The following is a 72,089-nucleotide window of genomic DNA, read 5'->3' on the forward strand; positions in this document are numbered from 1 at the left end:
AGAAAAAATCCACCCCAGAGAATTAGGGATTTGAATGACAACAAAAAATGCACAAACATATGCATTACAGACATCCCAGAAGGAAAAGAGTAGGGAAAGGAGACAGAAGGAGTGTTGGAGGAAATAATGGCTGAAAACTTCCCATACCTATTGAAGGAGTTGGACGTACATGTCCAGGAAGTGCAACTCACCCCAAACAGTATAAATCCCAACAGGCCTACCCCAAGACACACACTTTTCACATTATCCAATGCTCAAGACAAAGAGAAAATAACAGAAGGCAGCAAGAGAAAAGAGAACCGTCACATACAAGGGAAACTCAATAGATTAAATGCTGGTTTCTCATCTAAAACCATAGAGGCAAGAAGACATGGTCAAGGTACTAAAGAAAAAAATTAACTGTCAAGAATAGTCATTCCAGGGAGCTGGCATTTAAAAAATGATGTAGAGTTCAAAATATTCACATATTAACAGAAACTAAGAGAGTATGCCAACAAGAAAACTTCCTGTCAAGAAATACTAAAGGGAGTTCCACAGGTTGAAAGAAAAAGGAGAGACAGATTTGGAGGAGAGTGTAACAACAATTAAAAAGACAAAAAGAGAAATAAAAATAACATATGACATACACAAATCAAAGAACATATGGCTAATGCAAGTAATTCCTTGAGAGTAATAACACTAAATGTTAATGGATTAAACTCACCTGTCAAGAGACACAGATTGGCAGAGTGGATAAGGAAATACGACCTATTTACAAACTGTCTATAAGAAACCAACCTGAGACCCAGGGATTCAAGGAGCTGAAAGTGAATGGCTGGAAAATAATTTTACAAGTAAACAATAACCAAAACAGTGCAAAAGTGGCTACACTAATATCGAACAAAATAGACTTTAAATGCAAAATTATTATGAGAGGCAAAGAAGGACACTACCTATTAGTAAAAGCAGTAATCTTTCAAGAAAAAATAACAATCATAAACACTTATGCACCTAACCAGGGCACCTCAAAGTATGTGATGCAAAAAAGGGAAAAACTAAATGGAGGAATAGATGCCTCTACAATCACAGTGGGGGACTAAAATATACCGTTATCAACATTAGACAGAACATCTCAACAGAAAATCAATAAAGAAACAAAGATATTGAATAATATATTACAAGATCTGGACCTGATATACATATACAGAACAGTACACCCAAATAGAGTGGGATATACATTCTTCTCAAGCACACATGGATCATTCTTCAAGATAGACCACATACCAGGTCACAGAGAAAGTCTCAAAGAATTCAGAAAGATAAAATCATACAAAGCAATTTCCTGACCACAGTGGAATGAAGTTGGAAATCTGCAAGGGCCAGAGAACCAGATTAGGCACAAACATATGGAAGTTAAGCAACATACTCTTTGACAAACAGTGGGTCAAGGAGGAAATCTCAAAAGAAATCAGTAACTTTCCTGAACTAATGAAAATGACAGCACAACTTATCAAAACTTATAGGATGCAGCAAAAGCTATAATGAGAGGGAAATTTATAGCCATAAATTCATGCATTAAAAAAGGAGAAAGAGCTAAACTGAAGACCTAACTGCACACTTGGAGCAATTAGTAAAAAAAAAAAAGAATTAATTCCAAAGAAAGAAGAAAGAACAAAGATCAGAATAGAACTAAATGAAATAGAAAATAAGAAATCTCTAGAAAAGATAAATAAAACAAAGAGTTAGTTCTTTGAGAGAATCAATAAAATTGACAAACCCTTAGCTAGACTAACAAAGAAAAAAACAAAGAAGATGCAAATACACAAAATAAGAAATGAGAGTGGGAGTATCACCATTGACCCCACAGAAATAAAGAGTATCATAAGAGGATAATTTGAAAAACTATATGCCAACAAGAAAAACAATTTAGAGGAAATGGTCAAATTCCTTGAAACACATAATCAGCCTACACTGATGAAAGAAGAAATTGATGATCTCAACAAACCAATCACAAAATTTTGTAATATATTAGACTTCAATTTTTAGGAAGTTTTGGCCGACAGAGGGGTTCAACTATGGCAGGGGAGAAATGCTGGTGTGGAGTGTGATTGATGGGGGACACATGGTTGGGAGAGAGTTTTCCAGGGCATGTCTATAAGGTACATAAAAATGTTCAGATATATGTTGGGTATTTTCATAGAAGTTATAGTTACAAATGACAACTGAGAAAGTGCTCAGTTCCTAGTCTGGGGAGCTCTGTCACATTTCCCAATGGAACAGGAACAATCCCCTAAGTGCAAGGGCAGAGACTAGTGGAGAAGGATGCTCCAATGATGAGCCCTTGATACTGATGACTATGCTTATGAGCCTGTGTGCCAGAAATTTGAACTAGGCCTAGAGAAGCAGGGTGCCCAAGAGTTACCTACTGAGAACCTGCATGTTGTTCAAATGTGGCCACTCTTTAAGCCAAACTCAGCATGTAAACACATTACGTTCCCCTCAGCGTGGGACATGATTCCCATGGATGAGCTTTGCTGGTGCTCAGGGATTACTACCAATCACTAACTGGTGATGCAACTAGAATAAGACCTTGAATAAAAGGGGGCAATGGTAAAGACAAATGAGTTTATATGGCTATAAGTCTTCAATAAAGTCAGGAGGTCATTAGAGGGGTCATGCTTATGCATGCCTCAGCAGGATCCCAGAGACAGTCAAAGTAGGTTCAATCCCAGGTACTAGTGCTCCTGAGGGCTATGGAGACACACGGGTTTTATGATCATGGCAGTTGACTCTGGAATTCAGTGCCTTGTCAATGGGCCCTATTTTGGAATTTGTGTTCCTGTGTGTGATTGAGTTGGACTCAGATGTGAACTTTCTACGCATGACTTTTCCGTCACGATTACTAAACCTGTGGTTGTCCCTGGGGTTGGTGTATACTCAGGAGACTTGAATCTCTGGACTGGCATATGCCACCTGGGCCCTGAGCCTCAGCAGAGTTGCAGTTCCTACCCTCTGGTTTATTGGACTTGCACAGGTCGGTTAAGAAAGAGGTGAAGACGGTCAACCACCACACCATGGAACTGAGAGTGCCTGCAACTGCAAGCAGAATCACATTCTACCAACCATGCAGGATCTAAGCCCCCTCTCAATATAGAAGTGAAGTGGACATCACCAACCCAGGACCCACAGGATAGAAAAATAAAATATGGATTAGAGTGAACTTACCGGTATTCTACTATAGAACTATTGTGACTAGTAATGGAAGAAACTTTAGCATTGATCTGGAGAAAGTGACCACAGTAGTTGCTGAGGGCAGGGAGAGGGAAGAAGAGATGTGATGTGGGGGCATTTTGGGGACTTGGAGTTGTCCTAAATGATATTGCAGGGACAGATGCTGGGCATTATGTATTGTGCCATAACCACTGAAAGTACTGGAGAAGAGTGTAAACTACAACGTAAAATATAATCCAGGCAGTGCAGCAGTGCTCCAAAATGTACCCACCAAATGTATAGAATGTGCAGCAATGATGAAAGTGGTTGTTGATGTGGAAGGAGTGAGGGGTGGGGGGTGGGTATGTGGGAACCTCTTATATATTTTAATGTAACATTTATTGAGATCTATGTATCTTTTAAAAAGACAATTTAATAAAATTAAATTTTTTTAAAAATCAATCATTAAAAACCTCCCAACTAAGAAGAGTCACAGGCCATATGGCTTCACAGGTGAATTCTACCAAACATTCTGGAAAGAACTAACACCAATTTTGATTAAACTCTTCCAAAAAAATGAAATATAAGGAACATTGCCTAACTCATTCTATGATGCCAACATTAACCTAATACCAAATCCAAACAAAGACACCACAAGAAAGAAAAATTACAGACCAATCTCACTAATGAACCTAGATACTAAAATCCTCAAGAAAATACTTGCTAATCATATTCAAGAAAACATAAAACAAATTATAATACCATGACCAAGTGGGTTTCATCCCTGATATGCAAGAATGTTTCAACATAAAAAAATCCATCGATGTAATGCACCATACAAACAGATTTTTTAAAATCACATGATCATACCTATAAGTGCAGAAAAAGCATTTGACAAAATACAGCACCCTTTCCTGATATAAACACTGCAAAAATAGGAATAGAAGGAAACCTCTGAACATGAAAAAGTGTATACATGAAAAACCCACACTAACATCATTTACAATGGTGAAATCCTAAAATCTTTACCTCTAAGATCAGGAACAAGATAAGGATGCCCACTATCACCCCTTCTATTGAGCATTGTGTTAGAAGTACTTGCTTGAGCACTGAGGCAAGATCCAGATATTAAAGACATCCAAATTGGAAAGGAAGAAGTCAAAATTGCACTATTGGCAGACAACATGATCATATACATAGAAAGGTCTGAGAATTCTATGACAAAGCTTCCTGTACATATAAATGAGTTCAGTAAAGTTGAAAGTTATAAGATCAATGCACAAAAATGAGGATCATTTCTGTACACCAATAATGAGTAATTTGAGGAGGAAATCAAGAAAAAATACGTTTTCAAAAATAAATAAAAATACCAAATAACAAGAAATAAATTTAACTAATGATGTAAAAGACTTATACACAAAAAACTACACAACACTGGTAAATGAAATCAAGGAAGACTGAAACATTCTCTGTTTGTGGACAAGTAGACTAAATATCATTAAGATGTCTATCCTACCCAAACTGATCTATAGTTTTTATGCAATTCCAATAAAAATCAGCACAGCATTTTATAATAAACTGGAAAAACTAACTATGAAATTTACTTGGAAGGGAAAGAAGGCCTGAATAGCCAAAGACATATTGAAAAAGAAAAATGAAAACGGAGGACTCACACCACCTGAATTTAAAACATAGTACAAAGCTATGGTTGTCAAAACAGTATGGTTTTGGCACAAGGATAGACATACTGACCAATGGAACCAAATTGAGAATTTTGTTGTAGATCCTCACATATACAGTCATCTGATATTCGACAAGGACACCTAGCCCACTCAATGGGGACAGAATGGCCTCTTCAACAAATGCTGCTTATAAAACTGGATATCCATATGCAAAAGAATGAGATAGGATTATCTTCTCACACCTTATACAAAAATCAACTCAAGATGGATCAAAGATCTAAATATAAGAACGAAGACCACAGAGACCTTGGCAAACAATATAGGGAACCATCTCCAAGACCTTGTAATAGGAAATGTCTTCATGAATTTCACACCCAAAGCACAAGAAGTGAAAGAAAAAATAGGTAAATGGGACCTCCTCAAAATTAAAATCATTTGCTACTCAAAGGAGTTTGTCAAGAAAGTGAAAAGACAGCCTACCCAATGGGAGAAAATATTTGGTAACCATATATATGATGGGGGCCTAATATCCAGCATATATAAAGAACTCCCATATCTCAAAAATAAAGACAAACAACTCATTTTAAAGTTGGGCAAGAGATTTGAACAGACACTTCTCCAAAGAAGAAATACAAATGGCTAAAAAGCACATGAAAAGATGCTCAACATCACTAGCTATTAGGGAAATGTAAATCAAAACTACAATTAGATACCATCTTTCACCCATTAGACTGGTAGCTATTGAAATAACAGAGGACTACAAGTGTTAGAGAGGATGTGGAGGAATGGGAACCCTCATCCAATGCTGGTGGGAATGTAGAAGGATCCAGTCATTCTGGAGGACGGTTTGGTGATTCCTCAAAAACCTAGCTTTAGAATTGCCATATGACCCAGCAATTCCACTGGTGGGTATATACCCAAAAGAACTGAAAACAGGACAGAAACAGATATATACACTCCAATGTTCATAGAGTCATTATTCACTATTGCCATAAATTAGATTCAGCCCAAATACCCATCAACAGATGAATGGATAAACAAAATATGGCATATACATCCAATGGAATACTACTCAGCTGTAAGAAGGAATACAGCACTAACACATGGGAGAACATGGATGATTCTTGAGGACCTTATGTTGAGTGAAGCAAACCAGACCTTGAAGGACAAATACTACATGACCTCTCTGATATGAATTAAGCAAATCAATCTGTCTCAGAGAGCTAGAGACTGGAAGATAGGCTTACAGGAAATAGGGGATAAGAAGATGCTTGTGAACCAATGCCCACCCTGGCAAAATCTATGATAAAGTGGAGGTAAGTAGTTGCGCAGTGAAGGGATAAGACAGGGGCACAGAGATACTATTGGGTTGGGCTTTGCAGGCTTGAGATGGGCCTGAGTTGTGAGGATGGGTCAGATTGTCCTTGGAAATGGGGAGCGAGTTGGGGGAGAGCAGGTGAACATGGGAGATTGTCAGGTACATGGCTGAAACTATAATGTTGAGAAAACTCTTAGGAACATAGGGTAAGTAAGAGTTACTGGTTTAAGGTGTTTGATGGGGATCATCTGCCACAGGGTGCACCCGGAGCAGACTTCTAGGGAGTTTGTGAGTGCCCATCATGTCATTGTTTGTTATATCAGTGGGTGGAGACCCATAAATGAGTCAGAAGGTGTTATGCCCCCATGATGGGGAGGTTTGATGTTTCCAAACAGAGGGGTGGGCATCTCTCAAGGGTATGGGTGGCTCCCATGGGTGGCTTGACATTAGTGTGCCAAGCCCTCAGCATTGTTGCAAGTATCTATGAATCTTGTCCTTCAAGCAGTGAAGCTTGGTTGTCACTCTGGGCCCTGAGGGGAGAGGGAGAGAGGAATAGAATAGTTGGAAGATTGGATAACTGAGGGGCAATGGAAGTTTTCTGCATGATCCTGCAATGATGGATAGAGGCCATGTTAAATATCACCAGAATTTATAAAGGTATATAGTCTAAACTGCAAACCATAATGTGAACCATAATGTAACCAAAAAATTCAGAAAAGTGTACAGTCTAAAATGCAAACCATAATGTAAACCATAATGGAACCGTGGTTAGTAGCTATGTTTCAATATCTGTGCATCAGCTGCAGCAAATGTAACATCCACACGTAAAAAGATCATTGCTGGGGAAGGGGGAAAAAGGTTTGATGTTGGGCATATGGGAGTTCCCTATATTCTATATATGACTTTACTATGGCCTGAAACTTTTTCGAAAACATAATAAAATAAATAAATAAAGGGGTTGTAGACACTGAGGAAGAAATGGAAGAGATTGCCTTGCCACTGTACATACAAGGCAACACCAATTAGAGTGATGAAAGACAAAATCCCAAAAAAAAATTTTTATGATATTTTCTATTTTTTAACAGCCCCATTTTTTTTACTTTATTTCAGTTTTTCTAAATTATTATGTATACTACTTCTAATCTTTAAACCTATCATAACTATTTCATTTTCCTATTAATTGAATTTGGCAATATATTAGATTTCATTTTTTAAGAAGTTTTGAATCACAGAGGGGATCAACTATGGCATCAGAGAAGCATTGATGTGGGGATCATTGGTGGGGGGTGCATGGGTTGAAGGGAGTTCTCCAGGGCAAGCATATAGGGTATATAGATATGATCAGATCTTCATTAGTTATTGACATAGGGAGTAGAGTTTCATACAACAACTTGGGTAGTGCTGAGTTCCTTTTCTGGGAAACTCTGTTGCACTCCCCAATGAAGCAGCAATAATCCCCCAAGTATAAGGGCAAAGAATAGAGAAGAAAGATGGTCCAATGAAGGGTCCTTGATACTGATGTCTATGATTATGAGCCTGTGTGCTTCAAATTTCAACTAGGCCTACACCAGCAGGGTGTCTAAGAGTTACCTCCTGAGAACCTCCATGTTGCTCAAATGTGGCTATTCTCTAAGCAAACTCAGCATGTAAATGCATTACCTTCCCCCCCAGCCTGTGTCATGGCTCCCAGGGATGAGCCTCTCTGGTGTACAGGGGTTGCTACCAAGCACCAGCTGGTGATGTAACTAGAAAAAGACCTTGAATAAAAGGGGAAATGGTAAAGACAAATGAGTTTATGTGGCTAAGAGACTTCAAATGAGTTGGGAAGTCATTGAAGGGCGGGCTTATGTACATCTTGGTAGGATCTTAGAGATAGCCAAAGTAGATACAACCCAAGTACTGGTGCTCCTGAGGGCTACAGAGACACCCAGGTCCTACAGTCATGACAGATGGCTCTGGAGTTCAGTGCCTTGCCAGTGGGCCCTACTTTGGAATTTGTTCTCCTGAGTGTGATGGAGTTGGACTCAGATGTGATCTCTCTATGAATGCCTCTTCTGTCACTTTTACTCAACCTGAGGTTGAAGCCGGGGTTAATGTATGCTCAGGAGACTTGAATCTCTGGACTGTCTATGTGCCAACTGTGCCCTGAGCCTCAGCAGAGTTGCAACACCTATTCTCTGGTTCTTCGGACTTACCCAGGTGAGCAAACAGGGAGGTGAGGATGGTCAACCACACCAGGGAACTGAGAGAGTCTACATCTGGAAGCAGGAGAATTTCATCCATCAGTCATGTGGGATCTAAGCCCTCTCTCAATTTAAAGATGGAGTGGACATTGCCATCTCAGGGCCCTTAGAATGGAGGAATAAAATATGGATTAGAGTGGACTTACTGGTATTCAACTTTAGAATTACTGTGACTCTAGCAATGGAAGAAAGTATACCATTGATGTGGAGACAGTGTCCACAGGGTTGCTGAAGGCAGGGAAAGGGAAAAAGAGGTATGTTGTAGAGGAATTTTCAGGACTTGGCATTGTCCTGAATGATATTGCAGGTACAGAAGTAGGGCATTATATATCCTGCCATAACCCCTTGAATAGACTGTGAGAGAGTGTAAACTACAACATAAACTGTAATGCATGCTGTGTAGCAATGCTCCGAAATGTACTCATCAAATGCAATGAATGTACCACAGTAATGAAGAAGTTGTTGATGTGGGAGGATTGGGAGGTATGGGGAGTGGGGTATATGGGAACCTCTTATATTTTTTATTGTAAATTTTTGTGTGATTTATGTATCTTTTAAAAAAAGATAATATAAAATAAAAAATTTTAAAATAGCTAAAAAAGATTAATTTCTTTATTGAATCCACTTTTACATCTTTAACTCTACAGAAATAGTGGCTTTTTCATTTAATTTTTAAATATTTTCCATGAAACTACAGCCAGGAGAGATTTAAACTTAAACTAAACTTGAAAAATGTTAGACTCTTAATAGCAGAAGGTCAAAGAAATGAATTCACCAGTCTGGTCTAAAGAAAGTAAGAATCTGCCAACTTATTAAGATGAGAAAAAATGATAATGAATCCTGTGAAAGATTCTAAGCACTTGCTACTTTTTCTCCTCCTGCACATAAAAATAACTGAAAAGTAGATAATGATGAAACTTAGGCTCATTGTACACATGAACTTTGTTGTTGGGGAAACCATGACGAGCAGTAAATCACTTTCCAAAATATAAAATATGTTTCCTACTTATTAAAATACAATTGAAATAAAGCATATTTCTGGGAATCATAATATGGGGGAAAATATCTTTTATTTCCTTAGAATCTACATGCAAGGGTTTTTGCCCTGCCAAATTAAGTAATTAATTTATTCTCTTTGCATGGCTTTTTCATCTTTAAAGTCAGACTGGCAAGAGAAAAAGCTTAGAATTGGATAAATTTACTCACTTTTAACTAAAGGAAGATTAGAAATTTGACAGAGTTCATTCATGAAGGAAACGAAAACCTTATACAGAGGATTAATTTGTTTTAACAGCAGTTTCACCAAACTGAGAATTAGATACTGTATGAGAAAGGCAAAATCTCAGCTGCAATTTAACAAACTGAGAAAAGAAGATGGAAGTTATACATTGAATCTATAAGAATCAATATTCCCTTCTAATTAATGATATCACATCCACACCCCATGCATTCATTGCATGACACAGTCTGCTGAATTGGTGAATTAAAGAGAGAAATTGTTGCTGTATGAAAGGTATATTGGTAACTACCTAGCTTAAATTATCTATGTTAGTCAACAAAACATTTATGTGAGAAATATTATCCCTATAATACAATTAGGGAAACAGAGATACAGAATTAACATGCTCAGGTTTAAAACTGGGTTATGGAGCACTTGTGGTTCAAGAGGTTGAGCACCTGCCTTCTAAAAAGCAAAAACAATCAACAAGCAAACAAATGAAAAATCAACTCAGGGAGGCTGATGTGGTTCAATGGATGAGTATTAGCTTCCTCCATACTAGGTCGAAGGTTCAATCTCTGGCTCCCGGTACCTCAAAAAAAAAAAAAAAAAAATTGGGTCAATGTCTCAGATAAGATTCAATTCCATTTCTAAATCCAAAGCCTTTTTCATTTTCTCTACATGTGCAATAAAGGAATGGAAGAGAGTAATGCATATGTAAGAATATTTTAAATAACAATATTTTTCTATGAAGCACCTCCTCCCAAATTTTTTGGTGAATAATCTACAAGAATAAGTTTCTTGGTATTTAGGCAAGTGGCCAAGGGCTCCTTTACTAACATTTCTAGGAACATCTAAATTACATGACTCACATCATTACATTAAGTATATATAATTGATATAAATCACTATATAAGACATATATAACTATGATGAGTTAGTTTGATAGAAGAAAGTTATAATTCCTGTGCCTAACCACTTTGAATTAGTTGCTTAGCTCATTACAAATAGTAGCTAATTTCCTATCTATAGTATATCTATATAGTAAACGTAAGGATTTGTTAGTCTCCTAAGTCAGGTACGTATTGACTCCTAGTTGGCCAGAAATCTACTAGTTACCCTAATGGTCTTCTTCTCTCTACAAAGCTCACCAAAAAATGCACATTCATCAGGATCAGTTGCAAAGCTCTTTCTCACAGCTGCAACCCTTACTCTAGGAAAACACATAGACTTTGGAGCTGGGCAGACAACTCCCTTCAATTGACTCCTAAAGAGCTATTCTCAGACAACTCCTAAGAACTGAAGGAGAGGGAGAGTAATTTGTTGCTGGCTACCCAGTCTTATATCCCACACTAGAAACCACATTGGCAAAATGTGTGAACTCAGTCACAAGGGATAGGATTTTAATTTCTTAAAAAATTGCTCAGTCTCCATCTGTTATATTTGTTTCCACCCTATGTAAATGTCACCACCCTCATGTTTTTCCTTTTCTCCATAGTGTCATTTTAATCTCTTTGGAGTCTCATGTCATTTTTTAGCAAGCCCTTCAATGACCTCCCTTACTCACCTCCAGGTTGATATATTTCTAAAAAGAAAAGAAGAAACAATAAAAAGCAGTATTTTCAACTGCATTTCTACAACATATAATACACAAAATTAGATAGATGGTATTAACAACAGAATGGAGATTACAGAATAAAGATGCAGTTAACTTGAACAAAGGATAGTAGAAATGAGCAAAACTGAAGAATACAGAAGAAAAATTTTTTTAAAAATGAACAGAGCTTCATGTGTCCACATGATAACATTTATGAAAAAAATGTAAAATTTTAGAATCAGGAAATGTAATGAATTACAAGGAGGAAAATATGAAAAATAATACCCAAGTCGATCATAGTAAGATTACTAGAAAGCAAAGAAAAAACCTTGAAAGCAGCCAGAGTAAAAGAGCCTGTTACATACTGGGAAACAATGATTAAAATGAGCAATGACTTCTAATCAGAAAATATGGAGGCCAGATATAGTGGGAAAACATGCTTAATGTATATGAAGAATTAAAAAACAAAATAAACCAAAACACCCACCCCTCACAAAAATAAAAACACACAAACCCTTGATACCCAGAATTCTGTATTGTATGAAAATAATGCCTAAGAGTCAAATAAAAATAAAGTCATTTTCAAATAGAGTTATACTAAGAGAATTTATGATCACTAGACCTGCATAAAAAGAAATGCTAAATTCTTATTAATGAAGAAAAAATTTTGATAAAAATCATAGGGTATGATAAGTTTCTTTTAAATATAAAAATCCTGTAAGCCTATCATCCAGTCTCTAGCTCTCTGAGACAGCTTGGTTTGCTTATTTCATTATCAGAGAGGTCATGTAGTATTTGTCCTTCAATGCCTGGCTTGCTTCAGTCAACCTAAGTTCCTCAAGATTCATCCATATTATCCCATGTGTTAGTACTGTATTCCTTCTTATAGCTGAGTAGTATTCCATTGTATGTTTATGCCACATTTTGTTTATCCATTCTTCTGTTGATGAGCATTTGGGTTGATTCCAACTTTTGGCAATAGTGAATAATGCCACTATGAACATTGGTGTGCATATATCAGTTTGTGTCCTTGTTTCCAGTTCTTCTGGGTTTGTACCCAGCAGTGGAATTGATGGGTCATATGGCAAATCTACAGCTAGTTTTTTGAGAAACTGCCAAACTGTCCTTCAGAATGGCTAGATCCTTCTGTATTCCCACCAGCATTGGATGAGGGTTCCCATTCCTCTACATCTCCAACACTTGTAGTCCTCTGTTTTTTTGATAGCTACCAGTCTAATGGGAAAAGATGGTATCTCATTGTAGTTTTGATTTGCATTTCCCTAATAGCATGTTGAGCATCTTTTCATTTGCTTTTTAGATATTTGTATTACTTCTTTGGAGAAGTGTCTCTTCAAATCTCTTGCCCAATTTTAAAATGGATTGTTTGTCTTTTTATTTTTGAGATATAGGATTTCTTTATACATGCAGGATACTAGTCTCCTATCAGATCCATGGTTAACCAAATATTTTCTTCCATGCGGTAGGCTCTTTTTTCACTTTCTTGACAAACTCCTTTGTGGTGCAAAAGGCTTTAATTTTGAGGAGGTCCCATTTATCTATTTGTTCTTTTGCTGCTCTTGCTTTGGGTGTGAAGTTCATGAAGTCACGTCCTATTACAAGGTGTTGTAGTTGCTTTCCTACATTGTTTTCCAAGGTCTTTATGGTTTGGCTCTTATATTTAAGTCTTTGATCTATCTTGAGTTGATTTTTGTATAAGATGTGAGATGGTAATCCTCTTTCATTATTTTGCATATGGATATCCAGTTCTACAAGCAGCATTTGTTGAAGAGGCCATTCTGTCCCCGTTGAGTGGGCTTGGTGACCTTGTTGAATATCAGATGACTGTATATGTGAGTATCTATATCAGAACTCTCAGTTCAGTTCCATTGGTCACTATGTCTATCCTTGTGCCAATACCATTCTGTTTTCACCACTGCAGCACTGTAGTAACTTTTGAAGTCAGGTAGTGTGATTCCTCCAATTTCATTTTTCTTTTTCAATATCTTTGGCTAGTCAGAGCTTCTTTCCTTTCCAGCCAAATTTCATAGTTAGTTTTTCTAGTTTATTAAAAGAATGCTGCATTGATTTTTATCGGGATTGCATTAAATTTGTATTTCAATATCTATACATCAGCTGCAGCAAATATACCATGAACATGCAAAAAGATCATTGCAGGGGAAGGGGGAAAAAGGTTTGATATAAGATATATGGGAGTCCCCAATATTATATAGGTGACTTTCTTGTGATCTTAAACTTTTTTGAAGACAAAATTTAAAATTTTTATAAGAAAAGATGTAGGCACTGAGGAAGGAATGAAAGAAATTTCCTTGTCACTGTACAATGAGGGCAATACCTATTACAGCGATGAGAGGCAAACATCAAAAACAAAGTTTTATGATATTTCTCATTTTTTAATACCCCAATTTAGTTTTTACTTTATTTTAGTTTTTCTAAATTATTATGTATTCTATTTCTAATCTTTAAGTCTATCATTACTATTTCATTTTCCTCCTAATTGAATTTGGCTGTATATTAGGTTTCATTTTTGATGAAGGTTTGGACCACAGGGGGTTCAACTATGGGAACACTGGTATGGGGTGTTATTGATCTGGGACACATGGCTGGTAGAGAGTTCTCCAAGGCATGTATATAGAGTATAAAAAATTTTCAGATATTCATTGGGTATTTTCATAGTAGTTACAGTTACAAATGATAACTGAGGGAGTGCAAAGTTCCTAGCCTGGGGAGCTCTGTCACATTTCCCAATGGAACAGGAACAATCCCACAAGTGCAAGGGCAAAGACCAGCAAAGAAGGATGGTTCAGTGATGAGCCCTTGATACTGATGACTAGGCTTATGAGCCTGTGTGCCAGAAATTTCAACTAGGGCTACAGCTGCAGGGTGCCAAAGAGTTACCTCCTGAGAGCCTCCATGTTGCTCAAATGTGGCCACTCTCTAAGCCAAACTCAGCGTGTAAATGCACTATCTTCCCCCTAGCATGGACATGACTCCTGGGAATGAGCCTCCCTGGTGCCAAGGGATTACTACCAATCACTAGCTGGTGATGCAATTAGAAAAAGACCTTGTAAAAGGGAGAAATGGTAAAGACAAATGAGTTTATATGGCTATGAGTCTTCAAAAAAGAGTCAGGAGTTCATCAGAGGGGTCATGCTTATGCACACCTCAGCAGGATCCCAGAGACAGCAAAAGTAGATACAACTCCAGGTACTGGAGCTCCTGAGGGCTATGGAGACACACAGGTTCTATGGTCATGGCAGATGGCTCTGGAGTCCAGTACATTTTCAGTGGACCTTACTTTGTAATCTGTGTTCCTGAGTGTGATGGAGTTGGACTCAGATGTGACCTTTCTACTCATGACTCTTCTGGCACTATTACTGAACCTGTGGTCATTGCTGGAGTTGGTGTATACTCAGGAGACTTGAATCTCTGGACTGTCTATGTGCCAGCTGGGCCCTGAACCTCAGCAGAGTTGCAACTCCTGCTCTCATTTTCATTGGACTTACCTAGGTCAGCTATCAGGGAGGTGAAGATGGTCAACCACCACACCAGGAAACCAAAAGTAAGCAGGAGAATTGCATCTATCAACCATGTGGGATCTAAGTCTCCTCTCAATTTAGAGGTGGAATGGACATCACCAACCCAGGGCCCACATGACAGAGGAATAAAATATGGATTAGAGTGGACTTATCAGTATTCTACTATAAAACAATTGTGACTCTAGCAATTGAAGAAATTTTGTATCATTGATGTGGAGGCAGTGGCCACAGTAGTTGCTGAAGGCAGGGAGAGGTAAGAAGAGATGTGATGTGGGGGCATTTTCACTACTTGGAGTTGTCCTAAATGGTATTGCTGGGACAGATGCTAGACATTATATATCCTGCCATAACCCACTGAATGTACTGGGGGAAAGTGCAAACTACAATCTACAATCTAAACTATAATCCATGTGGTACAGCAGTGCTCCAAAATGTATTCATCAAATTCAATGAATGTGCCACAATGATGAAAGAGGTTGTTGATGTGGGAGGAGTGGGGTGGGGTGTCGGGTATATGGGAACCTTTTATTTTTTTAATGTAATATTTTTTTGTGATCTATGTATCTTTTTTAAAAAAACAAGGCCATTAAATAAAAAAATGTTTCTAAATATATGAAAATCAATTAAAGCAAAGATTGTAAATTTGACTCATGGGACTTAAATCTAAATGCAACACATATAACTATACTATAGTGGATGGAGACTGTAAACGGATTGATATGTTGCAAGTTTTCCTCATTTTATGTGAAAAGGGACAATATTAAGTTTAAGTAGGCCATGAAAAGCCAATGAGATATATTTTATTCCCAGGTAAAATGACTAAATATTATGCAAATGGACATAGTTAAAAATCCAATAGGTAAATTAAAATGGATAACTTTAAAAAGTTCAAATTATCCAAAGAATCAGAAAAAATGATTGAGAGGAACAAAAAGCAGAGGGGAAAATCAGGAAATAAAATGGTAGATCTATATCCAAATATTTTAATAATTGCAATGAATGGCAATGCAATAAACAGTGCAAATAAAAGGCAGAGATTTTTCAGAATAGAAAAAGGAAAAAAATTAAACTCTTTGCTATTTTTAAGACACATACTTTAAACAAAGGCATAAATAGCTCAAAAATAAATAGAAGGAAAATATATCATGCAAACAGTAAACATAAAAAGGAAGGACTGACTACATCACTAGCAGATAAAATTATCTTCAAAACAAAGACAATAAGGGGCATTTCATTATGAAAAATGGTCAATTTACCAGGAAGGTATAAAAATCATAAATGTATTTTCAAGAAAGGAACTGTGAAGGGTGTAAGACTTTACCCTCCTTGCAAGATAATAAGTTAGCCTATTACAATTTCATAGATACTGGCAGAAAACATAAGACTTCTGGGTCTTAGACAAATGACAATTTATTACAGCAGTAACAGTAGCCAGAATAACATCTTATGTTATTATTCTCTGTCCCAATTCCCACAGGTGATGTAATAAGGGCCACATATTGCTCATGCAGTGGTGTGAATTACAAAAGAACAACTCCAAGATTTAGAAACCCCAGTCTTACAAGGGACTGCTGGAAGAACTGCCCATTCTCCCTTCCAGAGAGAAGAGAGGCATTATGTTACCATAAACACAATGTAAATCTGTGCAAGGGAGGAGAGGAAGACATCTCCACCTTAATATTCTGGAATATTAATGAATCTGCTCTGGGAAAGGAGACATCTCTACATTTATTCACTGGAATGTAAGAGCACTGTCTATCTTTTCAATCCTGGCTTCTTACATAAACATTCTTGTAAAGTTAGTTTGGAGCACATTGTCTGTTAAGGCATAAATGTGGAGAAATGGGAGAGACTCACAGAGAATTGTCTCCTGACAAATCCACCCCTAGTTTATACAATCTTGACTTGTAGTAAATTTGCCCATGTGTCTTGGCCATACTGGTTAACATGCCTGAAGAAGCTGTGATAATATCTATTTGATTTGTCTCATGTGGCATTTAATTAAAGCTACTATCAATAGGATTTCAGGCAGCAGAATAAGACCATCCTGCAGTATTGACGCCAGCCAGGCCCCCAGGATCTCGGTTCTCTACAGGTGAGGAATTTCCGTAAATCATCAGGGTCTAGTTTGGAAAATCAGGAGGCTTTTTCCTTAAGTTTCTCTACTGACCTTTCCACTTGGCCCAGGGCAGTAATGCAGGGAATGAAGGAGTATTTCCAATTGCACAGAGTCCATGTTGACCCACCAGCAGTAAGTTGGGGCAATTCTATAATCAACAACAACACTTACCAGTGAGTTGAGGCAAACTAAATGTCTTTCAGGGCCAAAGTACTATCACTGATTACCTCAGCTAAAATCATGAACAAATTCCATACCACTTTTTCTAATTTAATGACTTCCCTCTTAGGTAGAGCTGACCTTGGGATGTGAAAGAACAAGTCCATTACATCTTCAGGAAACTCTCCAAAATAACCAAGGGTAGCCTCATTTTGCAAAGATTCCTGCAGTCTTCTGAGGGCTCTATGTTATACTGGTGGTGTTTCCTTATACACTTGAAGGTCTCTTATGACCACCCTAAGATATAAGTCACCATGTTTTCAGAAGGGAGGCAAGTTGCTACATGGTTCCTATATAAAATTACAACCCCAGAGTTGCACATGGGGCAACCAGCCAGCCTGAAATTTAAAAAAATATAAAGACTGATGCCTCCATGGGAGGTGGGGTGGGAGAGGGTAAGGCTTGAACACTGGCTTATCTGTGGCACCCAGAGAAAGTCAAAGCTAACATTCAGTGGTCAAAATAATTTATTTAAAAATATTAACAAATTTCTAAAGACCCAGTGAGAGCTATTGTGAAAATTTAGAAATCCTGGAAGCTGCAGACACCAGAGCACTTAGCACCAACTCTCAGGTTCTTCATCAAGGATCTTACCAAGTGCTCCAAGAAAGACTGGAGGAAGGTCATGAGACTTGAGGAAGCCCCCTTCAATGATGCAGAGCTGGAAGCAGCGGGGAGGAGTGGCCAGTGCTGTAAGAAAGACAGGGAGTTTTATCAATCCTTTTTCCTCTAAGGAACAAAAGACTTAAACAGGGGACAGAAGGATAGCAAATACTGTAGTCCCCAGGGCTAAGGTCTATTGCTGATTTATTGCTATTGGGGTTAGAAATCCTCTAACCCTATTAAGGAGCAGGAAACCATCCTGGCATAAACCTTCAGAGATCTCCTACTATTTAGGTATAGGCAGAAAGTCCCAGCCCCAAGACACAGGGACACAGGGCCTGCAAATAAAGAGGCTGAAACAGGGCAGTTGAGAATATTGTTCCCCTTCTATCCCTTCCATCAGACTATCAAGCTATTATTAATAAAAATATCATTCTATACCCAGAGTAGGTGTAAGAGTAAGGTCTAAGAGAGAGAACTTTTCTTAGACACAGGTGAATACAGAAGACCTAAAGCTTTGGGTTGGAGCTGGAACATTGATAAAAACCTTTTGCACAAACCAACCCTACTCTAAGCTCAAGGTAATGGCAGAAGAATTTGAAACTGGTACTACTCTGAGGGTAATTTTAGTCATAATAAATGCCAATGCAACTCCTACTTAGATTGATTCAGCTCCCCACACTAATGGCCTTGTAGAAGAATTGCGTCCATTTTGAGGTATGAATATGATTTACTTCAGTCTATTTTCTTCTATACTATGTCCAGCAATTAATCTTACTTTTAGTCTTTCAAAAAGATAGACTAGGGAAGTGAACTTGGCCCAGTGGGTAGGGCATCCATCTACCACATGGGAGGTCCATGGCTCAAACCTCGGGCCTCCTTGACCCATGTGGAGCTGGCCCACATGCAGTGCTGATGTGTGCAAGGAGTGCCCTGCCATGCAGGGGTGTCCCCACATAGGGGAGCCCCATGAGCAAGGAGTGCGCCCCGTAAGGAGAGCTGTCCAGCGCTAAAGAAAGTGCAGCTTGCCCAAGAAGTGTGCCACACACATGGAGAGCTGACACAGCAAGATGATGCAACAAAAAGAAACACAGATTCCCATGCCACTGACAACAACAGAAGCAGACAAAAGAAGAACACACAGCAAATGGACACAGAGAACAGACAACTGGAGAGGGGTGGGGAGGATGGGGGAAGAAACAAAAAATAAATCTTTAAAGAAAAGAAAAGATAGACTATCCAAAGCAAAAATAGTAACAATGTGTTATGCCTTTATAGCATATGCAATTTATACAGTTAAAATAGCATAAAAGATGAGAAGAAAGAATTAGGAGATTCTGTTGTGAGATTCTCACACTACCTATGGAGTAGCTTAATATAATCAGATGGTATAATATAACTGCTTGAAGATAGACTTAAATGAACCCAAAAAAAAAGCTGCAGAGGCTTATTAGTATTAGTATATCATTCTGTTTTCTTTTGATTTGTCCTTGGGTGCTATATCTTTTTCTATTCCTCTTACCCTATTTGCATCTTTACATTTCAAGAGTATTTCATTCAGCTAGCAAAGAGAGAGGTCTTGCATGTTTATCCACCCTGACAATATTTACCTTTTAATTGGTGTTGCAGTTTGATATGGTTCGTCAATTCCAAAACTAGGTACTGGATTATGTATGTAAATGGGTCTGTATCTAGGCATGATTAAATTATGATTAAGGCTTTGATTGGGCCACATCAATAGGGTGTTGAGTTTTTGATGCTGGTATTTTGAGCCGAAGCCCCAGGAAGTAAGCACACAGAGGAGCTTAATTGTGAGGCAAGCGAAATGCCATTTGCCTCATAGTCTACAGCTGACCTTGTGGAGATAGCAGAGGAGCTGAGCACAGGGAGAAGCAAGCCCCAGGAAGAGAGAAACCCAGGAAGCCTAAACCCTCACCAAAGTCTTTTGCCACATGTTGAAGCAAGATGTCTGCCAATGTCTGCCAAGGTTAAGTTTTCCTAGGTTCCTCTCTTCCCAGGGCTTGCTTCTCTTTCCTCACAGCCAAGTCCATCTGTGTGCTTACTTCCCAGAGCTTCAGCTCAAACCTCCAGGATCAAAACTCTGTTAAGGTGTTGAAAAACTCTCACCCAGAGCCTTGCTTCTTAGGTAAGTGTGGAAGTAGGGGAATGTAGTGATGATATTTTGTGTATCTCAATTATCAACTCATGCCAAGGACTGTTTGTGGCCTCGGCATTATTGGAAAGAGAGTCATTAGTACCCTTCAGTCCAATTAGAGTAGAGAACCAATTGCAAAACTCCCAGAACCACCTCAGACATCCCATGTTTAAGATGCTGCTCCTCAAGAACCACTCCGAGTACCAAGCTGTATTAGTCAGGATTCTCTAGGAAAGCAAAATCAACAAGAGATATCTGTCAATAGTAAGAGATTTTATCAGAGTCTTTCATGTGACCATGGGGATGCACAAGTCCAGGTTCCACAGGCAGGATGCAACTAGGAGTTCCAATGAAAGTTCAATGAAGATCCTTGATGAGTTTCTGGGACATATTGGTTGTCGAAAGATGAGCTGGGAAATTCTCCCTGAATGCTGGAATCACTTCTCCTTTAAAGGCATTCAACTAATTGGATAAAGTGTCACTCATAGCTGATGGCACTCTACCTGATTGATGTAATTGTAATCAGCTATCTATGCAGTAAAGTCACTGGGGACTAAAGTCTGTGAATGTCCTTGTATTACAGTTAACCCAGTGCTTGCTTGACCAAACAACTGGGCACAATTACCTGGCTAAATTGACATATTAGGCTAACTATCACAATTGGGGTATTTCAGCCATTTATATTTAGTCTAAATAGTGGTATAGATAGGGTTAAAACTACCACCTTGCTATTTGATTTCTACTTTTCCTATTTACCCTTTTATCATTTTTTTCTCTCTCTCCTCCCTAACTTGGATTAATTGAATGAGTTTTATAAGTCAATTTTATCTCTACTATTTGTCATTCTGTTCTTTTTTACATCATTCAATTTTCTGCTCATTGTGTCTGTTTCCCTTCACTTTCTTGAACATATGGAGCATATTTACACTTTTAACATCTTTGTCTCCTAATTCCATCATCCTTTAATTTCCAAGTCTGATTCTATTGATTGATTTTTCTCTAAAGTATGGGCCATTATCTTCCTGCATCTTCACATGTTTGGTAATATTTTTTTTTAAGATTTTTTTTTTATTTTATTTCTCTCTCCTTCCCCCCCCCCCCAGTTGTCTGTTGTCTATGTCCGTTTTTTGTCCACTTCTGTTGTTGTCAGCAGCATAGAAATCTGTTTCTTTTTATTGTGTCATCTTGTTGTGTAAGCTCTCTGCATGTGCGGTGCCATTTGTTGGACAGGCTGCACTTTCTTTTGCCCTGGGTGGCTCTCCTTATGGGGTGCATTCCTTGCACGTGGGTCTCCCCTATGTGGGGACACCCCTGTGTGGCAGGGCACTCCTTGAGTGCATCAGCACTGTGCATGGGCCAGCTCCACATGGGTCAAGGTGGCACGGGGTTTGAACCTCAGACCTCCCATGTGGTGGGTAGATGCCCTATCCTTTGGGCCAAGTCTGCTTCCCTGGTAATCTTTTATTGGATGTCAAATAGTACATTTTATATTGTTAATTGTTGAATTTTGTTGTATTCCTTTAAATAGAAATAGATTTAGTTTGGTAATGCCTGTAAGTTATTTGGAATCATGTGGATCATTTTTGAGACTTGCTTTTCATCTTTCTTAGGGCTGGTCCACAAAAGTCTTTATCCTAGGACTGATTAAGGCCCACTATTATGACTATCGCCTTTCAACAATTCTACCTGATGCCCTGTACTTTACATGGTCTTTCCTCACTAGTTGGAAGTAACATGAACAATTCCTCAGTTTGTATGAATTTTAGGAATTGTTCTGTCTACTCCTTTCTGGTAGTTCTTCCCTTTACTGGAGTAGTTTCCTCTCATATATACATAGATCTAAATGTAGCAAAAATTTCAAGGATTACTACTCTCTGCACACTTCAGGAGCCTCTTTCTATGCAGCTCCTTTCTCTCCTGGATTTTGCTCCATGATTTCCATTTTTCCTCTCCAAACTCCAATATCTACTTCTCCTATTTAGTGAGATTTCTGGCTCTGCTTGGAATTAATAAATAGAAAAAGATGAAAATATATCTGGGGCATATGAATAAATTGCTTAACACAGTAGAGAAGAGTTTCCTGATTTTGAGATTTAATGGTGCACATAAAACATTATTCTATGTAAAATTATAAAAATTATAAAAATTACAGCATTATGATTTAATGAAATATAATATAAAGAGTACCCCAGATCAAAGGAGGAATAAAGCACCAATGGCATGCAGAAAATATAACCAGAAAGGTGAAGGATGGATAAAAAAGAACTCCCAGGAAAAAAAGAAAAATAATAACAGGATTGAAAAAATGATGAAGAAAGTAAGACTTGTTTTGAGAGACTGGATAGTTTTGTTGTCTATCAAACTATAGACAACACACAGCTATAATACACTTCCAAGAATTTCTTGCAAGTTGATATGGCCTTGTGATGGGGCCTGAGGCAATGGAGTTTTTGTCCCTGATACCTTCCCACATGTGATCTTTCATGTTCTTTTCCCTTTATCCAGCCATAGGTTGATGCCTGGGGATAACCTACATTCCACATGTTGAAGTCAGGAGAACCTCCTTCAGATTTGGTCCATGAATGTTTGTATACATTCTCGCCCACACCCCAGAATCATAAAACTTCTCTGAACTGTCTATGTAGGCAAAACATACACTTCTATCATGTTTGAGCAATTATACATTTGGAATTATTAGAGCAGCTAGCATTATTTTAACATATACAGGTAAGAGAAATAGATCATACATTACATATAGTCAATCTATTATTTATATATTATTTATGTATTTTCAAAGAAAAAAACAGCAAACTGTAAACAAAATCACTTACATTGAAAAAAGAAAGAAAACTTATAGATCTGAAAAATACAAGAATATAGAGATCAAGAATTTTCACAAAATCTGAAGTAAAAGTAATATAAGTATACTTATATATTCTAGTAGAAATTTAAAGAATTAAAAACACTGAAGGTCCTATAGGAGGAGGTGGGGCAAGATGGCATCTGAGTGAGTGCACCTCACAATCTCTCCTGCAAAGAAGAGGCTAAGTAGGCTTGGAATTTGCCGGAGTGGGCTGTTTCTGGGGCTTGCAAGGCAAGAGGTGTATGGACGTTGATTTGGAGAAACTGTGACAGAAGTAGAGCTTGCTAAAGGTAGAACTGCGGATTGCTAGCACAGAGGTCAGAATTAGTGGGGAGGCAGGACCCTCCCCCTAGGGCTGGCAGTCACAGTATTCCCTGAAAACTGTTGGTTTTGCTGTGGCATCCACCAGCCCTGTGATCCCCAGATGCATGGTCCCCATAGCCCATGTTCCACAGACTTACATATCCTGAGTCTGCAAGATCCTGGACTTCCCTTTCCTGAATCCAGTGCTCCCAGAGGTCCAGGATTACCCTAGCCCTCTCGTTTTGTACTAACTCTCTGAGTGGGAAGGATTCAGTGGGAGATGCAGAGGTGTCAAATGATAGCAGGTTCAATTTTCTAATCTGCCCCCCCCCTTTTTTTTTTTTTTTTTTTTTTTTTGCATTTGGAGAAACATACCAACTGGCTTGGGGAGAAAGGAGTGGTGAGTCTGCTGAGAAAGCCCAATTTACCTAAACACCCTGGGATAGGAAACTTGGTAGAAGGTAGAGTCAGAAAATCAGCTAGCCCTCCTGTAACACATCTAAGGGAGAGGTACTGTAGGAGGTACTTTCCAAGCTTCCAATAGCATACTTGGGGTCCTGGTGAGGTATAGGTGCTCTCTTTCTGGAAATCAAGAGTCTTTGTTTTCTGTGCAGAGCTGGTTCAACAAGGACCCACATGAATCTCCTACTAGACCTCTCAGGGAGCTTTCCTGCTACCCTGGGAGAGAGGGAAGTGAGGAAGGGAGAAAGGGAGAACATCAGATTCCTAAGCATTTTATTTAACTGCAAAGAGGATTCCTTGCTTGAAACTTTGTCTAGTATTTTGTTGGTCTGTCTTCTTGTTTTTCCTTCCTCTTTATCCCCCCAAGGCCATTTTTGCTTTCCTTTTTTCCCTCTTTTTTTTTCTTGTTGCTTCCCTCCCCCTTTGTCCCTTTCTTTCTTCCTTTCTTTCTCTTCTCCTTTTTTTATATTAGGTGCTGCAGGGAGCACTTCACAGTTGCTGTATTTCCTCATCCTCCATTTACTCCTTTCTGTGTGTATTGATTTTGACCAGTAACATTATCTCTTTTCCTCTACATCTTTCTATCCTCCATCATTTATTGTTTCTCTTACATTACACCTCTCTTTGTTTGGCTCCCAATTTTTCTGACGTTTTATTCCTAATACCTTTGTTCTGTTTTCTGTCTTATGTTCTCCTTTTATATCACTGTCCTTTCTTTTCTCTTTTCCTCTCTCCTGAACACACTGGCCTTTTAATTCACACTATATTCTTTCCCATTTTCAGTTTACTGTCTCATTATAGGTACTTTACTTTTCTTACTGTTATAACTATACAGAGCTTACATGAGTATAATATCTATTCTCCTACATCTCACATAGTTCCTCTGTTAGTATTTACTATGAAAACTATTATTATTCATTTTCTTTTCTTACTCCTTTTGCTTTCTCTTTCCTTAATATTTTCCTTCAAAGTGAACTTAGCCAACAGCAAGGAAGTTGAATAAGAAGAACAAAATGACAAAGACAAGACTTAACATGCACCCAAAAATAACTCATTAAATCCCAAACTAGACAAAGAAGCTAAGCAACAGATTAAACCTGTCAAGATAAAATGATGAACACACAGCAACAAAAAAACTACAAACCAAACTAATAATCAAGAAAACATGCCTCAATCTAATGAGCAAACTAAAACCCAGGAAGAGGAGCAGAACACTGAACAAGTAATTAAAGCTCTCAAGACATATCTTAGGTACCAATTTGATGAACTGAAGGAAGAGATTAAGAATATGAAGAAAAAACTTGGAGAGAATAGAGAAGAAATTGCAATTATACACAAAGAGATGACACATATGATGGTGATGTACAGCACAATTCAAGAAATCAAAAATACATTCTCAGCAAATAACAGCAGACTCAAAGAGGCAGAGGAAAGAATTAGTGATGTGGAAGACAGTACATCTGAAATTAAACAGATAGTAGAACTGATATATAAAAAGATAGAAAAAATCCAGCAGGGACTTAGGGATGTGAATAACAATGCAAAAGGCACAAATGTGCATCCCAGAAGGAGAAGAGAAGAGAAAGGGGACAGAAAGGGTGTTGGAGGAAATAATGGCTGAAAACATCCCTAACCTATCAAGAGAGATGAATGTACATGTCCAGGAACACAACGCACCCCGAACAGCATAAATCTCAACAGGCCTACGACAAGACATACACTTGTCAAATAATCCAATGCTCAAGACAAAAAGAAAATTCTAAAAGCAGCAAGAGAAAAGAGAACCATCACATACAAAAGAGGCTTCATAAAAATTAGGTGCTGATTTCTCATCTGAAACCATGGAGGCAAGAAGGCAGTGGTATAACATAGTCAAGGTACTAAAAGAAAAAAATATCCAACCAAGAATACTCTATCCAGCAAAGTTAGCATTGAAAAATGATGGAGAGTTCAAAATATTCATAGATAAACAGAAACTAAGAGAGTATACCAACAGGAAAGAAATACTAAAGGGAGTTCTGTAGGAAAAAAGAAAAAAAAAAGAGAGACAGTTGGAGGAGAGTGTAAGAACAACTAAAAAGAGGGCGGGGCAAGATAGTGGCTGAGTGAGTGCACCTGAGAGTCTCTCATGCAAAGAAGTGGTTGGTCAGCATTGGAAATTCTTCGGGACCAGGCTGTTTTGGGATTTTGCAGAGCAGGAGGTGTCTGGACATCAATTTGGTGGGAGGATAACTGAGAAAATTCATGTATAAGATAAAATTGAGGCTCTATTACACGGAGGTGGGAGCTGCGCATGGGACGCTCCCTCCTGGGGTGGGTAGAGCCATGGCAGTGGTGCTGGGGCAGCAATTTCTGGAGGCTCTGCAGTACTGAGGAATTCATAAGCCCTGTGCAGGCTATTGGGGGGCTAATAGGGAAGGAGGCCTTCGCAGACCGATTTGGGGAGACAAAAGGGAGTTTTATTGTGAAGCGAGGAATTTTTGATTGCCGACGCAAATAGCGCTTCCGCCTAGAGTCCTGCCCCCACAAGGCCAGCTGCCAATCTGAAGCAGACTTAAATTGTTCACAATAAAAAGAAATTACCAGGAGACTGTTTCAGTGCCTGCAAGGTGGGAGACATCTGGAAGCCGATTAGGGGAATATTTTGTGAAGCGTGGGAATTTCAGTTTTGGACTCTGTTATCATCGTTTCAGGCTGGAACCCCACCCCGGGCCTGGCTACTGATCTGAGTCATTGAATTGGCTGCAGTGTAGAGGCGCTCCCAGGTGGCCGTTCCAGGGTCTTACAGGGTGGGAGGTGTCCTGAAGCCGAATTGGTGATACAGCCACAGAAGAGACCCGAGTGAGTGAGTGAATTGCGGGGTTCAGACACATAGGTTAGAGTTTGCAGATGTGACCTCTCCCATAGGGCTGGCACCCAGCTGCAGGGATCCCTGAAGGCTGTGCTGCACTGTGGTGCTCCCAGGCTCCCTGTTAACCAGATTTGAGGTTGCCAGGTCTGAGTCCCCTAAACCCTAGTGGCCCACACACCAGAGTCTCACACCTCTTGAGTTTTCAATATCACAGACTTGCCATCCCTGAATCCATCATGCCCTGAGGTCCATCTGAGGCACTTGAATGTCCTAGCCCTCAACATTTGCATTTTTTCTTTTTTGTTTTGATTTTTTTTTATTTTTTTATTTTTTAATGTTCTCATTGCTAACATTGCATTATCTCCTAGTCTTTTCTCCCAGTGTATCCCCCAAAGTCTTTTTTTTTTTCAGTTATTTAGGGGGGTTTTCTGTTGTTGCTGTTGTGGTTGTTCTATATCTTTTTTTTTTCTTTTCCCTACTTGTTCCCCTCCCTTTACCCATCCCCCTTTTCTTTCTTTCTCTCTTTCTTCTCTCTTTCTTTTTTCTTTTTTCTCTATCTTGTCCCTCATTTTCTTCTTCTTTTATTTTATCTTAATTATACAATAGGTGCTGCAGGGAAAACCTCACATTTGCTGGGTTTCCTCATCCTCCGCTGCCTCATTTCTGTGTGAATTGATTATGACTACCTACACTATCCCCTTTCCACCTACATCTTGATATCCTCCATCATCTACTATCTCTCCTATATTCCACCTCCATTTCTTTGATCCCCAAAGTGTCTAACACTTAATTTCTAATACCTTTGTTTTGTTTTCTGTCTTTTATCCACTCTGGAAACCATTGCCTTTCTTTTCTCTTTCCCTCTCTCACGAAAATACTAGCTTTTTAATTCATACCATATTCCTCCCATATTCAGTCGACTACCTCATTATAGGTACTCTACCTACTGCTATAACTCTACACAACTTACATGAATCTAATATCCATCCTCCCAGATCTCATATTGTTACTCTGTTAACATTTATCACCAATATTACCTTACACTTTTCTTTGCTTACACAATTGCCTTTCCCTGGCCCTAATACTTTCCTTTAAAGTGAACTCAACCAGCAATAAGAAATTAGAATAAGAAGAACAAAGTGACAAAGAAAAGATATAACACTTATGCAAAAACAACAGCTAATTAATCCCCAAGACTAGAAAAAGAAGCTAAGGAACTGATTGAACCCATCAAGATAAAATGATGACCAGACAGCAAGAAAAATCTACAAACCAAACCAGTAATCAGGAAAACATGGCTGAATCCAATGAACAAACTAAAAACCAGGAAGGGGAGCAGAACTTCGCACAAGTAATTAAAGATCTCAGAACATATATCACCAACAAATTTAATGAAGTAAAGGAAGAGGTTAACAACATGAAGACAACACTTGGAGGGGAAATTGCAGACATACACAAAAAGATAACAGATACGATGGGAGTGAACACCACAGTTCAAGAAATCAAAAATACAGTCGCAGCAAATATCAGCAGACTAGAAGAGGCAGAGCAGAGAATTAGTGATGTGGAAGACAGTACATCGGAAATCTAACAGATAGTAGAAATGATCGATAAAAAGGTAGAAAAAATCCAGCTAGGGCTTAGGGACCTGAATCACAATGCAGAACGCTCAAACATACGTATTATAGGCATCCCAGAAGGAGAAGAGAAGGGAAAGGGGTCAGAAGGAGTGTTGCAGGAAATAATGGCTGAAAACTCCCCAAATCTGCTGAAAGAGACAGATGTACAGATCCAAGAAGCACAGCGCACCCGAATCATCATAAACCCCAACAGGCCCACCCCAAGACATATACTAGTCAAATTATCCAATGCTCAAGATAAAGAGAAAATTCCAAAAGCAGAAAGAGAAAACCATCACATACAAGGGAAGCTCCATAAGATTAAGTGCTGATTTCTCATCAGAAACCATGGAGGCGAGAAGGCAGTGGTATGATATAGTCAAGGTACTAAAAGAAAAAAATTTCCAACCAAGAATACTCTATCCAGCCAAACTAGCATTCAAAAATGATGGAGAGTTCAAAATATTCACAGATAAACAGAAACTGAAAGAGTATGCCAACAAGAAACTTCCCCTTCAAGAAATTCTCAAGAGAGTTCTGCAGGAAGAAAGGAAAAAACAGGACAGGCAGAGTTGGAGGAGAGTGTAAGAGCAACAAGAAAGAAAAAAAGAGAAGGAAAAAAAACAAAATATGACAAACACAAGTCCAATCAAAATATGGCTAACGTAAATAATTCCTTGAAAGTAATAACACTGAATGTCAATGGATTAAACTCACCTATCAAAAGATTCAGACTGGGACATTGGATAAGGAAATATGACCCATCTATATGCTGTCTACAAGAGACACATCTTAGACCCAGAGACTCATGGAGGCTGAAAGTGAATGGTTGGGAAAAAATCTTACAAGCAAACAATAACCAAAAAAAGGCTGGAGTAGCTATATTAATATCAGACAAAATAGACTTTAAATGTGAAACAATTGTGAGAGACAAAGAAGGATACTACATTTTAGTGAAAGGGACAATCTCTCAAGAAGAATGAACAATCATAAATATTTATGATCCTAACAAGGGCGCCTCTAAATATGTGAGGCAAACTCTGGAAAAACTAAGTGAAAGAATAGATGTCTCTACAATTATAGTGGGGGACTTTAATACACAACTATCAACTATGGACAGAACATCTCAAAAGAGAATCACTAAAGAAACAAAAATATTTGAACAGTATATTAGAGGAGATGGATCTAATAGACATATGTGGATCATTACACCCAAACACAGCAGGATATACATTTTTCTCAAGTGCACATGGATCATTCTCCAAGATAGACCATACACTAGGCCACAAAGAAAGGCTTAATGAATTCAGAAAGATCGAAATCATACAAAATAATATCTCTGACCACAGTGGAGTGAAGCTGGAAATTTGCAAGGGACAGAGGCCCAGATTTCACACCATGATTTGGAAATTAAACAGCACACTCTTAGAAAAACAGTGGGTCAAAGAGGAAATCTCAAAAGAAATCAATGACTACCTTGAAACAAATGATAATGATAACACAACATACCAAAATTTATGGGATGCTGCAAAAGCAGTACTGAGAGGGAAATTTATAGCCATAAATTCATACATCAAAAAAGAAGAAAGAGTAAAGATTGAAGAACTAACTGCACATTTGGAGGAAATAGAAAGAAAACAACAAAGTAATCCAACAGGAAGTGCGACGGCTTGCTCGGTCGGTAGAGGTGGGGTCTGGCTGCGGACGAGGGGTCGGTCCAGCTCTGGACGAGGGGTCGGTCGCGCTTGGGACGAGGGGTCGGTCCCACCTGGGATGAGGGATCGGTCCGGCAGCAGACGAGGGATCGGTCTCACAAGGTGTTGCGCGGTTCGGCTGACGGGGTCGCCCAGCGAAGCCGGCGACGAAGGGGTCACCCAGAGAAGCAGGTGACGAACTGGGGACAAGGGAGGCCAGGCCCTTGTCGGGGGCTCTCAGGACTGGAGGGCGCACGGCAGAAGAACTACCGCGGAGACAAGGTAAACACGCAAGTCCACTTTATTGAGGGAGAGGCAACAGTTTTATAGGGGCTGGGGAAGGCTGATTGGTCAAAGCCACGCCCTGTTCTGATTGGTTGCCGGAGAAAGATCAGTGGGCGGTACTGGACGGGGGAGGGGTGGTGATTAGGGATTGGCTGTTGCTGTTGCTGGGGGAAGTGGCAGGGTTTAGTGATTGGTGGCTGCTGTTGCTGGGGTAGAGGGCAGACTGGAGTTTCCTGCCCACGCCTGGCTGTTGCTGCTGTCGGGGGGAGGGAAAAGGGCAGACTGGATTTTTCCGCCCACGCCTGGCTGTTGCTGCTGTCAGGGGGAGGGAAAAGGACAGACTGGATTTTTCCGCCCTGCGCCTGCGCAGGGAGAAAGAAGAAGAAGGGTGCCGCCCCACAAGGCATCGTGTGGCACCATCCGGGAGGAGGGGCGGCCGCGGAAGCATGGCTGCCGAGAAGGGGAGACCCGAGGGCACTCTGCGCCCATGCCGAGCTTCCTTCAGGGGTGGCGGTGGGCCCGACCAACCACCCTATTATGGGGGCGGCAGTTTGGAATAGGCCTACCGTGGCCGCCGCCCCTCGCCAGGCCAGCAAACCACACTTCAGCCTGAGGGGTGACCGCAAGGAAGAAGAAGGAAGGAAATAACAAAGATAAGAGCAGAACTAAATGAAATAGAAAATAAGAAAAAACTTGAAAAGATAAACAAGACCAAGAGCTGGTTTTTTGAGAAGATCAATAAAATTGACAAACCTTTAGCGAGACTAACAAAAAAAAAAAAGAGAGAAGATGCAAATACACAAAATAAGAAATGAGAAAGGAGATATCACCACTGACCCCACAGAAATAAAGACTATCATAAGAGGATACTTTGAAAAACTATATTCCAACAAAAATGACAATTCAGAGGAAATGGACAAACTCCTAGAAACACATAAGCAGCCTAAATTGATGAAAGAAGAATTTGATGATCTCAACAAACCAATCACAAGTAAAGAGAGAGAATCAGTCATTAAAAACCTCCCAACTTAGAAGAGCGCAGGGCCAGACGGCTTCACAGGTGAATTCTACAAAACATTCCAGAAAGAACTAACACCAATCCTGCTGAAACTCTTCCAAAAAATCGAAACAGAAGGAACATTGCCTAACTCCTTCTATGATGCCAACATTACCCTAGTACCAAAGCCAAACAAAGACACCACAAGAAAGGAAAATTACAGACCAATTTCTACAATGAACCTAGATGCAAAAATAATTAACAAAATACTTGCTAATCATATTCAACAGCACATTAAGTCTATTATACACCACGACCAAGTGGGATTCATTCCAGGTATGCAAGGATGGTTAAAATAAGAAAACCAATCAATGTAATACACCATATAAACAAATTGAACGAAAAAAATCACATGATTATATCTATAGATGCAGAAAAAGCATTTGACAAAATACAGAACCCTTTCTTGATAAAAACACTACAAAAGATTGGAATACAAGGAAATTTTTTGAACATGATAAAGAGTATATATGAAAAACCTACAGCCAACATTGTTTACAATGGAGAAATCCTAAAATCCTTCCCTCTAAAACCAGGAACAAGACAAGGATGCCCACTGTCTCCCCTTCTATTTAACATAGTCTTAGAAGTACTTGCTCGAGCACTGAGGCAAGAACCAGGCATTCAAATTGGAAAGGAAGAAGTCAAAATTTTATTATTTGCAGATGACACGATCCTATACATAGAAAACCCTGAGAGGTCTACAACAAAGCTTCCAGAACTCATAAATGAGTTTAGTAAAGTCGCAGGTTATAAGATCAATGCGCAAAAAATCAGTAGCATTTCTGTACGCCAATAATGATCAAGATCAGGAGGAAATCAAGAAACAAATACCATTCACAATAGTAAATAAAAAAATCAATTATTTAGGAATAAATTTAACTAAAGATGTAAAAAACTTATACACCAAGAACTATACAAGACTGTTCAAGGAAATCAAAGAAGACCTAAATAAATGGAAGAATATTCCCTGTTCATGGATAGGAAGATTAAATATTATCAAGATGTCTATCCTACCAAAACTGATCTACACATTCAATGCAATCCCAATAAAAATCAAAACAGCCTTCTTTAAGGAAATAGAAAAACTATGAAATTTATTTGGAAAGGAAAGAGGCCCCGAATAGCCAAAGACATATTGAAAAAGAAAAACGAAATTGGAGGAATCACACTACCTGACGTCAAAACATACTACAAAGCTACAGTGGTGAACACAGCATGGTATTGGCTTAAGGAGAGACACACAGACCAATGGAATCGAATTGAAAGCTCTGATATAGAACTTCATATATATAGCCATATAATATTCGATAAAGTCACCAAACCCTCTCAACTGGGAGAGAATGGCCTATTCAACAAATGGTGCATAGAGAACTGGATATCCATATGTAGAAGAATGAAAGAGGATTACCATCCCACACCTTATACAAAGATCAACTCCAGATGGATCAAAGACCTAAATATAAGAGCCAAGACCATAAAAACCTTGGAAAGTAGTGTAGGGAAACATCTACAAGATCTTGTAATAGGAAATGGCTTCATGAATATCATACCAAAAGCACAAGCAGCAAAAGAACAAATAGATAAATGGGACTTCCTCAAAATTAAAGCCTTATGCACCTCAAAGGAGTTTGTCAAGAAAGTAAAAATTGAACCTACACAATGGGAGAAAATATTTGGCAACCATATATCTGATAAGAGACTTATAACTTGCATATATAAAGAACTCCTATGTCTTGATAATAAAACGATAAACAACCCATTTAAAAAATGGGAAAAAGATTTAAACAGACACTTCTCCAAAGAAGAAATACAAATGGCTATAAAGCACATGAAAAAATGCTCCAAATCTCTAGCTATCAGGGAAATGCAAATCAAAACTACAATGAGATACCATTTTACTCCCATAAGATTGGCAGCTATGAAAAAAACAGAAGAATACAAATGCTGGAGAGAATGTGAAGAAATGGGAACACTCATCCACTGCTAGTGGGAATGCAGAAGGATCGAACCATTCTGGAGGACAGTGTGGCGGTTTCTCAAAAAACTAACCATAGATTTGCCATATGAACCAGCAATACCACTGCTGGGTAAATACTCAGCAGAAATGAAAACAAAGACACAAACCGATATATGCACACCAATGTTCATAGCAGCATTGTTCACTATCGCCAAAAGTTGGAATCAACCCAAATGCCCATCAACAGATGAGTGGATCAATAAAATGTGGTATATACATACAAGGGAATACTACTCAGCTATAAGAACAAATACACTACAAACACACGTGATAACATGGATGAATCTTGAGAACCTTATGTTGAGTGAAGCAACCCAGGCATTGAAGGACAAATACTACATGACCTCAATGATATGAAATAAGCAAGCTGCCTCAGAGAGCTTGAGACTGGAAGATAGGCTTACAGGAAATCGGGGGGTGGAGGAAGGATGTGAGCTGACGTCTGCAGTGGTGGAATCTATGATGAGCTGGTGGTAAGTATGAGCACAAAGAAGAGATAAAATGGGGGCTAGGGGTTGCCTTTGGGTGGGGCTTTGCATGTTTGAGGGGGGCTGGGGATGGATGGATGGGTAATATTGCCCAAAAAATTGGGGGGAGGGAGGAGCAACATATGAACATAGGAGATTGTCAGGTGTTAGTTGAGAGTAAAATGCTGAGAACACCGTATCAAAATATAATTAGGAGGGTTACTTGTTTAGGATGCTCAGAGGGAATGGCCTGACTCGGGACAGACTCCTGGGGAATGTCTGAATACTCATTTTGCCAGGGTGGGTTGTACCATTGGGTAGAGACCCAAATAGTGAGAGTGGGGGTGGACCCACATCCTGGGGAGGACAAATGCCATCAAAAAAGAGGGAACTGTATCTCTCGAGAGAAAGGGTGGCTCCCAGGGCATTAGGGCAGTTGAGCAAGTCCGGCCCTGAACACTGTTGCAAGTATCTCTGGATGTGGAAATGGAGATTGTCTGTCGCTGTGGGCCCCAAGGGGAGGGGAAAATGGATGTTGAATGGATGGAACCAAGGTAAATGTGGGGGCAAGAGAGGAGTTTCATGAGAGTACACAAGGATGAATATGAAACATGTAATATTACACCAAAAACATATAGGGAATGACAGAGTAATAATGTAAACCATAATGTAAAACATAGGATAACTAAAAAATTTAGAAAACTGTATAGCCTAAAGTGTGGACCACAATGTAAGCACAGATGTCACCTTGTTTGAAAGCTATTGTCTCGGAGTCTGTATGTCAGTTTCAGTAAATATGATATGAATAAGTTAAAAGATTATCACTGTGGAAGGGAAAAGGTTTTATGGTGGATGTGTGGGAATACTATATATTGTATATATGAATTACTGTGATCTAAGGTTCTTGTGAATAGAAGCTCAATAATTAGGAAAAAAGAAAAGAAAAAGATAGGATGTAGAATTTTTCCAAATCAATATGTATTCTATATCTAATCTTTAAACTCATTGCTATATTCCATTTTACTAGTAAGGGAACCTGACATTATATTGGGCTTCACTTTTCAGGAAGTTTTGGATCACAGTGTGGTTCAACAATGGCAGCGGAGGAATACCGGTATGGGATGTTATTGACAGGTGATATATGGTTGACAGGGAGTTATACAGGGCATGTGTCCAGGGTGCATGGAAATGTTTGGATATACTCATAGTGGAAACAATTAAAAAAACAGCTGGGGGGTACTGGGTTACTGGCCAAGGGGGGGCTCTGTCATGGTCCCCAGGGGAGCAGCGGCAGTCCCCCAGGTGCAACAGTAAGGACCAGGAAGGAATGAGGATCCAACAGTGAGCCCCTGATACTAATGACTATGCTTGTGAGCCTATACACCTGAAATAAGAACAAGGCCTAGAGCAGCACTGTGCCTAAGAGCTCCCTCCTGACAGCCTCCGTGTTACTCAAATGTGGCCAGTCTTGAAGCCAAACTCAGTATGTAAATGCAATGCCTTCCCCCCAGCATGGGACATAACACCTGGGGATGAGCCTCCCTGGCACCGAGGGATTACTACCAAGTACCAGCTGATGACGTAACTAGAAAATGACCTTAAATTAAAGGTTCAATGAGGACCAGCAGAATATCCCTGTCTACATGAAATAACAGGAGTTTAAAATGCTGTTTGACCTAAAGTAAGGGGGAAATGGAAAAGACAAATGAGTTCATATGGCTATGAGTTTCTAAAAAAGAGTCTGGAGGTTGTCAGAAGGATTGCCCTTATGCACACCTGAGCAGAGTCTGAGAGACAGATAAAGTAGATACAACCCCAGATATTGGTCCTTTTGAGGGCTAAAGAGACCCACAGGTTCTATGGTCCTGGCAGATGGGGTTCACTGCAATGCCAGTTGGCCCTTCTTTGGAGCTGGTGTTTCTCCATGATGGAGCTTGACTCAGATGGGATCTCTTTTCACAAGCCTTTCATGCTACTTTACTGGAATTGTAGTTGGTGCTGGGGTTTAAGATAAATCTAGGGGATTTGAATCTCTGGACTGACAATATGATAGACAGGCCCTGAGCCTCAACAGACTTCAGCTCCTACACTCTGATTTATTGGGTTTATCCCACTCAGCTAACATGGAGTTGAAGAATGTCAACCACCACACCATGGAGCCTAGAGTGCCTACAACTGAAAGCAGGAGGATTGCATCCAGTATCCATGTGGAATCTAAACCCCCTCTTGACATAGATGTGGAATGGACACAACCAAGCCAAGGTCCACAGGAAAGAGGAATACAGTAAGGATCAGAGTGGACTTAATGATATTCTATTCATCAACTATTGTGGTTAATAATCGAGAAAATGTGGCATTGATGTGGAAAAAGTGGCCATGGTGGCTGCTGGGTGTGGGGAATGGGAGGAAGAGAAGAGATGTGGAGGCATTCTCAGGACTTGGAGTTGTCCTGGGTGGTGCCCCAGGGACAATTGCCGGATGTTGTATGTCCTCCCATGGCCCACTGGATGGAACGTGGGAGAGTGTGGACTATGGTGTGGAACACGGGACATGGGGTGCAGCGATGCCCAGAGATGTACTCACCAGACGCAATGGATGTGACATGATGATGAGGGAGAGTGTTACTGCGGGGGGAGTGGTGTGTGGGGGCGGTGGGAGTGATTGGGGACCTCATATTTTTTAATGTAATATCTTTTTTAAAAAATGAATAAATTGAGTAGAATTTGGAAAAATAAAATAAAGTAAAAGCCTTAAAGAAAAACAACTAAAAAGACATAAAGAGAAATAAAATCAAACCAAATATGACTAACACAAATTCAAAGAAAATATGGCTAATATAAGTAATTCATTGAAAGTAATAGCACTGAATGTCAATGTATTAAATTCACCTATCAAAAGACTCAGACTGGAAGATTGGATAAGGAAATATGATCCATCTATATGCTGTCTACAAGAAACACATCTTTGACCAAGGGATTCAAATAGGTTGAAAGTGAATGGTTAGAAAACAATCTTACAAGCAAACAATAACCAAAAAAGGGCAAAAGTAGCTTTATTAATATCAGACAAAATAGACATTAAATGTAAAAATATTGTAAGAGACAAAGATGGACACTACATATAAGTAAAAGGGATAATCTTTCAAGAAGAAAGAACAATTATAAACATTTATACTCCCAACAAGAGTGCCTCCAATATGTGAGGCAAACACTGGAAAAGTGAACTGAAGGTATAGATGCCTCTAAATTATAGTGGGGGACTTTAATACACCACTAACAACTTTGGACAGAAAGTCTCAAAAGAGAGACAATAAAGAAACAAAGACTATGAACAATATATTAACGGAGCTGAACCTAATAGATATATACAGAATATTACACCCAAATACAGCAGGATATACACTCTTCTCAAGTGCACATGGGTCATTTTCCAAGATAGACCACAAGGCAGACCTCAGAAAAAGTCTTGATGAATTCAGAAAGATTGAAATCATGCAAAATAATTTCTCTGACCAGAGTGGAATGAAACTGGAAATCTGCAAGGGTCAGAGACCCAGATTTGGCAACAAGATATAAAAATTAAACAACATACTCTTAGAAAAACAGTGGGTTAAGGAGGAAATCTCAACAGAAATCAATAACTACCTTGAAACCAATGAAAATGATAACACAACATATCAAAACTTATGGGATGCAGCAAAAGTAGTACTGAGAGGAAATTTATAGCCATAAATGCATACATCAAAAAAGAAGAAAGTGCTAAAATTGAAGAACTAACTGCACACTTGGAGGAATTAGTAAAAATTCAACAAACTAAACCCAAAGGAAGAAGAAAGAAAGAAATAACAAAGATCAGAGCAGAACTAAATTAAACAGAAAATAAGAAAGCACTTGAAAAAAATAAAACCAAGAGCTGTTCTTTGAGAAGATCAATAAAAATGACAATCCCTTAGCTAGACTAACAAAGAAAAAAAGAGAAAAGATGCAAATACACAAAATAAGAAATGAGAAAGGTGATATCACCACTGACCCCACAGAAATAAAGGCTATCATAAGAGGATACTTTGAAAAACTGTATTCCAACAAGAAAGACAATTTAGAGGAAACAGACAAATTCCTAGAAATGCATAGGCAGCCTACATTGACAAAAGAGGAAACTGATGATCTCAACAAACCAATCACAAGTAAAGAGAGAGAATCAGTCATTAAAAACCTCCCAACTAAGAGCCCTGGGCCAGACAGCTTCACAGGTGAATTCTACCAAACATTCCAGAAAGAATTAACACCAATCTTGCTTAAACTCTTCCAAAAATTTGAAACAGAAAGAACATTGTCTAGCTCATTCTATGATGCCAACATTACTCTAGTACCAAAGCCAAACAAAGACACCACAAGAAAGGAAAATTACAGACCTATTTCTCTAATGAACCTAGACATGAAAATCCTCAACAAAATACTTGCTAATCATATTCAATGACACATTAAATGAATTACACACCATGACAAAGTGGAATTCATTCCTGGTATACAAGGATGGTTCAACATAAGAAAATGAATTAATGTAATACACCATGTAAACAGATTGAAGGGGAAAAAATCACATATTCATATCTATAGATGCAGAAAAAGCATTTGATAAAATACAGCACACTTTCTGGATAAAAACACTGCAAAATATAGAAATAGAAGGAAACTTTCTGAACATGATAAAGAGTATATATGAAAAACCCACAGCTAACATCATTTACAATGGTGAAATCCTAAAATCTTCCCAAGTTCAAGAACAAGACAAGGATGCACACTATCACTCCTTCTATTTGACATAGTCTTAGAAGTACTTGCTAGAGTACTGAGGCAAGAACCATACATAAAAGGCATCCAAATTGGAAAAGAAGAAGTCAAAATTTCACTAGTTGCAGATGATACGATCCTATGCATAGAAAACCCTGAGAAGTCTACAATTAAGTTTCTAGAACTTATAAATGAGTTCAGTAAAGTCACAGGTTATACGATCAATGTGCAAAAATCAATAGCATTTCTGTACACCAATAATGAGCAAGATCAGGAGGAAATCAAGAAACAAATACCATTTACAATAGTAGATTAAAAAATCAAATATCTAGGAATAAATTTAACTAAAGATGTAAAAGACTTATACACAGAAAACTACACAACACAGTTCAAGGAAATCAAAGAAGACCTAAATAAATGGAAGAATATTCCCTGTTCATGGACAGGAAGACTAAATATTATTAAGATGTCTATCCTACCAAAACTGATCTACACATTCAATGCAATCCCAATAAAAATCAACACAGCATTCTTTAAGGAACTAGAAAAACTAAATATCAAATTTATTTGGAAAAGAAAGAGGGCCTGAATAGTCAAAGACATATTAAAAAAGAAAAATGAAGTTGGAAGAATCACACTACCTGACTTCAAAACATACTACAAAGCTACAGTACTAAAAAAGGCATGCTATTGTCACAAGGATAGGCACACTGACGAATGCAACTGAATTGAGAGTTCTAACATAGATCCTCATATATATAGCCACATATATTCGACAAGGCCACCAAACCCTCTCAACTGGGAGAGAATGGCTCTTCAACAAATGGTGCCTGGAGAACTGGATATCCATATGTAAAAGAATGAAAGAGGATTGCCAACTCACACCTTATACAAAAATCAACTCAAGATGGATCATAAACCTAAATATAAGAGACAAGACCATAAAGACCTTGGAAAGCAATGTAGGGAAGCATCTATAGGACCTTGTAATAGAAAATGGCTTCATGAACTTCACACCAAAAGCACGAGAAGCAAAAGAACAAATAGATAAATGGGACTTCCTCAAAATTAAAACTTTCTGCACCTCAAATGAGTTTGTCAAGAAATTGAAAAGAGAGCCTACACAATAGGAGAAAATATTTGGTAACCATATATCTGATAGGAGACTTATAACTTGCATATATAAAGAACTCCTATATCTTGAAAATAAAAAGGCAAACAGCCCATTTAAAAAATGGGAAAAAGATATGAATAAACACTTCTCCAAAGAAGATATACAAAAGGCTAAAAAGCACATGAAAAAATTGCTCAAAATCACTAGCTGTCAAAATAACAAAATATCAAAATAACAATGAGATATCATCTTACTCCTATAAGATGGGCAGCTATCAAAAAATCAGAAGACTACAAGTGCTGGAGAGGTTGTGGAGGAATGGGAACACTCATCCACTGCTGGTGGGAATGCAGAAGGATCCAGCCATTCTGGAGGACAGTTTGGCAGTTTCTCAAAAAACTAGCTATAGCTTTGCCATATGACCCAGCAATTCCATTGCTGGGTACATACCCAGTAGAACTGAAAACCAGGACAGAAACCGATATATGCACACCAATGTTCATAGTGGCACTATTCACTATTGCCAAAAGTTGGAATCAACCCAAATGCCCATCAACAGATGAATGGATAAATAAAATGTGGTATATACATACAATGGACTACTACTCAGCTATAAGAATGAATACAGTACAAACACATGTGATAACATGGATGAATCTTGTGAACCTTATGTTGAGTGACACAACCCAGGCATTGAAGGACAAATACTACATGACCTCTCTGATATGAAATAAGTAAACCAAGCTCTCACGGAGAGCTAGAGACTAGATGATAGGCTTAAAGGAAATTGGGGGGTAGAGGAAGGTTGTGAGCTGACAACTACATGGGTGAAATCTATGATAAGCTGGAGGTAAGTATTTGTACAGGGAAGGGATAAAATGGAGGCATAGGGATACCTTTGGGTGGGGCTTTATGGGCTTGAGGGAGGCTAAGGATGGGAGGAAGGGACAGATGGCCCTAGAAATTAGGGGGAGGGTGGGGGGAACATTTGAACATAGGAGATTGTCAGGTATGTGGTTGAAATTTTAATGTAGAGAAAACCATTTAGAAAATATAATAAGGAAGGTTACCTGTTTAAGAAGCTTGGGGGGGGCATCTGACACAGGGTAAGCTTCTAGGAAGTGTGTGAGTGCTCATTTTGTCATTTTGGGTTAGATTTTTCGCTGGAGATCCATACAATTAGACTGAAGGTATACCCACATCCTGGGGAGGACTGATGTTTTCAAACAGAGGGAATTGTATCTCTTGAAAGAATCAGTGTGACTCCCTATGGGTTAGGGCAGTCTAGTATTTCAAGTACTCAACATTGTTGCAAGTATCTCTGAATATGGTCCTTCGAGTAATGAAGATTGATTGTCACTGTGGGCCCTAAGGGGAGGGGGAAAGAGGTATTGAATAGATGGAGTCCGTGTAACTGGGGCAATGGAAATGTTCCACAAGATGATGCAATGATGGATATAGGACATGTTAAATTACACCAAAAATATATAAAAGTCTGTAGGCTAAAATGTAAAACATAATGTAAAACGTAAGATAACTAAAAATTTAGAAAATTGTATAGTCTAAAATATAAACCATAATGTAAATCCACATGGAACCATGTTTGAAAGCTATTGTTTCAATATCTGTACATCACCTGCAGCTAATATAATATGAATATGTAAAAAGACCATTGCTGGGGAAGGGACAAAGGGTTAAATGTTGGATAAGTGGGAGTACTGTATATTGTATATGTGAATTACTGTGATCTAAAACTTTTTGTGAAGATAAACTTAATAATTAGAAGAAAAAAAAAAAGAAAGGATGTAGACACTGAGGAAGAAATGGAAGAAATTGCTTTGCCACTATACATACAGGACAACACCTATAGTAGCAGTGATGAAAGGCAAAAGGTCAAAAACAAAGCTTTTCCATTTTTTCATTTTTTGATACCCCAATTTATTTTTCCTTTATTTAACTTTTCTACATTAATACATATTCTTTATCTAACCTTTAAACCCACCACTATATTCCATTTTACTATTAATGAAACCCAGCAATATATTAGGCTTCATATTTAAAGACGTTTCAGACTACAGAGAAATTAGACTATGGCATGGGAGGTACACTGGTGTGGGGTGTTATTGATCGGGATACATGCTTGGGAGGGAGTCCTCCAGGGCATGTATACAGGGTACATAAAAATGTTTGGATATTTTCATAGTGGTTTCAGTTAAAAATGACAACTGAGGAAATGCTGAGTTCCTAGCCAGGGGAGCTCTATCACATTCCCCAATGTAACAGCAAAAATACCCCAAGTGCAATGGTAAAGACCAATAAAGATGGATGGTCCAAAAATGAGCCCTTGATACTGATGGCTATGATTATGAGCCTGTGCACCTGAAATATGAAGTAGGCCTAGAGCTGCAGGGTGCCTAAGATTTACCTCCTGAGAGCCTCCATGTTGCTCAAATGTGACCACTTTCTATGCTAAACTCAGCATGTTAATGTATTATCTCCTCCCTTGAATGGCACATGACTCCCAGGGATGAGCCTCCCTGGCACTGAGAGATTACTAGAAGGGACCAGCTGATGATGTAACTAGAAAACAACCTTAAATAAAAGGGTCAACTCAGACCAGCAGAATATCTCAGTCTGCATGTAATATCAGGTGTTAAAAGCTGCTTTTTGACCTTGAATAAAAGGGCAAAATGGAAAGGACAAATGACTTTATATAGCTATGAGTCTCCAAAAGAGAGTTGGGAAGTCATCAGAGGGGTAATGCTTACACAAACCTCAGCAGGGTCCCAGAGACAGCCAAAGTAGATAGAAGCCCAGGTACTGGTTCTCCTAAGGGCTACAGAGACCCACAAGTTCTATGGTCATGGCAGATGGCTCTGGAGTTCAGTGCTTTGTCAGTTGGCCCTACTTTGGAGTTTGTGTTCCTGAGTGTGATGGAATTGGACTCGGATATGACCTTTTTACACATTCCTCTTCTGTTACTTTTACCAGACCTGTGGTTGGCACTGGGGTTGGTGTATACTCAGGAGACCCGAATATCTGGACTGTGCATGTGACAACCACACCCTGAGCCTCAGCAGACTTGCAACTCCTACCCTCTGGCTTATTGGACTTACCCCAGCCAGCTAACAGGGGGGTGAAGAAGGTCAACCACCACACCAGGGAGCCAAGAGCACCTACAACTGCAACCAAGAGAATTGCATCCATCATCCATGTGGAATCTAAGCCCCCTCTAGACACAGAGGTGGGGTGGACATCACCATCCCAGGGTCCACAGACTGGAGGAGTAAAATATGGATTAGAGTGGACTTACTGATATTCTTCTATGGAACTATTGTGATTAGTAATGGAAGAAATTGTAGCATCGATGTGGAGAAAGTGGCCATGGTAGCTGCTGAGCATAGGGAAAGGGAAGAAGAGATATGATGTGGGGGCATTTTCAGGACTTGGAGGTGTCCTGGGTGGTACTGCAGGGACAGATGCTGGACATTGTATGTCCTGCCATGTCCACTGGGTGGGCTGGGGGAGAGTGTAAACTATAATCAAACCACTATCCATGTGATGAAGCATTGCTCCAAAATGTATTCACCAAATTCAGTGAATGTGCCACAATGATGAAATAAGTTGTTGATGTGGGAGGAGTGGGATGAAGGTAGTGGGTGGTATATGGGGACCTCATATTCTTTTAATGTAACATTTTTTTAAATAAAGAAGGAAAAATAAATAAAATAAAAAATAAAACAAAATTTCAAAACTAAAATTTAAAAAAATAAAAAGCACTGAATGATAGGAAAAAAGGCTCCCTGCAAAAGAAAAAGACATCTGGGATTTCCTGAGACATTTCTTTGCACAGCAATAAGTGCCAAAAGCCAATATAATAAATTATATTTCTTGTGATGTGTGCAAAGTGGAACAGTAGTTCATTTTGGAAAATTTTAAGATTAACAGAAAAAAATTAAATATTTAATATTGGAATAAAAAAGGAAAACAATCTGAACATCCTCCAAATCAAGTGGAATTTAAAAGTAAGAAAAACATAATCTATGTAGCAAAAGAAAAAATATAACTGAATCCAAAATGAATATAAAAGAAAAGGAGGATTTTTAAAAAAGTGAAACCAAGTGATTATCTGAAGTAATAAGCACAATTCTTTGAAAAGTACATGAATACAATTTTCTTAACATAACTTGCAGTAAGAATAGTTGTAACAAGCAAAATAAAGTGAATAAAATAAAATTATAAGAAAAAACTGCATTGGCATCATTAAGGTCAGAGAATAGCATTTAAGGAAAAAAGCATTAGTAGGACAATATATTAATATTATATTTTACAAATGTAAAACTTGTAAATGTAAAAATCAGGAAATTTAAATTCATAGGGTGAAATTAATAGATTCATATTGTCTAGGTGTCCCAGAAGGAGAAGAGAATGGAAAAGGGGCAGAAATAGAATTTGAGGAAATAAAGGCCAACATTTTCCAAACCCTTATGAAAGACATAAATATCCAAGAAGGACAACATACTCAAAACAGAATAATTCTGAATAGAACTACTCAGAGGCACCTACTATTTAGAATGTCAAAGGTCAGAAATAAAAAGGGGGTTCTAAAAGCAGCAAGAGAAAACCAATGCATCACATACAAAGGAAGTTTAATAAGGCTAAGTACCAATCTCTCCTTAGAAATCATGGATGCAAGAAGGCAGTAGTATGATATATTTAAGATACTGAAAGAGAAAAACTAACAGCAAAAATTTTCTTTATGGAAAAACTGGCCTATGAAAATGATGGCAAGTTTAAAGTCTTCATAGCCAAAAAAAAAAAAAAAAAAAACTGAGAGAGAATGTTAGCAAAGGACCAAATTTACAATGTACATGAAAGGGAGTGCTGCAGCCTGAAAGGAAAAGACAGTGGAGAGAGGCTTGGAGAAGAGTATAGAAATAAAGGTAATTAATAAGGGTATCTAAAAGGATAGAAATGTGGACAATAGTAAGATACAATAGAAAGCCAAGGATAAAGTGGTTGAAGGTATGCCTTTTTAGCAGGGGTTCTCTCTTTTTTTAAAAAAAAAAACCATAATCTAAAAATTATATTAGTTGTATTTTCCTATTTATCTTAAAAATTCTATGTACATTCAATATCTTCTTCCCTTTTTTTCCCTTTAATTTATTTAATTATCTTTTTAAAGGATACATAGATCACACAAAATGTTACATTAAAAAACATGAGGTTCCCATACACCCCACTCCCCCCACACACTCCCACTCCTCACACATCAACCTCTTTCATCAGTGTGGCAGATTCACTGCATTTGATTAATATATTTTGGAGCACTGCTACACAGCATGGATTATAGTTTACATTGTAGTTTACACTCTTTTCCAGTCCATTCAGTGGGTTATGGCAGGATATATAATTCCCTGCATCTGTCCCTGCAATATCATTCAGGACAAACCCAAGTCCTAAAAATGCCCCCATATCATGCCCTCTTTTTCCTCTCCCTACCCTCAGCAACTCTCACGACCAATGTCCGCACATCAGTGATATAATTTCTTCCATTGCTAGAGTCACAATAATTCTATAGTAGAATACCACTAACTCCACTCTAATCCATATTTTATTTCTCCATCCTGAGGATCCTTGGATGGCAATGTCCACTCCACCTTTAAATTGAGAGGGGGCTTAGATCCCACATGGCTGATAAATGGGATTCTCCTGCTTGCAATTGAAGACTCTTGGTTCCCTGGTGTGGTGGTTGACCATCCTCACCTCCCTGTTAGCAGACTTAGGTAAGTCCAAAGACCTGGAGAGTAGTTGTTGCAACTCTGCTGAGGCTCAGGTCTCAATTGGCATATGGACATCCAAGGATTCAAATCTCCTGAGCATACACCAACCTCAGCACCAACCACAGGTTCAGTAAAAGTGACAGAAGAGGCATGTGTTGGGAGGTGACATCTTAGTTCAAATCCAACACACTAAGGAGCACAAATTCCAAAGTAGGGCCCACTGGCAAGGCACTGAACTCCAGAGCCATCTGTTATACTGTAGGACTGGGTATCTCCATAACCTCAGGAGCACCACTTCCTGGGGTTGTATATACCTTGACTGTCTCTGAAATCTGTTGAGACATGAGTATGCACAACCCCTCTGATGACCTACCAACCAATTTTGAAGTCTCTCAGCCATATAAAGTCATTTGTCTTTACCATTTCCCCCTTTTATTCAAGGACTTTTTCTAGTTGCATCACCAGCTTGTGCTTGAAAGTAATCTCTTTGCACTAGGGAGGCTCATCTGTGGGAGTCATGTCCCATGCTGGGGGGAAGGTAATGCATTTAAATGCTGAGTTTGGCTTAGAAAACAGCCACATTTGAGCAACATGGAAGCTTTCAGAAGGTAATTCTTAGGTACCCTGCAACTCTAGGCCTAGTTGAAATTTCAAGCATACAGGAATATAAGCATAGTCATCAGTATCAAGGGCCCATCATTGGACAATCCTTCTCTGGTCTTTGCCCTTGTAGTTGGGGGATTGTTACTGCTCCATTGGTGGTGGGACAGAGTTCCCCAGAATGGAAACTCAACACTCACTCAGTTGTCTTGTGAAACTCTACACACTGTTTCAATACCTAATGAACATCCAAACATATCATATCCTTGATGCATGCCCTGGACATCCCTTACTACCCATTCACATCAGTGCTTCTTCCCTGCCATAGTAGAAACCCTCTGTGTTTCAAAACTTCTTCAAAAATGAAGTCCAATATATTGCCAAATTCAATTAATAAGAAAATGAAATAATAATGATAGGTTAAAGATTAGAATATAATGCATAATAATTTAGAAAAACTAAAACATAATAAAAACAAATTGGGGTATTAAAAAGTGAAAAATATCATAAAATTTTTTGTCATTTTGCCTTTTGTCACTGCAATAGGTGTTGCCCTGTATATACAGTGGCAAGGCAATCTCTTCCATTTCTTCCTCAGAGTCTACATACATTTTTTTTCATTATGTCTTCCAAAAAGTTTTAGGTCACAGTAAAGTCACATATACAACATGGGGGACTCCCATATACCCAACATCAAACCCTTTCCCCCTTCCCAGCAATGATTTTTTACATGTGGATGTTATATTTGCTGCAACTAATGTACAGATATTGAAACATAGTTACCAACCATGGTTCCATTATGGTTTAAATTATGGTTTGCACTTTAGGCTGCACAGTTTAATAAAATTTTGGTTACATTATATTTTACAGCATGGTTTAATTTTAAACTATACATTTTTATAAATTTTTGGTGAAATTTAACATGGCCCATATCCATCATTGCATGATGATGTAGAACAATTCCATTGCACCCCAAGTTACAATCTCTTTCATCTATTGTATTCCTCTCTCCCCCTCACCTTGGAGCCCAGAGTGATAACTATGCTTCACTGCATGAAGGACAAGATTCATAGATAATTGCAACAATGTTGAGGGTTTGACACACTAGTCTGTCCTCTCCAGTTGGGAGTCACCCATGCTCTTGAGAGACACCCTCCCCTCTGTTTGAGAACACCAAGCCTCCCCAGGATGGGTGTATAACACCTTCCCACTCATTGTATGGGTCTCCACCCACTGATATAACTAACTATGACATGAAGAGCACTCACACATTCCCTAGAAGTCTGCTCCAGGTGTATCCTGTGCCAGATGACTCCCATCGAACATCTTAAAACAGTAACCCTTCCTCACTATATTTTCTAAAGAGTTTTCTCAACATTATAGTTTCATCCACATACCCAACAATCTCCCATATTCCCCTGTTCGCCCCCAGCCCTTCCCCCAAGTTCTTGGACCATCTGACACATCCTCCCAACCCTAGCAATCTTCAAGCCTGCAAAGCCCAACACTACAGAATCCCTATTCCCTCATCGTATCCCTTCACCGCACAACTACCTACCTCCATGTTATTATAGATTTCACCCATGTGGGCATTGGTTCACATTTTTTGTCTTCCTGTTATTTCCTGTAAGCCCATCTTCCAGTCTCTAGCTCTCAGAGACAGCTTAATTTGCTTAATTCATATCAGAAAGGTCATGTAATACTTATGCTTCAATGCCTGGCTTGCTTCACTCAACATACAGTTCTCAAGATTCATCCATATTATCCCGTGTTTTAGTACTGTATTCCTTTTTACAATTGAGTAGTATTACATTGCATGTACATACCACATTTTGTTTATCCATTCATCTGTTGATGGGTATTTGGGTTGATTCCAACTTCTGACAACAGTGGATAGTGCTGCTATGAAAATTGCTGTGCATATATTGGTTCATGTCCTTGTTTTCAGTTCTTCCACTTCCCAGAAGTGGAACTACTGGTCATATGGCACATCTATAGCTAATTTTTTGAGGAACCACCAAACTGTCCTACAGAATGACTGGATCCTTCTGCATTCCCACCAGCAGTGGATGAGGGTTCCCATTCCTCCACATCCTCTTCAACACTTGCAGCTGTTTTTTTAATAGCTGCCAATTTAATGGGTGTAAGATGGTATCTCATTGTAGTTTTAATTTACATTTCCCTAATAGCTAGTGATGTTGAGTATCATTTCCTGTGCTTTTTAGCCATTCATATTTCTTCTTTGGAAAAGCATCTGTTCAAATCTCTTCCCCATTTTTTAAATGGGTTGTTTGTCTTTTTATTTTCAAGATATAGGATTTCTTTATATATGCTGGATATTAGGCACCTTTCAGATACATGGTTACCAAATATTTACTCCCATTGGGTAGGCTGTCTTTTATTTTCTTGAGAAAGTTTTGGGGTGCTAAAGGCTTTAATTTTTAGGAGGGCCCATTTACCTATTTTTTCTTTCGCTTCTCGTGCTTTGGGTGCGAGGTTCATGCAGCCATTTCCTATTACAAGGTCCTGTACATGCTTCCCTACCTCATCTTCCAAGTTCTTTGTGGTCTTGGCTCTTATATTTAGATCTTTGATCCATCTTGAGTTCATTTCTGTATAAGGTACAAGACGACATTCCTCTCTCATTCTTTTGCATATGTATATCCAGTTCTTCAAATACCATTTGTTGAAGTGGCCTTGTTGAATATCAGATGACTATATATGCAAGAATCTATATCAGAACTCTCAATTTGGTTCCATTGGTCAGTATGTCTATCCTGACAAAACCATGCCATTTGACCATTATAGCTTTGTTCAATGGTTTAAAAGTCAGATAGTGTAATTTCTCCAATCTCATTTTTCTTTTTCATTATGTCTTTGGATATTTCATGGCTGATTCTCTTCCAAATAAATTTCATAGTTATTCCAGTTCATTAAAAATTGCTGTGTTGATTTTTATTGGGATTGCATTAACTTTGTAGATCAGTTTGGATAGGATAGACATCTTAATGATATTTAGTCTTCCTATCCATGAACAGAGAATATTCTACAATTTATTTAAGTTTCTTTGATTTCCTTTAATATTGTTGTGTACTTTTCTGTGTATAAGTCTTTTACATCTTTAGCTAAATTTATTCCTAGGTATTTGATTTTTTTATTTACTATTGCAACAGTATTTTTTTTTAAATTTCATCCTCAGATTACTCATTATTGGTGTACAGAAATGCTACTGATTTTTCTGCATTGATTTTATAACCTGCAACTTTACTGAACTCATTTATAAGTTCTACAAGCTTTATTGTAGATATGTCAGACTTTCTATGTATAGGATCATGTCATCTGCAGATAGTGAAATTTTGACTTCTTCCTTTCCAATTGGATGCCTTGTATATCTGTTTCTTGCTTCAGTGCTCAAGCAAGTACTTCTAACACCATGATAAATAAGAGGGGTTGTAGCATGCATCCTTGTCTTTTTCCTGATCTTAGAGGGAAAGATTTTAGATTTCACCATTGTACATGATGTTAGCTGTGAGTTTTTCATATATATCCTTTATCATGTTCAGAAGGTTTCTTTCTATTCCTATCTTCTGCAGTGTTTTTTATCAGGAAAAGGTGCTGTATTTTGTCAAATGCTCTTTTGCATCTATAGGTATGACTGTGTAATTTTTTATCTGCTTACTTTGTGTATTACATTGATTGAGTTACTTATGTTAAGCCATTCTTGTTTTCCAGGGATGAAATCCACTTGTTCATGGTGTATAATTTGCTTTACATGTTGTTAAGTATGATAAGCAAGTATTTTGTAGAGGATTTTAGCATCTAGGTTCATTAGAGATATTGGTCTGTAATTGTCCTTTCTTGTGGTGTCTCTGTTTGACTTTGGTATTAGGGTAATGTTGGCATCATAGAATGAGTTAGGCAATGTTCCTTCTATTTTAATTTTTTGGAAGTTTAAGCAACATTCGTGTTAGTTCTTTGGGAATGATTGGTAGAATTCAAATATGAAGCCATCTGGTCTTGGCTTTACTTAGTTGGGAGTTTTTTAATGACTGATTCTATCTCTACTTGTGATTAGTTTGTTGAGATCATCAATTTCTTCTTTCATCAATGTAGGTTGCTTATGTGTTTCTAGGAATTTGTCCATTTCTCTAAATTGTCCTCTAGTTGGCATATAGTTTTTCAAAGTATCCTCTTATTATTCTTTTTATTTCTTTGGAGTCATTGGTGATATCCCCATCTCATTTCTTATTTTGCCCATTTACACCTTCTCTCTTTTTTTCTTTGTTAGTCTAGCTAAGGGTTTGTCATTTTTATTGATATTAAGGAACAAGCTTTTGTTTTTGTTTTTGTTTTTTCAGTGCTTTGTTCTTTTCTATTCCATTTAGTTCTGCTCTGATCTTTGTTATTTCTTTCTTTCTTCTTCCTTTGGGGTTACTTTGTTGTTGTTGTTTTGTAATTCCTCCAAATGTGCACTGTTTTTTAAAAATCTTAGCTCTTCTTTTTTGATATATGAATTTATGGCTATGATTTCCCTCTCATTACAGTTTTTGCTGCATCCCATAAGTTTTGATGTGTTTTGTTGTCATTTTCATTAGTTTCAAGGAAGTTACTGATTTCTTTTGAGATTTCTTCCTTGACTCACTGTTTGTCTAAGAATGTGTTGCTTAACTTCCATATCTTTGTGCCTAATCTGGTTCTCTGGCACTTGCAGATTTTCAGCTTCATTCCATGGTGGTCAGAGAAATTATTTTGTATGATTTCAATATTCCTAAATTTACTGAGACTTTCTCCATGGCCTACCATGTGGTCTACCTTGGAGAATTATCCATATGTGCTTGAGAAGAGTGTATATCCTTCTGTATATGGGTATTCTGTTCTGTATATGTCTGTTATGTCCAGATCCTCTAATATATTATTCAACATTTTGTTTCTTTATTAGTTGTCTGTTGAGATGTTCTGTCCTAATGTTGATAATGGTATATTTATGTCCCCCACTATAATTGTAGAGGCATCTATTCCTACACTTAGTTTTTCCAGTGTATACCTCACATATTTTGAGGCATGGTGGCTAGGTGCATAAATGTTTATGATTGTTCTTTCTCCTTAAAAGATTACCCCTTTTACTAATTGGTAGTGTCCATCTTTGTCTCTCAAAATAGCTTTACATTTAAAGTCTAGTTTGTTCAATATTAGTGTAGCCACTCCCACCCTGTTTTGATTATTGTTTGCTTGTAAGATTGTCTTCCAGGCATTCACTTTCAACCTCCTTGAATTCCTGGATCTAAGGTGGGTTTCTTTGTAGACAGCATATAGATGGGTGATATTTCCTTATCCTATTCTACCAATCTAAGTCTCTTGACAGGTGAGTCTAAGCCATTAACATTCAGTGTTACTTTCAAGGAATTACTTACATTAGCCATATTTTCTTTGGATTTGTGTATGTCATATGTTGTTTTTATTTCTCTTTTTGTCTTTTTACTTGGTCTTACAATCTTCTCCAACTCTGTCTCTCCTGTTTTTTCCTTTCAACTTGCCGAACTCCCTTTAGTATTTCTTGAAGGACAGGTATCTTATTGGCATATTCTCTTAGTTTCTGTTTATCTGTGAATATTTTGAATTCTCCATCATTTTTTTGAAGATTTATTTATTTTTTTAAATTTATCTCCCCTCCCCCCCCCCAGTTGTCTGCTCTCTGTGTCCATTCACTGTGTGTTCTTCTGTGACTACTTCTATCCTTATCAGTGGCACTGGGAATCTGTGTTTCTTTTCATTGTATCATCTTGCTGTGTCAGCTCTCCGTGTGTGTGTGGCACCATTCCTGGGAGTGCTCTCCTTACAGGGTGCACTCTTGCACGTGGGGCTCCCCCATGCGGGGGACACCCCTGCGTGGCACAGCACTCCTTGTGTGCATCAGCACTGCACATGGGCCAGCTCCACACAGGTCAAGGAAGACTGGGGTTTGAACTGTGGACTTCCCATGTGGTAGGTGGACGCTCTATCCATTGGGCCAAGTCTGCTTCCCCTCCATCATTTTTGAATGCTAGTTTTGTTGGATAGAGTATTCTTGGCTGGAAATTTTTTCTTTTAGTACCTTAATGATGTCATACCCCTGCCTTCTTGCCTCCATGGTTTCTGATGAGAAATCAGCACTTAATCTTATTAGGCTTCCCTTGTATGTGTTGGTTCTATTTTCTCTTGTTGCCTTCAGTATATTTTCTTTGTCTTTATCATTGGATAATTTCACAGGTATGTCATGGAGTGGGTCTGTTGGGATTTATACTGTTTAAGGTGTGCTGTGCTTCTTAGATATGTACATCTATCTCCCTCAATAGGTTTGGGAGGTTTTCAGTCATTATTTCTCCAACACCTCTTCTGTCCCCTTTCCACTCTCTTCTTCTGGGGGGCCATAATGAGTATGTTTTTGTGTTTTTTATTGTCATTCAAATCCCTAAGTCCTTGGTGGATTTTTTCATTTTATCCCTCAATTCTATTATCTGTTTTATTTCAGATGTACTGACTTCCACATCACTAATTCTTTCCTCTGCCTCTTCAAATTTGCTATTATTTGCTGAGAGTGTGCTTTTGATTTCTTGGATTGTTCCATTCATCTCCATCATATCTATTATCTTTTTGTGTATGTTTACACTTTCTTCAGTATGCTCTCCAAGTGTTTTCTTAATATCTTTAATCTCTTCCTTCACTTCATTAAGTTGGTCCATGATATTTGTTTGGAAAGCTTTGATTAGTTGTTCAATATTCTCCTCTTCTTCCTGGCTTTTGGTTTGTTCATTGGACTGGGCCATGTCTTCCTGATTATTGGTATGGTTTGTAATTTTTTGTTGCTGTCTGGTCATCACTTTATCTTTCTTTCAAGGCTCAGGTTTTATTTAGGTGCTGTTTTGTGTGTTTGTTAAAGTTTTCTCTTTGACACTTTGTTCTTCTTATTCTCTTTCCCTATCATTGTCTAGGTTCTCTTGAAGGAAAAACATTAGGGCCAGAGAAAGCAAAAGATGTAAGAAAATAAAAGGTATTATAGTATTGATAGTGAATTTGAGAAGAAGAACTGTATGAGACCCAGGAGAATGAATATTAAACTCATGTAAACAGTGTAGAGTTACAGGAATAAAAAAGTGGAGTACCTATAGTGAAATAGGAAACTGAATATGGAGAAGAATATAGTATGAATTAAAAGACCAGCATGATCAGGAAAAATGGAAAGAGAAAAGAAAAGACAATAACATAAAGAGTTAATAAAAGATAGAAAACAGAATGGAAGTGTTAGAAATAAAAAGTCAGAAAAATTGGGGGTTAAACAAAGAGAGGTGGAATGTAAGAGCAACAACAGAATGTGGAATATTGAAAGATGTAGGAAGTAAAAAAGATAGCATTGGTAGCCAAAATCAGTACACAGAGAAAAGGGGAAATAAAGGAAGAGGAAGCACAGCAAACAGGGAACAAGCCAGCAACACCTAATTGAAAAAAATGGGAGGTTGGGGTACAAAGAGGAAGGAAAGACAAGGAAAAAAAAAAACAAAAACAGACAAGCTCTCAAGCAAAATGTCAACCAAACATTAAGAAAAACAAGACTTCCCTCTGAAGCCCCAGTGGAGCTTGTCAGTTTGCTAGTATTTATCAATCAATTACCCTGCTGCTTTCTTTGAAGTGGGTTTTAGTAAGTAAACTAAGTTAAATTATGTAACAAAAGTTTTTTTTGTTTTTTTTTTAGGAAAAATAAGAGATACAAGGGAAGCTAATACAAAGGTAATGTCTATGTTTTCCCCATCCCAAAGTATCAGCTAGATGTCTAATACCCCACTGGGTCACTTCTCTAAGAGGAACTGGGAACTGAACCAGAAACCTTGCACATTTAAGACTGAAATTCCTCCACTGAGTCAAACCCTCCTTCTGGGTCAAACTGCTCCTCAAAAATAGTCCCCTTCCTGGGGCAGAATTGACTTTTTGCAATTGATGAAGCTGATTAGAAATCTGTCCTTCTTCCTTTCTCCCTTCCTCATTTACCTCTCTCCCAGGGCAGCAGGAAGCCTGTGTGAGAGCTCCCCTCTGAAATTCAAATGGGTCCCTGGTGAACCAACTCACCACAGAAAATAATGACTCAGTCTCTTTGAGAGAGTGTACCCACACCTTATCAGGAACCCCAAATATGCTCTTGGAAGCCTGCCAAGCACTTCCTACTGCCCCCCTCCCTTTGGTGTGGTGCACAGGACTAGTTAGTTGCTTGGCCCCACCTTCTCCCAGATCAATTTTCCCTAACCCAGTGAGGTTAGGTAAATCAGGCTGCCTCAGCAGATTCACCTCTTCCCTCTTCCTGGTTTCTCCTCATGCCAGCTGGTATGCCCCGCAAAGCTCAAAAAGGGGGTTCCAGACAATTGAACTTGCACTTTCCACCCTCCCTTCACCAGAATCCTCCCACTGTCAGAGTTTGTCTCCTCCAGCTGTGTGACCTAGCTAGGCTCAGAGAATGCCAAGGTTTCCTGTCCTGAGGGATGGGTTTATACATCTCAGAGCTCCAGCCTCAATTACCAGAAACTCACAGTTTTAAATTGAGCAATTGTGGCACTCTCTCCAGATCGATGTCCTGAAGCTCCTGCTTTGCAGGTTCCCAAAACAGCTCACTCAGGCAAGATTTTGTCCCTGCTTGGCTGTTTTTTTTTTTGTTGTTGTTGTAGGAGAGATGATGTGGGTGCATTTACTCCTATGCCCCCTTAGCAAGGGTTCTTAACCTATTTTGTTCCACAGATCTCTTTGCCAGTCAGGTGAAAACCACAGACCCTTTACTAAGTCCACAGTATACTATGTATTATTTAATAAACATATCACACCCACACGAACATGTCCCCACAAGAATAATATTTTTTCTATTTCAATTCAAGCTCATGGACCCCTTGTTAAGAATTCCTGCTTTATAGTAATAACACTGAACAGTAATGGATTGAACTCCCCAATCAAATGACACAGAATGACAGAATGGGTAAAAAAATATGTGCCATCTATATGCTGTCTACAAGAGATTCACCTTACATATAAGGACATAAACAGGCTAAAAATGAAAGTTGGCAGAAGATATTCCATGCAAATAGTAATCAAAACAGAGCTGGAATAATGATACTAATATTTAAAATATATTTTAAATGCCAAACTGTTATAAGAAATGAAGAAGTTCATTATAAATTAATGAAAATGGCAGTTCATCAAGAAGAATTAACAATAATAAATATTTATGCACCTAACCTGGGTGCCACAAAATACTGCCAAAACTGAAGGGAGAACTAGACATCTCTACTATAATAGCTGGAGACTTCAACACACCACTCTCAGTATTGGATAGAATATCTGGATAGATGATCAGTAACAAAATAGTGAGTTTGAATAAGATGATAAATGAATTAGACCTAATATTTATAGAATATTACAACTTCAAACAGGAAGATATAAATTCTTCTCTCATGTCCATGAGTCTTTTTCCTGGATAGTCATATGTTGGGTCACACAACTGGTCTCTAGAAATTTAAAAAGATTAAAATTATAAAAAGCAGTTTCTCTGAACATACTAGAATGATGCTAGAAATCAATAACAGGTGGAAAGGGGGAAAATTCACAAATAGATGGATATTAAACAACACATTCCTAAATAATCAATGGATTAAAGAAGAAATTGCAGGAGAAACTGGTCAAAACCTTAAGACAAATGAAAATAAGAACATAACATATCAAAATCAATGGAATGCAGCAGAGGCAGAGCTGAGAGGAAAATTTATGGCTCGAAGACCTAACTTCACACCTGGAAGAACTAGGAAAAACAACAACAAACTAATCCCAAACAAGGCCAAAGGAAAGAAATAAAAAAGATTAGAACAGAAATAAATGAAACAGAGAACAAAAAAACAATAGAGAGAAGATAAACAAAATCAACAAACTCTTAGCCAAATTGGCAAAGAAAGAACGAGAGACAATGCGATAAATAAAATCAGAAATAAGAAGGGGGACAATAAAATAATTCTAAAAGGAAATTAAAGATATTTTGGATAATATTAAAGAAGGAAAGGCATCTTTTCTTTTTCATTACCATTTCAAAAACCTGTTAGTGTCTACTTTATCTGTCTCTGGGACTCTGCTGAGGTGTGCATAAGGGCAACCCCTCTAATAACTTCCTGGCTTTCTATCATCATGGCAGATGGAGTTCAGTGCCATGTCAGTTGGCCCTACTTTGGAGTTTGTGTTTCTATGTGATGGAGCTGGACTCAGATGTGATATTTGTACACAAGCCTCTCCTGCTACTTTTACGGGAACTGTAGTTGGTGCTGGGATTTAATATATACTCAGGGGACCTGAATCTCTGGACTGACCATATGATAGCCAGGCCCTGAGTCTCAACAGACTTCTGCTCCTACACTCTAGTTTATTGGACTTACCCCACTCAGCTAACATGGAGGTGAAGAAGGTCAACCACCACACCAGGGAGCCAAGAGTGCCTACAACTGAAAGCAGGAGAATTGCATCCAGCATCCATGTGGAATCTAAGCCCTCTCTTGATATAGATGTAGAGTGGACACAATCATTCCAAGGTCCACAGGAGGGAGGAATAGAGTATGGATTAGAGTGGTCTTACTGATATTCTATTAATGAACTATTATGATTAGTAATCAAAGAAAATGTGGCATTGGTGTGGAGAAAGTGGCCATGGTGGCTGCTGGGGTTAGGGAGTGGAAGGAAGAGATGTGACGTGGGGGCATTTTCGGGTGTTGGAGTTGTCCTGGATGGTGCTGCGGGGACAGTTACCAGACATTGTATGTTCTCCCATGGCCCACTGGGTGGACTGTGGGAGTGTGGGTTATGATGTGGACCATTGACCATGAAGTGCAGTGGTGCTCAGAGATGTATTCACCAAATGCAATGAATGTCTCATGATGATGGAGGAGGTTGTTGTTATGGAGGGAGGAGTGAGGTGAGGGGGGTGGGGGGTATATGGGGACCTCATATTTTTTAATGTAATATTTAAAAAATAAAGACAAAAAAACCTATTAGTGCAAAAAAGTACACAAATAAAAATATCTATAATCAATGAGTTTTCATAAACTGAATACACCTGAGAATCTACCATACCAGATCAGATAATGAAATAGAACATTACCACAGCCTAGAAACCCACCTCACACTCCCACTAATAACTACTTATCCCAAAGATAACAACTGTCCCAAGTATTTCTTTTCTACTTGTTCTTTACACTCAAATGTATGTTTTCAATATTCCATATAACAGCAGTTAGTTAATTTTCATTGCTGTAGGAATATCCCATTGCATAAATGTACTATCATTTTCTATTCTTTGTGGTAGTTTGGTTTCAGATTTGACTCAAAAATAATGAGATTTTAGAGAGTTATAAACTCATACACATATCGTTTTATCCGTACACTTATTGGGGGGGGGGTATATCCCTAAGAGTAGGACTGTTGGCTCGTAAGTTATGTGAATATGTAGCTTTAGTACTTACTGCCTAAAGATTTCCAAGGAAATTGCATCAATTCTGATTCCTACCAAGAGAGTGTGAGTATTCCAGTTTTACATTCTTGCCCACAGTTGGTGTCATCAGACTTCTTAATTTTAACTACATGGGTTGATAGTGTCATCTAACTGTGGCTTGAATGCAATGTTTGATGACTAATGAGGTTGAGCACACTTTCATATATTATTGGCCAAATGGAGATCCTCTTTTTTAAACAACTGATCAAATCTTCTTCACATTTTTCTATTTGATTGTATCTTTTTCTTACTGATTTGAGAGAATTTTTAAAAAGTATTATTTATATATTTATTGAGTCTATATATATTGAAAATAACTTCTCTGCAGTGTCTTTCTCACTCTCATAATGGTGCTTTTGTTTTATTAATTAAGAAATTCCTAATTTTATTACATTCCTATTTATTAATCTTCTCCTTTATGATGCGTTTTTGTTTTGTTTGTTTAGCCATCTTAGCTTACTAAATAAATCTATGCTTATCACAAGGTCATGAAAATATGCACCTATGGTATATTTTAGAATAATTATTTTGCTTTTCATATTTAAATCTATAATTAACTTTTCTCTCTTTTTTGTTGGTATCTAATGAAGTGTCACGACTCTATATTTTTCCTTATGGATATCCAATTGGTCTTCTCCTTTACTACTGCTCTACAAAGCTAATTTTATCATTAATTTAGAGTCCATTTATGTGTGAATCTGTTTTTTGGCTTTCTATTCTGTCCCAATAGTCTATTCTTTTGTATTTGGATCAATAGCACACTACCTAAATTGTTGTAGCTATATACTACATATTGATTTTCAATAGTGTAATAGCTTAAGTCCAATTTTGTTGTTCTTCTTCAAGGTGATCTATACTTGTCTCTTTGTATTTTCCATAAATAGCTTGACATTTTTCACCAAAATGTTTTGCTGGAATTTTATTTGTGATTCCATTTAATCTATAGACCAGATAAAAGACAATGGACAACTTTGCAATATTGCATCTTCCAGTTCTGAAACATGGTAGTCATTCATTTAATTAGGTCTTAATTAATTTCCCTCAAAAATGTTTTTTTAGTTTCTTGCATAGGGATGTTTCATGCTTTTAACTTAAAACCTAGGTACTTGATATGTTCTATGCTATTGTTTTATGTTTTTGTAACTGGTATCATTTCTAAATTTCATTTTCTTTATATTTGTTGCTATTCAATAGGAAAACAGCTCATTTATATGTTTTTTTATATATAGTGATTTTGCTACACTCAAGTAGCTTCTATATTCTTTTGGATTTTTTACATTTAAAATCATGTCATTAGAAAATACTACCAATCCTGAGACCTTTTATATTTATCCCATTCTTAATAAGCTGTCTAGATCTCTGCAACAATAGAGAATATAAGTGATACTAATGACTTTATCAGAAAGATAAAGGTAAAGCTTTCAACATTTCTTCATAAACTTGATGTTTGTTCTAAGTTTCTGTCATTAAAAAAAGTTTAATTTGTTACCAAATTAAAGAAGTATTCTAATCTCATTCTTACTAGATAATAATGAATGAAGCTGAATTTTAATAATTTTTTTCTATAACAATTGAAATGGTCAAAATATATTTCTCCTTTATCACTTAATGAGTTGAACTCCAATGAATTACAATGAATGACATAGATCGTAAAAAGTCAAAAATTGTTCCCTCATTTTCCATTCTCTAAGGGTTTTCATATGATTGGCACCATTTCTTCTTAAAATTTTGGCAGGAAGTCACCAGCAAAGTCAATTGTACCTGCAGCTGTCTTTGTGGGAATGATTTTAATTTCAGATTCAATTACTTGAGTAGATAAATGTATAATTATAATTACAGTACTAACTCTAGTCATTTGCTTTGTTTTCTAGAAAGTCAAGCCAAATTGAAAAATTTATTGGCCTGAAGTTAACAATATTGTATTATCATTTTAATATCTGTAATAAACATAATTACATCCTTTTTCAACCCTGAAATTGCTTCCTTGTGATTTTTCTTATTTTTTCTTGGTCAGATTTTATTGGATACCAAATCCATTAACCTTTACAAAGAAACAATTGTGCATGTATTAATCTTTTATTCTAGATCTTCCATTTCTATTAAATATCTATTTTTATTATTTCTTCTACTTCTTTTTGGTTAGTTTTGAGATCCCTTTTAGCTTCTTGAAATGGCCATTTGGGTGATTGATTCTCAGTCTTTTTTCTTTTTAAGATTATAAATTTCCTTTTAAGTTCATCCATAGCCATTCTATAATATTTGCTTTATAATATTTTCATTCAATCTATTAAAAATGATTTTCATTGATAACCAGCAAGATGGCAACAGAATAAGGAACTCCTAGAGTCAGCTCATGCTACAGGGCAGTTAGTAATCATCCAGAGCTATCTAAAGCACCTGTGTGGAGGGCTTCAGAAGACCATAAGAGAACCCGACAACATCCTTGAAAGAATGGAAGAAGGAGACTGCCCACCTGCAGAGAAGATTCTATGCTGCAGAAGCCAGTACCCATCCTCTACTGGCAGCACAAAGCTGCCTTGGGAGTTATTCTATGGCTGGAATTGGAAGCTCCATTTTCCAAAACTGGGGAAGGAAGAGATTGTGGGGCACCAACTTTAGCTATTGATTAGTAAATTTGGCTGGCTAAGGTGTAATCCTAAGAACAGTTAAAGTTTGAACCTGTCCAAGTTGGAAAGACACCAGTAGCCACTATTTTGACTCTGCCCCCAGCATGAGGGGAAGTGGAGGTTATTGAAAATCACAATTACTGTAAGGATCAGCTTCTTTCCACCCAGATTGGGCTGGCAGGGAGGAAACTGGCAGAACCTGCACCAGCCTTTCCAGGTAACTGCAGGTACAATTAGCTGGCACAGACTGAGTAGTTGGATGTTTACTTGGGCAACTGTGGTCATTGTGGAACAACACAGCATAGACTGCTGCCCACACTTGCAGCTCCACCCCTGTCCCAGGCAGGGGAGGAAAGTGACACCTTCATCAGTCTCCCCAGACAACTACAGTCTAGGTCTGCATGAAGTGGATTATTCCACATGGTTGTGGCTCTGTGAATACCCCTGCCAAAGGAGAAAAGTGGGAGAGGCCTCATCAGTCCCTGGGGCAATGCAGGCAGATTGAGTCTCCACAGCTTATAGCACCAACTACATCCTTAGTTCCTACTGCACAACCAGCGAGGGAGAAGGGGCAGAAAAGCCCTAAACTAAAAAGAAAAGCTGCACCCAGAATAAATACTCTAGTAAGCCAGATGCCAAGACAACAACAAAAAACTACAATCCATACAAAGAAACAGGAAGAAATGGCCCAGTTAAAGGAACAAGATAAGCCTCCAAATGACATAAAGTAGTTGAGACAACTACCAATAGATGTTAGAACAAATCTCCTTAATAAATTCAATGAAATGACTGAAAAGATTAAGGATATTAGGAAGATATTAGGGGGAAAAAGACACAGAAAATATACATACATAGAAAAATAGCAGATCTTATGGGAAGGAAAGGTTCAATAAATGAAATTAAAAATACACTGCAGTCATATAACAGCAGATTCGAGGAGAAAAAATAAAGGATTTGTGAACTTGAAGACATGGCCTCTGTAAGTGAATACACAAAAGAACAGATGAAGAAAGGAATGGAAAAAAATTGAACACAGTTTCAAGGAACTAAGTGACCATAGAGATGTGAAAATATACATTTCATGTGTGTCCCAGAAGAAGAAAAAGGAAAAGGGACAGAAAGAATATTTGAGGAAATAATGGTAGAAAATTTCTCAACCCTATTTTATGGACATAGATATCCATGTCCAAGAAGCGCAACATATTCCCATCTAAATAATTCTGAATAGACCAACTCCAAGACACATACTAATCAGAATGTCAAATGCCAAAGACAAAGAGAATTCTGAAAGCAGCAAAAGCAAAGCAATGCATTACATAAAAGGGATACCCAATAACATTAAGTGCCAATTTCTCATCAGAAACCATGGAGACAAGAAGACAGTGGTATGATATATTTAAGATGCTGCAAGAGAAAGACTTCTAGCGAAGAGTCTTATATCCAGCAAGATTGCCTTTCAAAATGAGGGCAAGTTTAGAATAGTCACAGATAAACAGAAACTAATGTTTATAACAAAGAGACCAACCTTGCAGGAAGTACTAAAGGGTGTGCTAAAGTCTGAAAAGAAAAGACAAGAGAGAGAGGCTTCAAAGTGAGTCTAGATATGATTACATCAGTAAATGTAACTCAAAATCTCACAAGAATGGTGAAAATAAAATATGACAGATAAAACCCAAAGATCAAAATGGGTGAACGAAGAACTGCCTTTACAGTAATAACATTGACTGTTAATGGATTGAACTTTCCAATCAAAAAACACAGACTAGCAGAATGAATAAGAAAATATGAACCATTTCTACATGGCATTCAAGAAACTCACCTTAGACCCAAGGTTACAAATAGATTGAAATTCAAAAGCTGGATAAAGATATTCCACACATGCAGTACCAAAAAAAAAAAAAAAAAAAAAGCCAGAGTAACTATACTTATGTCAAATGAAATAGCCTTTAAAAGACACTATTAATTTGCAATATGAGGAGGAAGTCAGGGAAAAATTACATTTACAAGAGCAACTAGAGAATCAAATATTTAGGAATAAATTTAACCAACAGATAAAGCACTTGTACTCAGAAAACTACAATGCATTGTTAAAAGAAATCAAAAAAGATCTAAATAATTCCATGCTCAAGGAGTGGAGGACTAAATATATTTAAGATATCAGTTCTACTCAAGTTGATATACAGACTTAATGCAAACCCAATAAAAATTCTACCAGCATCTTTAAACAAATGGAAAACATACTATCACACTTCTTTGGAAGGGTAAGGGGTCCTGAATAGACAAACATCTTAAAAAGGAAAAGCAAAGTTAGAGGACTCTCACTTCTGGACTTTAAATCATATTACCTAGCTACAGTGTTAAAAGTAGCAGTATTGCATAAAGACAGACACATGGACCAATGGAACTGAATTGATGGTTCAGAAATAGACCTTCACATCTATGGTCAAGTGATTTTTGAAAAGCCTGTCAAACCCACCCAGCTTGGGCAGAAGAGTCTATTCAACAAATGGTGCTGGGAGAACTGGATATCCATTGCCAAAAGAAAAAAAGAGGATCCCTATCTCACACCTTATACAAAAATTAACTCAAAATGGGTCAAAGACCTAAATATAAAAGCAAGAACCATAAAGCTCCTAGAGGAAAATGTAGGAAAACATTTTCAAGACCTGGTGGTAGGTTGTGGATTCCTAAAGGAGATAAGAGGTGGGCTGAGAAGGACTATTGATGCTTAATTATTAGAAGTTTCCATTAACTTTGCTGTAAAAGTGTGGAAATGTATAGGGTGGATGGTAACACATTATAGTGAGAGCAGGAATGTGGCTGGAAAGGGTAGTCTGGGGATGTAAATGTCAATTGAAAGAAATCTGGAGAATAATCTAGGGCTGAATAATAGTAAACACAGAGGCAAATGAAAATTGTAGTAGAGTGTCCTTTATGAGCTAGAGCAGATGTACATAGCTATTGTAGGGTGGTGGGAATGTGGAGAACATGGGAAAAACACAACTGGAGTGACCTATTTTCTGTGGTTAACAGCAATATCATAATACTCATGCATCTATACAAAAGGTGTACTTTGTTGATAATGGGGGAATATGGAAAAAGTATGCCAAATGTATGCTATGAACAATGGTTAGTGTTAATAGTCTGATTATATTATCTCACAATCTGTAACTAATGTTCCACCATAATGTGGTGTGTTGATGAAGGGATGTTGTATGGAAATTCTAAAATGAGCATGATTGTTTTGTAAGTTCACAACTTCTGTAATAAAAATATATTTTTAAAAAATATTAGGGTGAGTTTGGAGAAAAATCCACCAAATGTAAGATAGTGACTATAGTTAATAGCAGGATTTTGATGATATTCTTTCATAATTTGTAACACGTGTCTCACAACAATGCAAGGTGTTGGTGGTGGGTTGATGTATGGGACCTCTGCATGATGTTATGCATGTCTGCTTTGTAAATTCACAACTTTTACTATAGACTTATTTTTATGTATGTTCGTGTATGAATGATATAAAAATAATAATGATAATAATAATAATAGGGTGGGTTGAGGGAAAATATACCAAATGTAAGATACTTTGTTTAGTAGAAACATTTGGAGGAAGCCCTTTCATTATTTGTTAAAAATCTTTCACAACAACCTGAATACTCATAGAGCCCTTACCACATGGGAAACAGTTGCTTCCTTTTTGACTTCTTTTTTTATAGAATTACAATATGGGTGTTTAAAACTGTTGCTTCCATTACAAAAATTTCAAATTTTCACATCACAGGTGGAGGTCGATTTGGGAAAGACCATGTAGGGGATAGCTTTATAAAGTCCCCTTTTATTTCTTTCCTTTTTGTTTCTATATGCTTTTTTTTTATGAAATAGACTTTATTTATTATCTTTTTCAAAAAAGATACATAGATCACACAAAATGTTACATTAAAAAATATAAAAGCTTCCCATATACCCTATTCCCCACCCCACCCCCACTTCTCCCACATCAACAACATCTTTGGTTAGGGTGGTACATTCACTGCATTTGATGAATACATTTTGGAGCATTGCTACACAGCACAGATTATTATTTACATTGTAATTTGTACTCTCTCCTAGTCCATTCAGTAGATTATGGCAGGATATATGATGTCCTGCATTGGTTCCTGCAATATCATTCAGGACAACTCCAAGTCCCAAAAATGCCCCCATATCACAACTCCTTTTCCCTCTCCCGGCTTTCACCAACTCCCATAGCCACTGTTTCCACATCAATGGTATAATTTCTTCCATAGCTAGAGTCACAATAATTCTATAATAGAATACCAGTAAGTCCACTCTAATCCATACATCCTGGGGAGGACTAATGCCATGAAAAAGAGGGAACTGTATCTCTCCAGAGAAAGGGTGGCACCCAGGGCATTAGGGCTGTTGAGCAAGTCAGGCCCTGAACACTGTTGCAAGTATCTCTGGACGTGGCTCCCCGGGAAATGGAGATTGGCTGTCGTTGTGGGCCCCAAGGGGAGGGGAGAATGGATGTTGAATGGATGGAACCAAGGTAAATTTGGGTGTAAGAGAGGAGTTTCACTAGAGTACACAGGGATGGATATAAAACATGTAATATTACACCAAAAACATATAGGGGATGACAGAGTAATAATGTAAACCATAATGTAAAACATAGGATAACTAAAAAATTTAGAAAACTGTATAGCCTAAAGTGTGGACCACAATGTAAGCACAGATGTCACCTTGTTTGAAAGCTATTGTCTTGGAGTCTGTATGTCAGTTTCAGTAAATATGATATGAATAAGTTAGGATTTTCTCTTTGTCTTGAGCGTGGGATAATTTGACAAGTATATGTCTTGGGGTGGGCCTGTTGGGGATTATGATGATTGGGGTGTGCTGTGCTTCTTGGATATGTACTTCTGTCTCTTTCAGTAGATTTGGGAAGTTTTCAGCCATTATTTCCTGCAACACTCCTTCTGACCCCTTTCCCTTCTCTTCTCCTTCTGGAATGCCTATAATACATATGTTTGAGCTTTTTGCATTATCATTCAGGTCCCTAAGTCCTAGCTGGATTTTTCCTATCTTTTTATCGACCACTTCTACTGTGTGTTTGATTTCCGATGTACTGTCTTCCACATCACTAATTCTCTGCTCTGCCTCTTCTAGTCTGCTGATATTTGCTGCAAGTGTATTTTTGATTTCTTGAACTGTGGTGTTCATTCCCATCATATCTGTTATCTTTTGGCATGTGTCTGCAATTTCCCCTCCAAGTTTTGTCTTCATGTTGTTAACCTCTTCCTTTACTTCATTAAATTTGTCATTGATAAATGTTCTTAGATCTTTAATTACTTGTGTGAAGTTCTGCTCCCCTTCCTGATTTTTAGTTTGTTCATTGGATTCAGCCATGTTTTCCTGATTACTGGTTTGGTTTGTAGATTTTTGTTGCTGTCTGGTCATCATTTTATCTCGACGGGTTTAATCAGTTCCTTATCTTCTTTGTCTAGTCTTGGGGATTAATTAGCTTTCATTTTTGCGTATGTGTTATATCTTCTCTTTGTCACTTTGTTCTTCTTATTCTAATTTCTTATTGCTGGTTGAGTTCACTTTTAAGGAGAGTATTAGGGTCAGCGAAAGGCAATTGTGTAAGCAAGGAAAAAATGTAAAGTAATATTGGTGATAAATCGTTAACAGAGCAAAAATATGAGATCTGGGAGGATGGATATTAGATTCATGTAAGTTGTGTCGAGTTATAGCAGTAGGTAGAGTACCTATAATGAGGTAGTCGACTGAATATGGGAGAAATATGGTATGAATTAAAAAGCTAGTATTTTCATGAGAGAGGGAAAGAGAAAAGAAAGGCAATATTTCAAGAGTGGATAACAGACAGAAAACAAAACAGAGATATTAGAAGTTAAGAGTTAGACACTTTGTGGATCAAAGAAAGTGAGGTGGAATATAGGAGAGACAGTAGATGATGGAGGATATCAAGATGTAGGGGAAAGGGGATAGTGTAGGTAGCCAAAATCAATTCACACAGAAATGAGGCAGTGGAGGATGAGGAAACCTAGCAAATATGAGGTGTTCCCTACAGCACCTATTGTATAATTAAGATAAAATAAAATAAGAAGAAAATGAGGGACAAGAGAGAGAGAAAAAATAAAAAAGAGAGAAGAAAGGAAGAAAGAAAAAGGAGGTGGGTAAAGGGCGGGGAACAGGTAGGGAGAAGAAAAAGCAAATATACCTCAACTACAACAGCAACAACAACAAAAAAAACCCTAAATAACTGAAAAAAAAAGACTTTGGGGGATATGCTGGGAGAAAAAACTAGGGGATAATGCAATGTTAGCAATCAGGACATTAAAAAAAATAAAAATAAAAACAAAACAAAACAAAAAAGAAAAAATGCAAACATTGAGGGCTAGGACATTCAAGGACCTCAGATGGACCTCAGGGCATGATGGATTCAGGGATGGAAAGTCTGAGGTATTGAAGACTCAAGATGTGTGAGTCTCTGTGGTGTGGGCCACCATGGTTTAGGGGACTCAGGCCTGGCAACCTCAAGTCCAGTTAACAGGTTGCCTGCGAGCACCACAGTGCAACACAGCCTTCAGGGATCCCCACAGCTGGGTGCCAGCCCTATGGGTGAGGTCACATCCACAAACTCTAACCTGTGTGTCTGAACCCCACAATTCACTCACTCACTGGGGTCTATTCTGTGGATGTATCACCAATTCGACTTCAGGACCCCTCCCACCCTGTAAGCCCCCGGAACGGCCACCTGGGGGCGCCTCTACACTGCAGCTGATTTAATGACACAGATCAATAGCCAGGCCCGGGGGTGGGGCTCCAGCTGGAAACACTGATAACAGAGTCCAAAACTGAAATTCCCACGCTTCGCAAAATATTCCCCTAATTGGCTTCCAGACGTCTCCCACCCTGCCAGACCCTGGTGGCGTCTCTTTATTGCTATCAATTTAAGTCCACTGCAGATCGGCAGCCGGGCTTGGGGGTGGATGGGGCTCTAGGCAGAAGCCCTATTATTTGTGTCCGCAATCAAAAATTCCCCCGCTTCACAATAAAACTCCCGTTTGTCTCCCCAAATTGGTCTGCAAAGGCCTCCTGTCTGTTAACCCCTCAATAGGCCACTCAGGGCTTATGAATTCCCCAGTACTGCAGAGCCTCCAGAAAACACCACTGCAGCACCGGTGCTGCAGCTCCGCCCACCCCAGGAGGGAGCGTCCAGTGCACAGCCCCGACCTCCGTGTAATAGAGTCTCAATTATATCTTATAGACGCATTTTCTCTGTTACCTTCCCACCAAATCGATGTCCAGACACCTCCTGCCCTGCAAAAATTCTGAAACAGCCTGGTCCCAAAGAACCTCCAACGCTGCCCAGCCACTTCTTTGCAGGAGATATTATCAGGTATGCTCACTCAGCCACTATCTTGCCCTGCCCCCCTGTGTTTCTTTTTGTTGCGTCATCTTGTTGTGTCAGTTCTCCGTGTGTGTGGCACCATTCCTGGGCAGGCTGAACTTTCTTTCATGCTGGGCAGCTTTCCTTACGGGGTGCACTCGTTGCGCATGGGGCTCCCTTACATGGCACAGCACTCCTTGTGTGCATCAGCACTGCTCATGGGCCAGCTCCACATGGGTTAAGGAGGCCCAGGGTTTGAACCGTGGGACCTCCCATGTGGTAGATGGACACCCTAATCCACTGGGCCAAGTCTGCCACCCTAATCCATATTTTATTCCTCCATCCTGAGGACCCTGGGATAGTTATGTCCACTCCACCTCTAAATTGAGAGGGAGCTTAGATCCCACATGCTAATGGATAGAATTCTCCTGCTTGCAGCTATAGACTCTCTTGATTCCCTAAAGTGGTTTACCATCCTCACCTCCTTGTTAGCTCACCTGGGTAAGTCCAATGAACTGGAAAGTAGGTGTTGCAACTCTGCTGATGCTTGTGATACAGCTGGCACATAGTCAGTCCAGAGATTCAAGTCTCCTGAGCATACATCAACTGCAGCACCAACCACAGGTTGCGTAAAAGTGACAAAAGAGGCATGCATTGAGAGGTCACATCTGAGTCTGACTCCATCACACTCCAGAGCACAAATTCCAAAGTTGGGCCCACTGACAAGGCACTGAATTTCAAAGCCAGATGTCATGATTGTAGGACCTAGGTGTCTCCATAGCTCTCAAGAGCATCACTACCTGGGGTTGTATCTACTTTGGTGTCTCTGAGATCCTGCTTAGATGTGTGTAAGCACAACCCCTCTGATGATCTCTTGACTCATTTTGAAGTCTCTTTGTCATATAAACTTATTTGTCTTTTATTCAAGGTCTTTTCCTAGTGGCATTACCAGCTGGTGCTTGGTGGTAATCCCTCGGCACCTGGGAAGCTCATCCCTGGGAGTCATGTCCCACACTGGGAATGCATGAGTAGGAGGGCATTCTCCAGGGCATGCACACAGGGTATATAGATGTTTTCATATGTTTGTTGGGCATTGACATAGGGGGTAGAGTTTCACACAACTGAGGGAGTGCTGAGTTCCCATTCTGGGGCATTCTGTTGTACTCCCCAATGGAACAGCAACAATCCACTAAGTACAAGGGCAAAGACCAGTGAAGAAGGATGGTCCAATGATGGGCCCTTGATACTGATGACTATGCTTATGAGTCTGTGTGCTTGACACTTCACCTAGGCCTAGAACTGCAAGGTGCCTAACAGTTACCTCCTGAAAGCCTACATGTTGCTCAAACGTGACCACTCTATAAAGCCCTTTTAAACATTAATCTCTGTACCATATGAGGGTACATGGTGTAAAGACAAACAGGAGGAAATTCCTGTTATCATGGGATACCTCAGTAATCACAATGCCAGCTTCAAGAGCCAGCTCAGATACCTGATGGAAATGAAGCCTGGCGGAACAGGATGATCCTTCCCAGAATAATCATGAGACATAGGAAAGGTGGGGATGATGTTAGAGTTAATCAATGAGAAAGAAGAAATAAAAGATAAGTGGAGGCAAAGTATATGAACCTAACTGGAGGGGCAAGGACAAGATCCAAGTGCAGGTATGACAATTAGAAATTTAAAGATTCAAGCATATTAAGTAAATATAATTCTTCAGAAACAAAGTGAGAATGATTTAAAAAAGGAAAGAGGAAGAAAATATGGTCATGAAAAAAATTAAGTCTACGTTAGAGAGTAATTTGGGAGACATGTTGAGAAGGGTATAGACCAAGGTAACTGATTATCTAATTATCTATTTCTAACAAATATGTAAACCTGACCTGCTGCTTATATGGGAAAACTGAAAGATTTTATGTCACTCACTTTTCCAATTTCTATGTAAAGGCAGTGAGCTAAGAATATTAAGCAAGTGAATTATGCAAATTTTACCCATATATGGATCCTATAATCATAAACTTGTATTTCATGGTGAAATTGATTAAGCAAAATCTTTATTTCTACTGAGAGCTTTAGAGATTAGTCTCTGACCAAAATATCTTCTAATGATGCTAACATAACTTTACTTTTTTGAAAATTACAATTTGATTCTGTTAGTTTTTAAATTATCTTATGTAGGCCACAATCCTAGTGGGCAAACTTTCTTCTTGCTAGAAGTCCACTGGGCCTCATTAATAGCACCCTTTTGTTACAACTTGCTATAATTCTAATGTAATTTCAGGAAAACTTATTGTCATGAATGGTATATGTGATGTTTAATTTCATACATCAATTTGACTAGGATATAGTTTCTAGTTGTTTGGCCTCATTGTTCAGGCCAGTAAGAGTTATTCAGGCCGGTATTTCATAGTGGATTTACATCCATAGTCAGTTGATTGCATCAATGGCTTATTGCATCTACCATCAACAAAAGAGACTGCCTTCAGCAATGTGAGGGATCTCCACATCCAATCAGATGAATGGTCCTAATGCACTACATCAGTCAGTCAAAGGGGTGCTAAGGCAAAGTACTAGAACTCTGTTGGCTTTTTTAAAGAGAATTTATTTGGAGTAGATGCCTACAGTCACAAGGCCCTAAAGAATCCAACTCAAGATACCATAGGTGGTATTTCCTCACCCAAAGTTATTTGCCACATGTTGAAGTAAGATGCCAGGTGATGTCTGAGAGGGTTCAGCCTTCCTTCTTCCTTTTAAGGCTCCAGGTTCCCAGCTTCTTCCAAACTCAGTTGTAGGCTGGCATAAGGCTCATCTCTCTCCTGGGGCTTGTTTCTTTCTGGGCTCAGCTGCTCTGCTCTCTTCACAAGATCAGGTGTAGACTATCAGGCTTGTCTCTCTTCCCAGGACCTCTGCAATGTCTAATGGAGCCTTCTCTCTTTCCTCATGTATCTGCTTCTCTGTGTGTCTACTTCTGTGTGAGTCTGTTTATCCCCACCAAGGGGGTGGGGACTCAACTCTGCACACCCTAGTGATGTTGTCAAATATTAATAAAGGCCCTAATCTTGATTTAATAGTAAAAGTGAAACCTCTGAATCTAATACAATCTAATATGCCCAGAGGAACAGACCAGTTTGCAAACACAATTCAGTGCTATTTTTGGAATTCATAAACAATGCCAAACTGCCACACACAGAAACTAGGAAATTCAGAAGTCAGAAAGAACTATTGCCTCTTCTTCAGTCAGTTTCTTCTTGGCAATACAATTTCACTTTCTTCAGAGTTCCCAGCTTGCGTCCTGCCCTACAGAATTCAGATAAATATGTCCTGCCATTTCTATTTCTCCAGAGAACCCTGACTTAATATTGCTCTGCTGTGGTGTGTTACATGTCAGTACATTACATATACTGACTAATACAGTATATAAGATGTATAGCTAAAATTCATTGGTAAGACACAGTAAGAAGAGATTTTTTCCCCAAAGGGAGTCAGTCTTCACAGAGCCTTAGGTTGTGCTGTAAAGCACAAGTAGGTCCAGGGCAAGTGTAGATGAAAAAGCAGGTGCTCAGAGCATGGAGAAGAGCATTTCAGCTGACAGAACAGCACACACAGAGGTCCTGCAGTAGAAGGAAGGATGGCCAGTTTGAGGAGGTGAAACAAGCTCCTCTGCTGGAACACAGTTATGGAACGTAGTTCATGATGAAGCTGAAAGTGTAGGCAAGCACCAAACCAGGCTGGGTCTCAAGGAGTAATGTAAAGGGGCTCCATGTGGCCAGAAACCAATGGGGAGCCATTCATGGGTTTTAAGGAAGGGTTGGTAGCCTATTTGTATTTGTGTTTTTAAAATGATGTGATGTAAAAAAATGTAAATGTAATGTAGGATAAAGGAAGGGATTGAGAGTGATTTGCTAGATCTAATAGAAAGAGCAAAACAAATGACATGTGCAATTTAGTCATTTCAGAATTATTTGAACATGTCACACATGCACATCATATGCCAGGTGCTATCAGAGCTGTGAAAGTAGAGATACAGATAAATATTATATTACTTATTATATATATATATATATATACCTTCTCAAATATCTGATCCAAAGGAAATTTTTAAATGTTATGTCATTTTTTTATTAAATAAGAAAAAGAGGGGTATAGATAAAACGTCTAAGAACACAGTGAAAGAGAAGCTCAGAGTGTGCTGAAATACTTTGGCAATTCTTTATCAAAGAAACAGAACTCAAGAGGGGGACTTAAAGAGTTGGCAATTGTTTCATTATCTACTGACATGTAACACACCACAGCAGAGCAATATTAATCATTTATTCTGCTCATGATTCTGAAATCTGGGCATAGCTCGAGGAAGCTGGTTGCTCTATGCAGCATCAGCTGGGGAGAGTCCATGGGGGATGGAAAATCGGCTTGTAAAATAATTTAATCACAGGGCGGCCAAGCTGGTACCTGCCCTCAGCTGGGCTCTCAGCTGGAAGGTTGGCTTTTGTTCCTCTCTACTTGGGTTTCCACACAGCATGTTGGCCTCAGAGTAGCTCGTCTCCTGATATGGTGACTCAGGGCTCCAAGAGCAAGTATTTGAAGTCCTCTGATTCTTTAAAGCTGGCCCTGGTGCAGCATCATTTTTGCCATACCGTATTCATTGCCTAAGCAGTCAATTCAAAAGGAAGAAACAAATTCTCACCTCTCAATGAGAAGAG

The sequence above is a fragment of the Dasypus novemcinctus genome, chromosome 16, assembly GCF_030445035.2.
Source record: "Dasypus novemcinctus isolate mDasNov1 chromosome 16, mDasNov1.1.hap2, whole genome shotgun sequence".
Classification (NCBI taxonomy): Eukaryota; Metazoa; Chordata; class Mammalia; order Cingulata; family Dasypodidae; genus Dasypus; species Dasypus novemcinctus.